Source organism: Triticum aestivum, chromosome 4B, assembly GCF_018294505.1.
Source record: "Triticum aestivum cultivar Chinese Spring chromosome 4B, IWGSC CS RefSeq v2.1, whole genome shotgun sequence".
In the NCBI taxonomy this organism is placed as follows: domain Eukaryota; kingdom Viridiplantae; phylum Streptophyta; class Magnoliopsida; order Poales; family Poaceae; genus Triticum; species Triticum aestivum.
In genome coordinates, this window is record NC_057804.1 from 609,260,469 (window position 1) to 609,331,535 (window position 71,067).

The window sequence follows — 71,067 nt, forward strand, 5'->3', positions numbered from 1 at the left end:
ATTAGGGAAAGAACTTCTCGAGGTTTTTGTATACGAAGGACACTGTCGATGATAATTCAACAAAGGATCTAACGGTCCATAACGGAGCTGATGTGAGCATCGGTTCATAACCAAAGGAAGAAACAATGCAAAGGCATTGGATTATAGAAATAGTTGACTAATTCAAACCCCAAATGCAAAGGAATTATGATTTCCAAATCAAGGGATCAGAAGCAAACGCTTTGATTAATGATGGATAAGTTGAGCCAGCTTAAGGGTACAATCGATGGCAATATTGGTCGAGATCCAGCTCATGTTTAAAATGACGTCTGAGCCAGAAGGAGGAATTCTAGGATCTGACTAAGGATTGCGAGCATTTGCAACATATTGAATCAAGGGACTTGAGATGATAGTGACATAGGATGTTAACGGAGATTACTAGAAATATGGATTTGACAATAATGCAGGAAGGCAAGGAATTCAAGAGCAATAGGCTGCTGAGGATTTCCAGAAAATCAATTAGTATTTTGAAGAATTTCGTGAAACACCTGAACAAATACAAATGAACAAATCCTCGAAAAGTGTGAGGAATTATTCGTAGGGGTATTCATGCAGCAAAGATCTATAAGGCAGTGGCACAAGGGATTATTAAAAGTCGGAGAATAATTTGATGTATCATGTAAATAACAAGAGTAACTGGGAATAAAAGTAAGAACGATAGGTGTATGTATTTATCCATAGGGATATATCGGTGGTAGGGAATTGCGAAAGTGACGGGCACAAAGTCTCGAGAGAACATCAGAGAGTATCTTCGGAATCCTTCGGTGCACCAAGCAATCATCTCGAGTGAGGGGCTCTCCGGGAGGAACTAATGAAGAGAACCTAGAGTTAGAGATAGTCAAATCGTTTAACCCAAATAGAAGAGAGACCAGAATCCTAGAGTATAGACGAGGAATAAAAGATCATGTTACCACCCAATGGCGACGTGGGCCCGTAAGCCACACAGCCATGTTAGTAAAAGTTTGTAATGACTAGACTCAACTTCGGCCAAGGAGTTGGAAGGGGGATTCCTACAGGCAGTCGGCCCTGATACCAACTTGTGACGCCCCCGATTCAATCGGACACTAGTCATACGTGCAAATGTGTATGATCAAGATCAGGGACTCACGAAAGATATGACAACACAACTCTAGAAATAAATTAAAATAATACAAGCTTTATATTACAAGCCAGGGGCCTTGAGGGCTCGAATACATAAGCTCGAATACACAAAAGTCAGCGGAAGCAATAATATCTGAGTACAGACATAAGTTAAACAAGTTTGCCTTAAGAAGGCTAGCACAAAACTAGCAATGATCGGAAAGGCAAGGCCTCCTGCCTGGGACCTCCTAATTACTCCTCGAAGCAGAACTCCACATAGAAACATCGTCGAGATCCTCTGGCTCCTGGACTCCATCATATGATCGCAATACCGGGAAAAGGGGAAAAAGAAGTAGCAAAGCAACAGTGAGTACTCATCCAAAGTACTCTCAAGCAATAATCTACACTACATATGCATCGGTATCAAAGAAATGGGTAGTATCTGTGGACTGAACTGTAGAATGCCAGAATAAGAGGGGATAGCTAGTCCTATTGAAGACTACGCTTCTGGCAGCCTCCATCTTGAAGCATATAGAAGAGAGTAGCAAGTATAGCACCAAGTAACATCGTATAGCATAAACCTAATCGACAATCTTCTCCTTGTCACCCTGTGAGAGAGTGATCACCGGGTTGTCTCTAGAACTTTATCTGGGTGTGTTTTATTAAGCATCCGGTTCTAGTTATCATGAGGTTGGAATACAACTTGAAGTCGTCCTGTTACCATGGACACGACTATTCATATATAGATCAACTTCCCTGCAGGGGTGCACCATATTGCCCAACACGCTGGATTACTTTGGCCGGACACACTTTCAAGGGTCATGACCGGCCTCGAAAGATCAACACATCGCAGCGCTACCTAGGCTCGACAGAGAGGTCAGCATGCCAGTCTAAATCCTAAGTGTGTAGGGGTCTTGGGCCCATCGCCCATTGCACTTCTGCACATTGCGAACGCGGCCGGTGAGCAGACCTAGCCTCCCTTAATACAAGCGCAGGCTTCCAGTCCAACCTGGCGTGCACCACTCAGTCGTTGACGTCTGAAAAGCTTCGGCTGATACTACGACGCCGAGTGCCCATAATTGTCCCCATGCAGTTGGTTAGTGTGTATAGGCCAAAAGACCAACTCAGATCAAATATCCAAATCTTGTTAAGCATGTTATTATGAAATAACCGTGGACAACGACCAGAGCTCATGCCACATGGTGGGCCTTTGGTCCCGGTTCGGGAAGAACCGGCACTAAAGGGGGGGTCTTTAGTCCCCACCCTTTAGTGCCGGTTGCAGAACCGGCATTAAAGGTCCTTACGAACCGGGACTATTGCCTGATTCTGCACTAGTGCCCACCTCTCTCCTGGGTGGTCTCAACTTGCCATGTCGCTTTGCCACAAATATCCACTCAAGGGGGCGGTCGGGAAACATGTCCTTTCAGCCCCCAGTCCGTGAATCACTCGCGGGTACTCTACGAGTCGACTCGACTTTAGTCACAATATGTATCAGCTATAATATGTATATAGTATATACTCGTTATCACCTCCTAAGTGATCACGGCCCGATAGTATAACATGGAAGATGGACAAGAATGTAGGGCCACTGGTGATAGACTAGCATCCTATACTAAGCATTTTGGATTGCAGGTAAAGGTATCAACGATAATAGCAAAGACAGGCTATGCAGTAGAATAGGATCAAACCAATAAGCAGTGATAGTTACACTACTCTAATGCAAGCAATAGAGAGAAGGAGTAGGCGATATCGGGATGATAAGGATGTTTTGCTTGCCTGGAAGCTCTGCCGAGAAGGATGGGTTGTCAACACCATAGTCGAACTAGGATTCGTCCGCAGTATCAGTGTCTACGGGCGGGCAACGGAATGGGGCGAACCCGGGCGCCGGCGCGACCTGGCTCTGGCCCAAGCCAGACGTGGTTGGGCATGACCAAAGCGGCTACCAGCACGCGAGCGACGCTGGCGGGGCGACAAGGTGGCGGGTGGTGTAGGGAAGGCGACCAGGGGGAGGGCTGCGGGTCGGGGTGGGGGTAGGCGCGCGGGAAGGACAGAGTACGTCAAGGGAGGCTGGCGCGAGCGGCGGCTGGAATGGCCGGACGGGTGGTAGATGGCGTCGGCGACAACGGTCGCAGGGGACTGTGGGAGCAGGGCGAGGAGGAGGGGCCCGGCCACGGGCGGTGTGGCGAGCGCAACGGGCGCGGCGGGGCAGGCCGGAGCAGGGGGTGTGCGGGCGCGCGGGGTTAGCGGGGCAGCAGCAGCGCCGGCAAAGTGGGCGCGAGAGGGGGGTGTTGCGCACGCGGCGGCTTGGGGCGCAGGACGGAGGACAAGGGGTAGAGGGAGCCGAGGCGGCTGTGGCTGGCGAGCGATGGCGAGTGTGGGGCGCGGCCTAGCGCTGCCAGTTGAGCGGCTGGGCGCGGTGGGGTGCGTCGGGCGGTGGGCGCGGCGTGCGGTGGTCGGGCGCCGAGGCGGGAACAGAGAGGGGGCGGTGCTCACTTGCGAGGAGGGAGGGGGCAGCGAGGAATGAGGAGGCCGACGAGGGAGAGGGCGAGGACGGGCAGTCCGGCGGGGAGGTCCGGCGAACGACGAGGCGGCGTCGGGTGGCGGGGATCGACTCGGTGTCAATCCAGATTGGGACGAGGGGGGAGGAGTGGGGAAAGTGGAGGCGACCGGTTAGGTCACGGAGAGTGGGGGTTATGGGGAATGGGGTGGGCCGCCTGGGTCGGCTGGCCAGCTGGGCCAGTTGATCCAGTGGGGATCTGGGTTTTTTTACTTTTCTTATTTTTCTTTTACTCTGTTTTCTTTAAGTCTCAATCTAATTGGTTTTCTAAATTATAAAGCAAAATCCTAAATTAGTGATACTAGTTATGCAACTAAATGAATAGTTTAGTATTTTATAAAATACAAAAAGGCATTTATTTGATTGTCTTACCTAGTGTTTTATTCATTTTAGAGTATTTAAACATTTCATAAAAGTGGGGTTTCTCCACCAATATTTATGATGGATTAATTGTCATATTTAGAACATTTTAGTTTTAACCTTTGAAAACTTTATTTGTTTGACTTGATTTAGAACTCGAAAGTTGAACTGGTTTCGAATCAACGTGAGTTTAACAACAGCGACGGCGGTAACATGGCTTCATTAGTAGAGTGTTACTATAGTTTAATTATCCGAGCGTCACAATATGTCTTAACATATTTCTCTTGCTATTTACTTGCCAGATTTTGAATTGGAGCTTATAATTATTCACTGAAGTGAGAATATTAATAATAACATGGATGTGCTAAAAGGGAAATTGGTATGGAAGTTTATTTGTAGCTGGTACATAATTGGAGGTGATATGCATTAGTTCTTGAACTTTTTTTTTGTTTGTTTCAGAAATTCTGAACACGATTATCTTTGTCGATGCCTGACTTTTTTTTCAAATTTTTGTCATAGTGATATATTTTCAGATTGTCTTGGAAATGATAGAGTCCTTGACTTGGATGAAGTGATGCTCTACTCGAATGAAAAGGCAAAATAAACAATAGAATTTGTGTGTGCGTGTATGACTGAAATGGATATGGTTTCTGACAATAAAATTCTGAATTATTCACTTGACCGAAATTTCAAGATAACTATGCTACATTTGGATGAGACTTGTAGTAGATATTGTATCTAAATTTCACCTAAGGAATGCATATTCGATATATCTGCTGTCATAAGCTTAGGACAATTATTTGTCCTGAAGAACCTTGCAGGCCTGCATTGGTGAACTTAAAAGCACGTTATAAGCCTCTATGGGATTGTCAAGAATTGTGTACCTTGTAAAAGTGATGTGCATGTATGCATGATGTCGAGTGATACTAATACGGATTTAATCATGGATGGTATATTTCCATTTTTAAGTCCAACCTCCCTTTATCCTCTTGCCTCTCTGTGTCGTGGTGGTGTCTTACGACACTACCATGCCACCTCCTCACTTTGAGAGATAATTAAATATTTGGATGAGACAAAGATGGTCAAATGAAAGGTGGGAGAGTGCTAGAGAGAGAAGAGGGAGGAGGTAGGGGAGAGAGAAGTTTATCACGTGACGCTTTTCAAAACCCTAGGTGCACCTTGCTAAAGAAAAGGGCAACATAATACGGTATAGCATAACTACATGATACATGTTTGGAATCCAAAGTGTGTTGGTGGGGTGGTAGGGGGACTGCGACCTGGATGCAGTATTACATAGGTGGCGAGGCAGATATAGTGGGTGAAATTGAGAAGAGTAATTTACCTATAATAAATTGTTGATGTGCTGTGGACATCCTAAAGATTTATATTACACACATTTGTTGCGAAAGTACTAGACTATTTATGTTCACGTTGCAACGCAAGGGCAATTACCTAGTAAAAGTAAAAATGTCTTAGTAGAAAAATATGTCATTTATCATGGAAAATTCTCTCCCCCATTAATTCTTGGCTTCTTGCCTTAGATTTGGTAGCTCACCCGATCATTATATTTAATCAATTAATTATTACACGACCAATATTTTATCTTCCTATTATTATTTTTACCTTAGACTTGTTTTGATAATTGCTTTGATCTTTACAATATGTAGTATAAAATAAGAGCAAAATATCTTCAAAAGCCAAACATAATAATTTGAAATTTCTGCAAGTATATCAATCAACATAATCAAAAACGGTTCTAGCCCCTGCAATCGCATAGGTTAGTGGACTACTTTTAGAGGCATCTCCAATGCCGACCGTCAAAAAGGAAACACTAATTGTCTGCATACTGGTCCGGACTCGTCTGCTGACACAGATTCGGTAGCCGACCATCCAACCCTATCCCTTAAACATCCGACCTTCTGAGTTTTTCCATAAGTCTCCAAAATTATTATATAAAATAGAATTATTCATCCATAAATAGCATGCAAATATCCCTAGAACAACAATAGTTCAAATGTAACTATTACATCCAAGATAACCAGATGTTCAACAAGTTTTTTGAATTCATCAATTCCAAATTCAACGATGCTCGAGTTAGAATCTGCACAAGTCATCACATGCGCTGTGCCTCTTGAGTTTCATCCAACAATGTATGAACATAAATGGCCCGCCCTCCAACCTGTGGTATAGCACGGTAGTGCGTCCGGGCTATACAACATGATGATTATCAAACTGCAACATTGAGTGAATCAATGATTTGACCAACATGTAGAGCTACAAGAAGCAAAACTTACGATCTCAATGGTTTGCGAGCCCGGTGGCCCCTTCTTTTCACTTGTGCAATCGCACCGTAAAACTTCATGACAGAGTTGAAGATGATATACCACCGATGGGTTAGCCACTTACATTGCGTTCATGGATCACATGCAATTCATAGGGCACGAAGTGTGTTTTCTCATGAAACAAAGCTGGCACGTTTTGCCAAAAGGTTGGGTCCACTTGCTTCATGCCTATAAAGTCCGCATATATGACCTTCCACACATCGCATGACAACTCATCATCCATCGCCGAGTACCTTGTCATCGCGCTTTTACTCTAGAAAACAGCAAAAAGGTCAACAAAAAGCTCAATGACATTTGACCGAACACATGCCAGGCGTGGTGTCCATTATGGACAGCACCGGCAGTGCGGCGGAGGTTACCTGGTTGCAGACGAATCATGGGTGGACGGTGGCATCGTCCATGGCGGGCAGGCGCGTGCGTTGGGGCTGCGGACGTCCGATAATGCCTGGGCGGCACCGGGAAGGTATAGTGGCGGCGTCGACTGAGGAGGGTGCGCATGCAAAGTAAGGGGAGAGCAAGGCAGAATGGAAGAAAAGTGGCCCGGGAGGGTGATTTGAGTGGGTTGGGCGTGTGGAAGTCCTATGTAGTGGAGGTCCCGATTCTCGTATACCTCCCCCGGTTTGTGTTTGGTTGTTTGTGAGAATACGAACAAACGGACGCATTCACAGAGAAAAAAGGTCCGCGTTGAATGGCACACTATGTCCGGACAGCTTAATCCAGACGTATGCCAGGAGAGATGCCTAACATAGTTCAAATAAGGTGGAGGCCAGTGGTATAACTCCTGTTAAGAAAAAATAGCATAAACACCTGGAGCCTGACACGAATCTGAGCGTCGGACAACGATTTGTCAATATAGGACGAGTGTCCAGAAATTCAAAAACAACAATGTGAGCAAAATCAATAAGGAATAGCTCGTACATTAGTTCATACATACGTTATGATGATTGATGAACCAGGATTCCTTTTTTCCAAAGAAACACAATGCAGACACAAACACTCAGATACACATATACACACATATACATTCACTCCTATGAACATAGGCACGCACATTGTACGGCATTCATTGGAACATGTACATATATACTCATATAAATTTGAAGTTGAGAACTCCGAGGAAAAGATCATTTAAGCTGTTGTTTCTTCCGCCACCGCCGCTAGGAGCGCTTCCTTCCAACGCCATCCTCCGGCGGCTCCCCTCCACATTGGTCGTCGGTGGTGAGGGGGGGCGCCGGATTCACGTGTGTGGATCATTTTAGCCTTTAGTAGCTTAGGTTTTGGGTTGTTCATCGTCTTGGTTTCGGCAGCGGCGATGCGCAATAAAGATTCTTCAGATCCTACCCTGACGAGGTGATCAGTGCTATGGTGGGGATGGATTTGTAAACCAGACTGTTCAAGTAAGGATGGTGCGGCGGCGGCGGTGACATCCTTGAGGTGGACCTATGTCCTTGGGCTCCGCCATTGCGACGGCGTCTGCTCCAGCACCAATGCGGAGCTTGAGAGGTAGTCCAGGAGCGGATGCAGATTGTGGTCTGCACCGGCGGCATCTGTAACATGTGGATCATGTGCTGAGTTAGTGGCTCGTGGATGTCAGGTATGGTTTCCTCCTCCGACGTCTTACTCATGTGAGGGTGCCATCGAACGATAATTGTTCGCCTTTGGCGAGCCACCTTGAAGGTCCGCAAAGTTGCATATCAGCGATGTAGACACGTCGAGTTTGGATGTGGACGTGATCCGTCATTTTTTCTTTTGGTGGCTGTTATGGTGGTGTTCCAATATAGACTACATACGGAGCAAAATGAGTGAATCTACACTCTAGAATATGTCAATATACTACATCCCTATGTAGTCTATATATTTTTTTGAACTGTCACCGGGGGAGGGATAGCGATCCCTCCACCTGAATTTTATTGCCAAATCACCACTAGGGGGAGGTCCTCATTTTTACAAACAGCAGCACACTCTTGGGGTGGGGTGGGGGAGACCTAACAAAGCTAAGATCAGATCACCGCGTCAACGCACGCACCCACGCATCAACATCCGCACGATCCCGTGGACATAGCCGTTCTCGCCAGAGAACAGCATCCTCTCGACAGCAGCTTAGGACCCGATCCAGAGATGGCACCATAGCCTGGAAGACCACCCCGTTCCGGTGCTTCCATAGGTGCCAGCAGCATAGGAGGATGAAGGTGTCGGGAGAGGCATCTCCTACGGCAACTCTTACGTCTAGGGCGAAGAGTCGCTCTACCGACGCCCCGGCCGTGATCACCACACCCCCCACGACGCGCCAGAACTCGCGCGCGAACGGGCAGACAAACATCAGATGGTCCGCGGTTTCCAGCTCCGCCAAGCAGACGGGGCAGCCGGCCCCCGCGCGATCAACAATGGTCTTCCGAAGAAGGGCATCCCGAGTGTTGACTCGACGATGGACCAACAGCCAGCAGAAGAACTTCACCCGCGACGGCGCGCGCGTCCCCCAGACGAACGCAGCATGAGGCGAGAGCCGCCCGCCATAGCGCAGGAGGGCGTAAGCGTGGCGTGCGACAAGCCCTCCCGACCGGGGGCGCCCACAAAGCGGCAGCATCCTCTCGTCTACGCCCGGCGCCACAGGTGCATCAGGGAGAATGGTAAGGAGGGCTTCTCGCTCCCGAGCACCCGCCCGGGTGTGTCTTGGGACCAAGATGCGGTCGAGCCCACCGTTCCAGACGTAGAACACAGTGGCCTCGGCGCTCGTGGTGTGCGAGTATAGAGCGGGGAAGGCCACACTCAGAGGACCGCACGACAGCCACCAGTCGAGCCAGAAGGAGGTTCGCCGCCCATCCTGCACATGCACTCGCGACATGGCGCGGTAGAGCGGCAGCATGCCGCGCAGAGAGCGCCCATGCGCCCCGGCATGACGACAGCTACCGGGGTGAAGAAGGGATTGGCCATTCAGCTCCGCCCAAACCCACGACGCCCACCTCGACTCCGACGAGTGTAGACGATGCAGCATCTTGAGCAGCAGGCACATGTTCTGGGTGGTAAGGTCCCGTACCCCAGCCCCCCCTCGCACTTCGCCCTGCAGACCTGGCTCCATGCAATCAGGCACTGGGCTCCCGTGGCACGGTCGGCCGCCGCCCATAGGAATGCCCGGCGAAGCGTATCCATGGCTTTAACCACGGCCGGAGGAAGGACGACGGCGGCCATGGCGTACGTGGGGAGCGAGTCCAGCACCGCGTTGATCAGGACCAGGCGCCCGGCAGGGGAGAGTAGGTGCGCCCGCCACCCGGCCAGGTAGGCATCGACCTTAGCAATCATCGGCGCGAAGTCGGCCGCCGTCAGCTTGTCCCACAACAATGGCAGGCCCAAGTAGGGTTGCGGGAACCCCTGTACAGAGCAGGAGAGGGGCCGCGCAGCCCCAGCCACCACCTCGTCCGCGACGTGAATCGGCACCAGGGTGCTTTTGCCGTAGTTGATCCCCAGCCCGGTGGCCGCGGCGAAGTCGTCCAAGATGTGTCGTAGCCACGCCGCCGCCTCCACCGATGCGCGGATGATGATAAGTGTGTCATCGGCGTATTGAAGCACGATCGGTGCTCCCCCCCCCCTCCACCACCGGGTGTTGGAGCAGGGGGTCGCGTCGCACCATCCGTTGCAGGACATCTGCCACCAAGAGGAAGAGGTAGGGCGACATCGGGTCTCCTTGGCGAAGCCCACACCTGACGGGGAACCACGCCCCCGGCACTCCGTTGAGCAGCACCGCGGAGCGTGATGAACGGAGGATGGCATCCACCCACGCGCACCATTTCTCAGGGAAGCCGCGCACCTCCATGACTCGACGAAGGCACGCCCAATTAACAGAGTCGAAGGCTTTAGCGAAGTCCAGCTTGAGGATGAGGGAGGGGGCTTTCCTCGCGCGGCAGCATTGCACCACTTCGGTCGCATAGACGAAGTTCTCAGAGATGCTTCGTCCGGAGACGAATCCGGACTGGTCGACGTCGATCACCCCCCCCCCCAATCTGCTGCTGCAACTGTGTGGTGAGCGCCCGGCAGAGGATCTTGACATTGCAGTTCTGCAGGGAGACGGGGTGGAATGAACTTGGAGTTGGGGTCGCCCCACTCCCTTTCGGCAGGAGGGCAATGTACGCCCGGTTGATCGGCTCCAGGTCCACCGAGCCGTCAAAGAAGGCGTCGAAGAGCTGCAGCAGATCGACCGACACCGTCTCCCACGCAGCTTGGTAGAAGGCAGGCCCCAGGCCATCTGGGCCGGGGGCGCTCGAGCGGTCGAGGAGCCCCGCCGCCTCCTTGATTTCGGCCAGAGTGAAGGGGCTCACAAGGGCGCCCCCGTCGACGCCTGGGACACCCTGGTACAGCGCCTCAAGGTCGAAGCGCCAGTCGGGGAGGCAGCAACGCCCGAGAAGGTTGGCAAAGAAGCCCCGCAGCGCAGCCGCCTTGCCAAGGTGATCGACCACCTCCAGCCCATCAACATCAAGCACGCGGATCCAGTTCCCGCGACGGCGCTGGGAGGCACTGGCGTGGAAGAACTTGGTATTCTCATCGCCTTCTCGGACCGCACGGCACTTCCCCCGCTGCTTCCAGTGCACACTCTGCCTCCTGATGGACGCGGCAAGGCAGCTACGAGCATCACTCCGCAGCAGCGCTTCATCTGTAGACAGACATCTGAACTCCAGGAGGTCAACCACAAATTTGCAATCATTATCATAGGTGGGGATGTATTTGTGTTGCCGTTTCCAAACCTTGGCCGCAGACCGAAACTTCTTCTTACGTGCAGCGAGCCGCCCCACCGCGCAGCGCCCGGGCGCCGCGCCTGTCCAAGAAGGGATGGTAGTGGGGAGGAAGCGAGGGTTGAGCAACCAGGAGTTCTCGAAGAAGAAGCGGGCCGGTTTGGGAATTTGGGTGGACGCAGTGACAACAAGGGGGACGTGATCAGAGGTAGGCCGGGGACGTGAGGAAAGAGCCGAGTCCGAGAAAGACTCCCCCCAATCATTGTCAAATAAGGCCCTGTCTAGGCGGGCAAGAGTCGGCGGATCCCTTCGGTTCGTCCATGTGAAACGGCGATCCGTCAGGGCCAGCTCATGCAAGGCCAGGGAGTTGATGAGAGAGTTGAAGACAGCGGCCCTCGAAGCATCAAAGTTATTGTTACTCTTCTCTCGGGGAGCCCTAATCAGATTGAAATCCCCAATAGCAATCCAAGGCCCGGGAATATCCGAGGAGACCGCGGTGAGGTCCTCTACAAATTCCATAGTGAGAGCATGATCCGAGGGCGCGTAGACGTTCGTTACGGTGAAAGAGAGCGGGGTGGTAGTGGAGGAGAAGGACGTGGACAGCGTGAAAGCCGAAGTGAAGGAGGAGACTAAGGAGAACAGGCGGGCATCCCAAGCGGTGGTGATGCCACCCCGACTCCCATCGGCATCCTTGGAGACAAACGAAGCAAGGCGCCCAGGGAGGAACGAGCGGGCTTTGCACGCGGGAAAGGTGGCCAGCTTGGTCTCCTGAACGCAAGCGATGACGGGATCAGTGGAAGCTATAAGGTTAAGCACGATATCACACTTATCCGGGTCCCCCAGCCCTTGAACATTCCAAGAGAGAATAGAGAGATCAACAAAGGAGAGATTATCCATTACACAAACACACACCGAGGTACAAACGGCCAGACGCCCAACTAGGAGCGGAATTACACACAGCCACGAGCGGGCAACAGGAAGGTAAGCTTAAGCGAGGGTAGGCGCATGCAGCGCTAGACGAAAGAAAGGGAGAGATTAGACTAGGCATCAGCATCGTCGGCCGCCGGAACAGCCCGGATGGACGCGGCGCAGCGCAGCTCAGCCACCGCCTTGGCCGTCATGGGCTTGTGCACACCATCGAGCATCTTGTCCTTCAGGACTTTGGATTTGAGGCGGGGTGAGCACCCGGAGAGTGCGTCCCGGAGAGCACGCAGCTTGACCGCCTTCGCCTCCATGCTGACGTACTCCGCAGGCTCGGAGCCGGCCACCCGAGCGCTACGGCGAGGCCCAGGGGCGTCGCCATCGGCGCGCCCGTCACGGCCCTCCAGCTGCTGCTCGGTGACGTCGACGATTGTTATTCCGGACCCGGCACTCCGGACCGAGGAGGACACGGAGCGGGACGGCGAGCCCGAAGGGGGCAGCACCACCGGGGAGGAGAGGGGGGAGGCGGGTGCGCGCCTCCCAGCCGTAGAGGGCCGCGCCGCAGCCAAGCTGGAAGGGGAGGCGCGCCGAGGACGCGCAGCACAGAGTCGAGTTGACCAGTGTCTCCTCCGCGCCCCCCGCCTCCAGAGCGGAAGGGAGCACGGGGCTGCACGCTCCCTCTCCCCAGCGGCTGACCCGGAAAGACGACATGGTTGTGGGCGAAAGGCGGTGGTGGCGGGTAGAAGAACGGGAGGTACTCTCCGTTGGCTGTGAAGGAGTCAGCGCGCGCCCAGGCCCGGACGGGTCGGACCGAGACAACACGAGCGCCCCAGCGCCCTCCCAGAGGCCACACGTCACAAGGGACGTCGCGAGGATTTTTGAGGAGGACGACCGCACGCACGGTGGCGAGCTCACTACCCGCCAGGACGAGTGGATCGATCTCAAGGACCTTCCCAAACCCAGAGAACATGGCGGAGATGCCGCGTGGGTTGATGAACTCGGCGGGGAAGCCTGTGGCGGCGAGGACGGCGCACACGTCGAGGCGCGGCGCCACACGATCGAAGAGTTCTTCCGCGATCAGGTCGATGCGCGCGCCTTCATGGGGGAAGGGCTGCATGGCCAGGGCCTCGTCGCGATCCGCCACAGACGCGAACCGGAGATACATGGCGCCCACCGACGACGGCACCACCTCAGGCAGCAAGTGGCCGATGCGGTCCATGACGGCGGCTTGCACCGCAGTGGTGGGGTTGATGAAAGTGCTCGGGGGCTCGATGCTCACCACGGCGAGCCTCTGGGCCGCGGCGTAGTCTCCCTCCGGCATAAACACCTCGAGCACATCAGGACGCTCGAAGTCAGCTACGGCGGAGGGGATCGAGTTGCCCGAGGAGAGGGAGGATGGCGAGCGCGAGGATTGGCGTGACCCACTGGACGACGAGCCCCGCTCCCGAACCGCAAGCAGCTCAGGGTGAGCATGCTGCATGGAGGGGGTCGCAAGGGCCAACACCGACTCAGGATGGCCAATGTCAGGGGAGGCGGCCGGAGGAGAGGGTGGTGGAGAGCGAATGACCCCAGAGAGGAACACATCGCGGTTGCATGGCGGGGAGGGCGGAGCGTCACTCCCCGCGGGAGTGGAGGCAGATGCACGGTTGCTAGAGCCGCTGATCTCAAGACGGCGCGGGGTTGGGAGCCCTCCGACGGGGGAGAGAGCGGCAATGCGGGCATGGGGGTACGGGGTGGATTGGCGGCGTGGTGGGGGGGGCGGCGGCGGCGTGGGCGGGCGGTTGGGAAGCGAGGCAGCGCGGGGGGGGGGGGACGCAGCAGCGCGGCGCGGAGGAGCCATGGGGCAGCGAGGGGAGGCGGCGCGGTGCCCGGACAGCCGACACCGGCGGCACCGAACGGGATCCCTGCAGTCCTTCACAAAGTGGCGCGTGGAGAGGCAACGAAAGCAGCCGTCCAGCGAGAGGGGAGGGAGGGGCTTTTTAGGGTTAGGTTGAGGAGGAGGTGTGGGCACGGAGAGAACGGCAGCCAAGAACGGGCTGCACCCTCCCCGGGGAGCCATGAAGGCGGTGGGTGGCGTAGCGGGGCCCGGCGCCGCGCGAGTGTCAACCTCGGCGCATTGAACGCTAGACAGGTCTCTCCCCACCGACGCATTGTTGCGGACGGGCGAGCCCGCGCATGGCGCGTTTTGGGGAGCAGGGGGGCGGCAGCATGTGTGGGGTTTGTTTCCAGCGAATCAGAGGGCGGAACCTCACCCTGTGTCGGAGGTAGGGGGAGTAGGGGCAGGAGCGATGGGATGGGGGGGACAGGGTAATTGATTGCCAGGCGCCGGCCACCAATCAGGAACGGAGTAATGGGGCCATCAAGGCTGGGCTGGTGGGAGACCCGCCCGCGCGCAGCATGTAGTCTATATTAAAAGCTCAGAGGATTCTTCGGTCTTATTTATAGTTTTACTTTTAAGTCGGTGCTTCTTTGTGTAAAGGCTAATGTTCTATCCTACTCGCATGCATACATTTACTCTCCCTTTCTTTTATTCTTCACGTCGTAGGGCAGCAATAATCGTACACATCCACAGACGTTTTACAGGTGTTTTGCCGATTTTTCCTAACGAATTCCCCTTTGATCAGTAAGTAAAGCGCGAAGAATCGAATTCGGCAGGGCAGCCTCGCAGTCAGGGGCCATGGCTCATGCTTGGACTGTTGGACATGCAGATGCAGCTGCAGTCGTCGAGGCTAGTCGTCGAGGCACCAGCAGTGATAGTCGAGCTTGGACATGCTCAGGAGCTCCTCCGGCGACATGCGCTCCAGCTCCCGCTGCCTCCGCGCCGGGAATGCCACCGCCGCGCACGCATCGCCTTCGCCCCCGTTCTTCCGCGGGCCGTGCGTCATCGCGCGCATTCTCTTGTACAGCCGCATGGCCGCCACGCAGTCCTCGTAGGGGTGCTGGTGGCCCGTCTGGATGTCGTAGCCGAGGCAGCTTTGTGTGAGGAACCGAAGCGAGTTGCTCATCAGCCTGGCGCTCGTCTTCATCAGCGGCGGATATTCCGCCGTGTCCCGCTTCAGGTACGCCGGGTAGTCCATGCCCAGCGCGTCGAGATCGTGCTCCAGGCCGTGGCCGACGAGGATCCTGGCCGCGCCGCGCGAGGACCGGACCTTCCACGGCTGCTCGCCGTTGAGGAGGATGCCCTCCACCTGCCGCTGCACCATCTTCACCGTCGGCGCGTCCCGCAGGTACTCGGGGCGGATCCCCGTGGTCTCGTACCGGTAGTGCGTCACCGGGAGGAGCGGCCTCACAAAGTTCTCGAAGACGATGGTCTCATTCTCGTCGATGACGCAGACGCGCCCGCACAGGTCCAGCGTCCCGTCGCTCCCGCCGCCCACCATCTTGCACCCCAGCGCCACCACGCCGCCGACGGGCATTCTCGGCATAGCCCCCCTCGAGGGAACCGGAGCGCGGGAGTGGTGGCAGGTTGGGCCGTGGGCGCGGAGGGAGCTGGAGCTAGGGAAGACGGCGAGGCAGAGCGGGCAGCCCTTGGCAGCAAAGGCCGTGGCGCAGGCGGGCTTCGGGGGCAGGGAGGCGCCGAAGCCGAGGTGGTCACGGAGGGCGTCGAGGGAGCGGCAGTGCTTCCCGCAGACGCCGCAGCGCGGCTCGTGCGGCGAGTGGTGCGACGCGCGCATGTGCTCCACCAGGTGCTCCATCCTGTTGAACTGGCGGTAGCACGCCGCGCACTTGTTCCGGCTGCATGCACGCGACGAATTGAATCATCCATCGTCACTGGTACTACTCTACTCATAGGTGTATGTCTCTGCCTGAGTGATCATGCATTGTGGCAACAAAACGCACAGTGCAATCTTAGCGACATCATCTATTACATTTTCTATATCATGCAGTCCACTACGCAGCAGCTTAATTAGAAAATTCTTAAGAATCAATCTCAACTTGTCACGTAATGTAGAAACAAAGAAAATGTGCTGAATTTATGGTGGCATGATCTCACAAAACTTTTGAGCATACTGCAGCTTAGGTATAGCAGAGTTCTTCGACTGCAAAATGTGTGATAACAAGACAACTAAAACAGAGTAGTGGCCAGTGAGTGCACCTGTGGGCATCTGAAGAGCTATCCATGATCACTCGGTCACCTTTCCTAAGCAAATAAGCTGTGCAGTATGCAGCAAACAGAGGTTGAGACTGGTTGGATGGATTGTAAGAATCTGTGCACACGGACGGACGGCTATTTATCTGCCTGCAAAACCGATGGCATTCGATTCTTGATGGCGACTTGCCTTCTTCACCAGCGCACAGTACAGAGGCCACAAGATGTCCTCATCTTTCTTGGAGCATCAAGAACATAGACACCAGCCCATGCAAAGAAAAGAACATAGACACCAGAACGCCCTCATGATACACCAGGTGCTGTATGTAGAAAGGAAAAGAGAGGGGGGGAGAGATCAGATACCCTGGTCAACAGATTCGGTTTGAACAAAAAGGCAAGAACAAACACATGGAAAGATTATCCTATCATTGGCTTTGCTTTAGCGATGGAGGAGAGGCGGAGAGCTGCACAGGTCCCTGAATCCAACCATGGATATCCTAGGAACATACCCTCCGGAGCTAGCTTTGCTTTTGGAGACGTTGTCATCTCGTTCTCGGCGGGGATCAAAGGACGGTCCTGGCCCTGCGCATCTGGTTTGCTATCTTCAGTGACTACAAATCGACGTCGAATAGATTCACGAAACTGAAGGTTCATGGTGAGCGCAACCGTGGCATACTGGACGGATCTTGTTCAAGCTCAGTTTGGCATGTCATGAGGCTAAAAGTATCATATGTTTTCTTCACTGAAAAAAAAATGTGTCTTCTGTTCTTATATTTTACGGCGGGTCTAATGAAAATTTGGTGTTGTTGATGTTGATATATTTTTTGTAAACATGGCCAAACTATCGAAAGCAGAGCATGGTTGGCCAAATCAGAGAATATGATTTACCAATGGCATTATGTATTAGGGAAAGAACTTCTCGAGGTTTTTGTATACGAAGGACACCGTCGATGATAATTCAACAAAGGATCTAACGGTCCATAACGGAGCTGATGTGAGCATCGGTTCATAACCAAAGGAAGAAACAATGCAAAGGCATTGGATTATAGAAACAGTTGACTAATTCAAACCCCAAATGCAAAGGAATTATGATTTCCAAATCAAGGGATCAGAAGCAAACGCTTTGATTAATGATGGATAAGTTGAGCCGGCTTAAGGGTACAATCGATGGCAATATTGGTCGAGATCCAGCTCATGTTTAAAATGACGTCTGAGCCAGAAGGAGGAATTCTAGGATCTGACTAAGGATTGCGAGCATTTGCAACATATTGAATCAAGGGACTTGAGATGATAGTGACATAGGATGTTAACGGAGATTACTAGAAATATGGATTTGACAATAATGCAGGAAGGCAAGGAATTCAAGAGCAATAGGCTGCTGAGGATTTCCAGAAAATCAATTAGTATTTTGAAGAATTTCGTGAAACACCGGAACAACTACAAATGAACAAATACTCGAAAAGTGTGAGGAATTATTCGTAGGGGTATTCATGCAGCAAAGATCTATAAGGCAGTGGCACAAGGGATTATTAAAAGTCGGAGAATAATTTGATGTATCATGTAAATAACAAGAGTAACTGGGAATAAAAGTAAGAACGACAGGTGTATGTATTTATCCATAGGGATATATCGGTGGTAGGGAATTGCGAAAGTGACGGGCACAAAGTCTCGAGAGAACATCAGAGAGTATCTTCGGAATCCTTCGGTGCACCAAGCAATCATCTCGAGTGAGGGGCTCTCCGGGAGGAACTAATGAAGAGAACCTAGAGTTAGAGATAGTCAAATCGTTTAACCCAAATAGAAGAGAGACCAGAATCCTAGAGTATAGACGAGGAATAAAAGATCATGTTACCACCCAATGGCGACGTGGGCCCGTAAGCCACACAGCCATGTTAGTAAAAGTTTGTAATGACTAGACTCAACTTCGGCCAAGGAGTTGGAAGGGGGATTCCTACAGGCAGTCGGCCCTGATACCAACTTGTGACGCCCCCGATTCAATCAGACACTAGTCATACGTGCAAATGTGTATGATCAAGATCAGGGACTCACGAAAGATATAACAACACAACTCTAGAAATAAATTAAAATAATACAAGCTTTATATTACAAGCCAGGGGCCTTGAGGGCTCGAATACACAAAAGTCAGCGGAAGCAATAATATCTGAGTATAGACATAAGTTAAACAAGTTTGCCTTAAGAAGGCTAGCACAAAACTAGCAATGATCGGAAAGGCAAGGCCTCCTGCCTGGGACCTCCTAATTACTCCTCGAAGCAGAACTCCACATAGAAACATCGTCGAGATCCTCTGACTCCTGGACTCCATCATATGATCGCAATACCGGGAAAAGGGGAAAAAGAAGTAGCAAAGCAACAGTGAGTACTCATCCAAAGTACTCTCAAGCAATAATCTACACTACATATGCATCGGTATCAAAGAAATGGGTAGTATCTGTGGACTGAACTATAGAATGCCAGAATAAGAGGGGATAGCTAGTCCTATTGAAGACTACGCTTCTGGCAGCCTCCATCTTGAAGCATATAGAAGAGAGTAGCAAGTATAGCACCAAGTAACATCGTATAGCATAAACCTAACCGACAATCTTCTCCTTGTCACCCTGTGAGAGAGTGATCACCGGGTTGTCTCTAGAACTTTATCTGGGTGTGTTTTATTAAGCATCCGGTTCTAGTTATCATGAGGTTGGAATACAACTTGAAGTCGTCCTGTTACCATGGACACGACTATTCATATATAGATCAACTTCCCTGCAGGGGTGCACCATATTGCCCAACACGCTGGATTACTTTGGCCGGACACACTTTCAAGGGTCATGACCGGCCTCGAAAGATCAACACATCGCAGCGCTACCTAGGCTCGACAGAGAGGTCAGCATGCCAGTCTAAATCCTAAGTGTGTAGGGGTCTTGGGCCCATCGCCCATTGCACTTCTGCACATTGCGAACGCGGCCGGTGAGCAGACCTAGCCTCCCTTAATACAAGCGCAGGCTTCCAGTCCAACCTGGCGTGCACCACTCAGTCGTTGACGTCTGAAAAGCTTCGGCTGATACTACGACGCCGAGTGCCCATAATTGTCCCCATGCAGTTGGTTAGTGTGTATAGGCCAAAAGACCAACTCAGATCAAATATCCAAATCTTGTTAAGCATGTTATTATGAAATAACCGTGGACAACGACCAGAGCTCATGCCACATGGTGGGCCTTTGGTCCCGGTTCGGGAAGAACCGGCACTAAAGGGGGGGTCTTTAGTCCCCACCCTTTAGTGCCGGTTGCAGAACCGGCATTAAAGGTCCTTACGAACCGGGACTATTGCCTGATTCTGCACTAGTGCCCACCTCTCTCCTGGGTGGTCTCAACTTGCCCTGTCGCTTTGCCACAAATATCCACTCAAGGGGGCGGTCGGGAAACATGTCCTTTCAGCCCCCAGTCCGTGAATCACTCGCGGGTACTCTACGAGTCGACTCGACTTTAGTCACAATATGTATCAGCTATAATATGTATATAGTATATACTCGTTATCATCTCCTAAGTGATCACGGCCCGATAGTATAACATGGAAGATGGACAAGAATGTAGGGCCACTGGTGATAGACTAGCATCCTATACTAAGCATTTTGGATTGCAGGTAAAGGTATCAACGATAATAGCAAAGACAGGCTATGCAGTAGAATAGGATCAAACCAATAAGCAGTGATAGTTACACTACTCTAATGCAAGCAATAGAGAGAAGGAGTAGGCGATATCGGGATGATAAGGATGTTTTGCTTGCCTGGAAGCTCTGCCGAGAAGGATGGGTTGTCAACACCATAGTCGAACTAGGATTCGTCCGCAGTATCAGTGTCTACGGGCGGGCAGCGGAATGGGGCGAACCCGGGCGCCGGCGCGACCTGGCTCTGGCCCAAGCCAGACGTGGTTGGGCATGACCAAAGCGGCTACCAGCACGCGAGCGACGCTGGCGGGGCGACAAGGTGGCGGGTGGTGTAGGGAAGGCGACCAGGGGGAGGGCTGCGGGTCGGGGTGGGGGTAGGCGCGCGGGAAGGACAGAGTACGTCAAGGGAGGCTGGCGCGAGCGGCGGCTGGAATGGCCGGACGGGTGGTAGATGGCGTCGGCGACAACGGTCGCAGGGGACTGTGGGAGCAGGGCGAGGAGGAGGGGCCCGGCCACGGGCGGTGTGGCGAGCGCAACGGGCGCGGCGGGGCAGGCCGGAGCAGGGGGTGTGCGGGCGCGCGGGGTCAGCGGGGCAGCAGCAGCGCCGGCAAAGTGGGCGCGAGAGGGGGGGTGTTGCGCACGCGGCGGCTTGGGGCGCAGGACGGAGGACAGGGGGTAGAGGGAGCCGAGGCGGCTGTGGCTGGCGAGCGATGGCGAGTGTGGGGCGCGGCCTAGCGCTGCCAGTTGAGCGGCTGGGCGCGGTGGGGTGCGTCGGGCGGTGGGCGCGGCGTGCGGTGGTCGGGCGCCGAGGCGGGAACAGAGAGGGGGCGGTGCTCACTTGCGAGGAGGGAGGGGGCAGCGGGGAATGAGGAGGCCGACGAGGGAGAGGGCGAGGACGGGCAGTCCGGCGGGGAGGTCCGGCGAACGACGAGGCGGCGTCGGGTGGCGGGGATCGACTCGGTGTCAATCCAGATTGGGACGAGGGGGGAGGAGTGGGGAAAGTGGAGGCGACCGGTTAGGTCACGGAGAGTGGGGGTTATGGGGAATGGGGTGGGCCGCCTGGGTCGGCTGGCCAGCTGGGCCAGTTGATCCAGTGGGGATCTGGGTTTTTTTACTTTTCTTATTTTTCTTTTACTCTGTTTTCTTTAAGTCTCAATCTAATTGGTTTTCTAAATTATAAAGCAAAATCCTAAATTAGTGATACTAGTTATGCAACTAAATGAATAGTTTAGTATTTTATAAAATACAAAAAGGCATTTATTTGATTGTCTTACCTAGTGTTTTATTCATTTTAGAGTATTTAAACATTTCATAAAAGTGGGGTTTCTCCACCAATATTTATGATGGATTAATTGTCATATTTAGAACATTTTAGTTTTAACCTTTGAAAACTTTATTTGTTTGACTTGATTTAGAACTCGAAAGTTGAACTGGTTTCGAATCAACGTGAGTTTAACAACAGCGACGGCGGTAACATGGCTTCATTAGTAGAGTGTTACTATAGTTTAATTATCCGAGCGTCACAATATGTCTTAACATATTTCTCTTGCTATTTACTTGCCAGATTTTGAATTGGAGCTTATAATTATTCACTGAAGTGAGAATATTAATAATAACATGGATGTGCTAAAAGGGAAATTGGTATGGAAGTTTATTTGTAGCTGGTACATAATTGGAGGTGATATGCATTAGTTCTTGAACTTTTTTTTTGTTTGTTTCAGAAATTCTGAACACGATTATCTTTGTCGATGCCTGACTTTTTTTTCAAATTTTTGTCATAGTGATATATTTTCAGATTGTCTTGGAAATGATAGAGTCCTTGACTTGGATGAAGTGATGCTCTACTCGAATGAAAAGGCAAAATAAACAATAGAATTTGTGTGTGCGTGTATGACTGAAATGGATATGGTTTCTGACAATAAAATTCTGAATTATTCACTTGACCGAAATTTCAAGATAACTATGCTACATTTGGATGAGACTTGTAGTAGATATTGTATCTAAATTTCACCTAAGGAATGTATATTCGATATATCTGCTGTCATAAGCTTAGGACAATTATTTGTCCTGAAGAACCTTGCAGGCCTGCATTGGTGAACTTAAAAGCACGTTATAAGCCTCTATGGGATTGTCAAGAATTGTGTACCTTGTAAAAGTGATGTGCATGTATGCATGATGTCGAGTGATACTAATACGGATTTAATCATGGATGGTATATTTCCATTTTTAAGTCCAACCTCCCTTTATCCTCTTGCCTCTCTGTGTCGTGGTGGTGTCTTACGACACTACCATGCCACCTCCTCACTTTGAGATATAATTAAATATTTGGATGAGACAAAGATGGTCAAATGAAAGGTGGGAGAGTGCTAGAGAGAGAAGAGGGAGGAGGTAGGGGAGAGAGAAGTTTATCACGTGACGCTTTTCAAAACCCTAGGTGCACCTTGCTAAAGAAAAGGGCAACATAATACGGTATAGCATAACTACATGATACATGTTTGGAATCCAAAGTGTGTTGGTGGGGTGGTAGGGGGACTGCGACCTGGATGCAGTATTACATAGGTGGCGAGGCAGATATAGTGGGTGAAATTGAGAAGAGTAATTTACCTATAATAAATTGTTGATGTGCTGTGGACATCCTAAAGATTTATATTACACACATTTGTTGCGAAAGTACTAGACTATTTATGTTCACGTTGCAACGCAAGGGCAATTACCTAGTAAAAGTAAAAATGTCTTAGTAGAAAAATATGTCATTTATCATGGAAAATTCTCTCCCCCATTAATTCTTGGCTTCTTGCCTTAGATTTGGTAGCTCACCCGATCATTATATTTAATCAATTAATTATTACACGACCAATATTTTATCTTCCTATTATTATTTTTACCTTAGACTTGTTTTGATAATTGCTTTGATCTTTACAATATGTAGTATAAAATAAGAGCAAAATATCTTCAAAAGCCAAACATAATAATTTGAAATTTCTGCAAGTATATCAATCAACATAATCAAAAACGGTTCTAGCCCCTGCAATCGCATAGGTTAGTGGACTACTTTTAGAGGCATCTCCAATGCCGACCGTCAAAAAGGAAACACTAATTGTTTGCATACTGGTCCGGACTCGTCTGCTGACACAGATTCGGTAGCCGACCATCCAACCCTATCCCTTAAACATCCGACCTTCTGAGTTTTTCCATAAGTCTCCAAAATTATTATATAAAATAGAATTATTCATCCATAAATAGCATGCAAATATCCCTAGAACAACAATAGTTCAAATGTAACTATTACATCCAAGATAACCAGATGTTCAACAAGTTTTTTGAATTCATCAATTCCAAATTCAACGATGCTCGAGTTAGAATCTGCACAAGTCATCACATGCGCTGTGCCTCTTGAGTTTCATCCAACAATGTATGAACATAAATGGCCCGCCCTCCAACCTGTGGTATAGCACGGTAGTGCGTCCGGGCTATACAACATGATGATTATCAAACTGCAACATTGAGTGAATCAATGATTTGACCAACATGTAGAGCTACAAGAAGCAAAACTTACGATCTCAATGGTTTGCGAGCCCGGTGGCCCCTTCTTTTCACTTGTGCAATCGCACCGTAAAACTTCATGACAGAGTTGAAGATGATATACCACCGATGGGTTAGCCACTTACATTGCGTTCATGGATCACATGCAATTCATAGGGCACGAAGTGTGTTTTCTCATGAAACAAAGCTGGCACGTTTTGCCAAAAGGTTGGGTCCACTTGCTTCATGCCTATAAAGTCCGCATATATGACCTTCCACACATCGCATGACAACTCATCATCCATCGCCGAGTACCTTGTCATCGCGCTTTTACTCTAGAAAACAGCAAAAAGGTCAACAAAAAGCTCAATGACATTTGACCGAACACATGCCAGGCGTGGTGTCCATTATGGACAGCACCGGCAGTGCGGCGGAGGTTACCTGGTTGCAGACGAATCATGGGTGGACGGTGGCATCGTCCATGGCGGGCAGGCGCGTGCGTTGGGGCTGCGGACGTCCGATAATGCCTGGGCGGCACCGGGAAGGTATAGTGGCGGCGTCGACTGAGGAGGGTGCGCATGCAAAGTAAGGGGAGAGCAAGGCAGAATGGAAGAAAAGTGGCCCGGGAGGGTGATTTGAGTGGGTTGGGCGTGTGGAAGTCCTATGTAGTGGAGGTCCCGATTCTCGTATACCTCCCCCGGTTTGTGTTTGGTTGTTTGTGAGAATACGAACAAACGGACGCATTCACAGAGAAAAAAAGGTCCGCGTTGAATGGCACACTATGTCCGGACAGCTTAATCCAGACGTATGCCAGGAGAGATGCCTAACATAGTTCAAATAAGGTGGAGGCCAGTGGTATAACTCCTGTTAAGAAAAAATAGCATAAACACCTGGAGCCTGACACGAATCTGAGCGTCGGACAACGATTTGTCAATATAGGACGAGTGTCCAGAAATTCAAAAACAACAATGTGAGCAAAATCAATAAGGAATAGCTCGTACATTAGTTCATACATACGTTATGATGATTGATGAACCAGGATTCCTTTTTTCCAAAGAAACACAATGCAGACACAAACACTCAGATACACATATACACACATATACATTCACTCCTATGAACATAGGCACGCACATTGTACGGCATTCATTGGAACATGTACATATATACTCATATAAATTTGAAGTTGAGAACTCCGAGGAAAAGATCATTTAAGCTGTTTTTTCTTCCGCCACCGCCGCTAGGAGCGCTTCCTTCCAACGCCATCCTCCGGCGGCTCCCCTCCACATTGGTCGTCGGTGGTGAGGGGGGTCGCCGGATTCACGTGTGTGGATCATTTTAGCCTTTAGTAGCTTAGGTTTTGGGTTGTTCATCGTCTTGGTTTCGGCAGCGGCGATGCGCAATAAAGATTCTTCAGATCCTACCCTGACGAGGTGATCAGTGCTATGGTGGGGATGGATTTGTAAACCAGACTGTTCAAGTAAGGATGGTGCGGCGGCGGCGGTGACATCCTTGAGGTGGACCTATGTCCTTGGGCTCCGCCATTGCGACGGCGTCTGCTCCAGCACCAATGCGGAGCTTGAGAGGTAGTCCAGGAGCGGATGCAGATTGTGGTCTGCACCGGCGGCATCTGTAACATGTGGATCATGTGCTGAGTTAGTGGCTCGTGGATGTCAGGTATGGTTTCCTCCTCCGACGTCTTACTCATGTGAGGGTGCCATCGAACGATAATTGTTCGCCTTTGGCGAGCCACCTTGAAGGTCCGCAAAGTTGCATATCAGCGATGTAGACACGTCGAGTTTGGATGTGGACGTGATCCGTCATTTTTTCTTTTGGTGGCTGTTATGGTGGTGTTCCAATATAGACTACATACGGAGCAAAATGAGTGAATCTACACTCTAGAATATGTCAATATACTACATCCCTATGTAGTCTATATTTTTTTTTGAACTGTCACCGGGGGAGGGATAGCGATCCCTCCACCTGAATTTTATTGCCAAATCACCACTAGGGGGAGGTCCTCATTTTTACAAACAGCAGCACACTCTTGGGGTGGGGTGGGGGAGACCTAACAAAGCTAAGATCAGATCACCGCGTCAACGCACGCACCCACGCATCAACATCCGCACGATCCCGTGGACATAGCCGTTCTCGCCAGAGAACAGCATCCTCTCGACAGCAGCTTAGGACCCGATCCAGAGATGGCACCATAGCCTGGAAGACCACCCCGTTCCGGTGCTTCCATAGGTGCCAGCAGCATAGGAGGATGAAGGTGTCGGGAGAGGCATCTCCTACGGCAACTCTTACGTCTAGGGCGAAGAGTCGCTCTAAACCGACGCCCCGGCCGTGATCACCACACCCCCCACGACGCGCCAGAACTCGCGCGCGAACGGGCAGACAAACATCAGATGGTCCGCGGTTTCCAGCTCCGCCAAGCAGACGGGGCAGCCGGCCCCCGCGCGATCAACAATGGTCTTCCGAAGAAGGGCATCCCGAGTGTTGACTCGACGATGGACCAACAGCCAGCAGAAGAACTTCACCCGCGACGGTGCGCGCGTCCCCCAGACGAACGCAGCATGAGGCGAGAGCCGCCCGCCATAGCGCAGGAGGGCGTAAGCGTGGCGTGCGACAAGCCCTCCCGACCGGGGGCGCCCACAAAGCGGCAGCATCCTCTCGTCTACGCCCGGCGCCACAGGTGCATCAGGGAGAATGGCAAGGAGGGCTTCTCGCTCCCGAGCACCCGCCCGGGTGTGTCTTGGGACCAAGATGCGGTCGAGCCCACCGTTCCAGACGTAGAACACAGTGGCCTCGGCGCTCGTGGTGTGCGAGTATAGAGCGGGGAAGGCCACACTCAGAGGACCGCACGACAGCCACCAGTCGAGCCAGAAGGAGGTTCGCTGCCCATCCTGCACATGCACTCGCGACATGGCGCGGTAGAGCGGCAGCATGCCGCGCAGAGAGCGCCCATGCGCCCCGGCATGACGACAGCTACCGGGGTGAAGAAGGGATTGGCCATTCAGCTCCGCCCAAACCCACGACGCCCACCTCGACTCCGACGAGTGTAGACGATGCAGCATCTTGAGCAGCAGGCACATGTTCTGGGTGGTAAGGTCCCGTACCCCAGCCCCCCCTCGCACTTCGCCCTGCAGACCTGGCTCCATGCAATCAGGCATTGGGCTCCCGTGGCACGGTCGGCCGCCGCCCATAGGAATGCCCGGCGAAGCGTATCCATGGCTTTAACCACGGCCGGAGGAAGGACGACGGCGGCCATGGCGTACGTGGGGAGCGAGTCCAGCACCGCGTTGATCAGGACCAGGCGCCCGGCGGGGGAGAGTAGGTGCGCCCGCCACCCGGCCAGGTAGGCATCGACCTTAGCAATCATCGGCGCGAAGTCGGCCGCCGTCAGCTTGTCCCACAACAACAGCAGGCCCAAGTAGGGTTGCGGGAACCCCTGTACAGAGCAGGAGAGGGGCCGCGCAGCCCCAGCCACCACCTCGTCCGCGACGTGAATCGGCACCAGGGTGCTTTTGCCGTAGTTGATCCCCAGCCCGGTGGCCGCGGCGAAGTCGTCCAAGATGTGTCGTAGCCACGCCGCCGCCTCCACCGATGCGCGGATGATGATAAGTGTGTCATCGGCGTATTGAAGCACGATCGGTGCTCCCCCCCCCCCCTCCACCACCGGGTGTTGGAGCAGGGGGTCGCGTCGCACCATCCGTTGCAGGACATCCGCCACCAAGAGGAAGAGGTAGGGCGACATCGGGTCTCCTTGGCGAAGCCCACACCTAACGGGGAACCACGCCCCCGGCACTCCGTTGAGCAGCACCGCGGAGCGTGATGAATGGAGGATGGCGTCCACCCACGCGCACCATTTCTCAGGGAAGCCGCGCACCTCCATGACTCGACGAAGGCACGCCCAATTAACAGAGTCGAAGGCTTTAGCGAAGTCCAGCTTGAGGATGAGGGCGGGGGCTTTCCTCGCGCGGCAGCATTGCACCACTTCGGTCGCATAGACGAAGTTCTCGGAGATGCTTCGTCCGGAGACGAATCCGGACTGGTCGACGTCGATCACCCCCCCCCCCCCCAATCTGCTGCTGCAACTGTGTGGTGAGCGCCCGGCAGAGGATCTTGACATTGCAGTTCTGCAGGGAGACGGGGTGGAATGAACTTGGAGTTGGGGTCGCCCCACTCCCTTTCGGCAGGAGGGCAATGTACGCCCGGTTGATCGGCTCCAGGTCCACCGAGCCGTCAAAGAAGGCGTCGAAGAGCTGCAGCAGATCGACCGACACCGTCTCCCACGCAGCTTGGTAGAAGGCAGGCCCCAGGCCATCTGGGCCGGGGGCGCTCGAGCGGTCGAGGAGCCCCGCCGCCTCCTTGATTTCGGCCAGAGTGAAGGGGCTCACAAGGGCGCCCCCGTCGACGCCTGGGACACCCTGGTACAGCGCCTCAAGGTCGAAGCGCCAGTCGGGGAGGCAGCAACGCCCGAGAAGGTTGGCAAAGAAGCCCCGCAGCGCAGCCGCCTTGCCAAGGTGATCGACCACCTCCAGCCCATCAACATCAAGCACGTGGATCCAGTTCCCGCGACGGCGCTGGGAGGCACTGGCGTGGAAGAACTTGGTATTCTCATCGCCTTCTCGGACCGCACGGCACTTCCCCCGCTGCTTCCAGTGCACACTCTGCCTCCTGATGGACGCGGCAAGGCAGCTACGAGCATCACTCCGCAGCAGCGCTTCATCTGTAGACAGACATCTGAACTCCAGGAGGTCAACCACAAATTTGCAATCATTATCATAGGTGGGGATGTATTTGTGTTGCCGTTTCCAAACCTTGGCCGCAGACCGAAACTTCTTCTTACGTGCAGCGAGCCGCCCCACCGCGTAGCGCCCGGGCGCCGCGCCTGTCCAAGAAGGGATGGTAGTGGGGAGGAAGCGAGGGTTGAGCAACCAGGAGTTCTCGAAGAAGAAGCGGGCCGGTTTGGGAATTTGGGTGGACGCAGTGACAACAAGGGGGACGTGATCAGAGGTAGGCCGGGGACATGAGGAAAGAGCCGAGTCCGAGAAAGACTCCCCCCAATCATTGTCAAATAAGGCCCTGTCTAGGCGGGCAAGAGTCGGCGGATCCCTTCGGTTCGTCCATGTGAAACGGCGATCCGTCAGGGCCAGCTCATGCAAGGCCAGGGAGTTGATGAGAGAGTTGAAGACAGCGGCCCTCGAAGCATCAAAGTTATTGTTACTCTTCTCTCGGGGAGCCCTAATCAGATTGAAATCCCCAATAGCAATCCAAGGCCCGGGAATATCCGAGGAGACCGCGGTGAGGTCCTCTACAAATTCCATAGTGAGAGCATGATCCGAGGGCGCGTAGACGTTCGTTACGGTGAAAGAGAGCGGGGTGGTAGTGGAGGAGAAGGACGTGGACAGCGTGAAAGCCGAAGTGAAGGAGGAGACTAAGGAGAACAGGCGGGCATCCCAAGCGGTGGTGATGCCACCCCGACTCCCATCGGCATCCTTGGAGACAAACGAAGCAAGGCGCCCAGGGAGGAACGAGCGGGCTTTGCACGCGGGAAAGGTGGCCAGCTTGGTCTCCTGAACGCAAGCGATGACGGGATCAGTGGAAGCTATAAGGTTAAGCACGATATCACACTTATCCGGGTCCCCCAGCCCTTGAACATTCCAAGAGAGAATAGAGAGATCAACAAAGGAGAGATTATCCATTACACAAACACACACCGAGGTACAAACGGCCAGACGCCCAACTAGGAGCGGAATTACACACAGCCACGAGCGGGCAACAGGAAGGTAAGCTTAAGCGAGGGTAGGCGCATGCAGCGCTAGACGAAAGAAAGGGAGAGATTAGACTAGGCATCAGCATCGTCGGCCGCCGGAACAGCCCGGATGGACGCGGCGCAGCGCAGCTCAGCCACCGCCTTGGCCGTCATGGGCTTGTGCACACCATCGAGCATCTTGTCCTTCAGGACTTTGGATTTGAGGCGGGGTGAGCACCCGGAGAGTGCGTCCCGGAGAGCACGCAGCTTGACCGCCTTCGCCTCCATGCTGACGTACTCCGCAGGCTCGGAGCCGGCCACCCGAGCGCTACGGCGAGGCCCAGGGGCGTCGCCAACGGCGCGCCCGTCACGGCCCTCCAGCTGCTGCTCGCTGACGTCGACGATTGTTATTCCGGACCCGGCACTCCGGACCGAGGAGGACACGGAGCGGGACGGCGAGCCCGAAGGGGGCAGCACCACCGGGGGAGGAGAGGGGGGAGGCGGGTGCGCGCCTCCCAGCCGTAGAGGGCCGCGCCGCAGCCAAGCTGGAAGGGGAGGCGCGCCGAGGACGCGCAGCACAGAGTCGAGTTGACCAGTGTCTCCTCCGCGCCCCCCGCCTCCAGAGCGGAAGGGAGCACGGGGCTGCACGCTCCCTCTCCCCAGCGGCTGACCCGGAAAGACGACATGGTTGTGGGCGAAAGGCGGTGGTGGCGGGTAGAAGAACGGGAGGTACTCTCCGTTGGCTGTGAAGGAGTCAGCGCGCGCCCAGGCCCGGACGGGTCGGACCGAGACAACACGAGCGCCCCAGCGCCCTCCCAGAGGCCACACGTCACAAGGGACGTCGCGAGGATTTTTGAGGAGGACGACCGCACGCACGGTGGCGAGCTCACTACCCGCCAGGACGAGTGGATCGATCTCAAGGACCTTCCCAAACCCAGAGAACATGGCGGAGATGCCGCGTGGGTTGATGAACTCGGCGGGGAAGCCTGTGGCGGCGAGGACGGCGCACACGTCGAGGCGCGGCGCCACACGATCGAAGAGTTCTTCCGCGATCAGGTCGATGCGCGCGCCTTCATGGGGGAAGGGCTGCATGGCCAGGGCCTCGTCGCGATCCGCCACAGACGCGAACCGGAGATACATGGCGCCCACCGACGACGGCACCACCTCAGGCAGCAAGTGGCCGATGCGGTCCATGACGGCGGCTTGCACCGCAGTGGTGGGGTTGATGAAAGTGCTCGGGGGCTCGATGCTCACCACGGCGAGCCTCTGGGCCGCGGCGTAGTCTCCCTCCGGCATAAACACCTCGAGCACATCAGGACGCTCGAAGTCAGCTACGGCGGAGGGGATCGAGTTGCCCGAGGAGAGGGAGGATGGCGAGCGCGAGGATTGGCGTGACCCACTGGACGACGAGCCCCGCTCCCGAACCGCAAGCAGCTCAGGGTGAGCATGCTGCATGGAGGGGGTCGCAAGGGCCAACACCGACTCAGGATGGCCAATGTCAGGGGAGGCGGCCGGAGGAGAGGGTGGTGGAGAGCGAATGACCCCAGAGAGGAACACATCGCGGTTGCATGGCGGGGAGGGCGGAGCGTCACTCCCCGCGGGAGTGGAGGCAGATGCACGGTTGCTAGAGCCGCTGATCTCAAGACGGCGCGGGGTTGGGAGCCCTCCGACGGGGGAGAGAGCGGCAATGCGGGCATGGGGGTACGGGGTGGATTGGCGGCGTGGTGGGGGGGGCGGCGGCGGCGTGGGCGGGCGGTTGGGAAGCGAGGCAGCGCGGGGGGGGGGGGGACGCAGCAGCGCGGCGCGGAGGAGCCATGGGGCAGCGAGGGGAGGCGGCGCGGTGCCCGGACAGCCGACACCGGCGGCACCGAACGGGATCCCTGCAGTCCTTCACAAAGTGGCGCGTGGAGAGGCAACGAAAGCAGCCGTCCAGCGAGAGGGGAGGGAGGGGCTTTTTAGGGTTAGGTTGAGGAGGAGGTGTGGGCACGGAGAGAACGGCAGCCAAGAACGGGCTGCACCCTCCCCGGGGAGCCATGAAGGCGGTGGGTGGCGTAGCGGGGCCCGGCGCCGCGCGAGTGTCAACCTCGGCGCATTGAACGCTAGACAGGTCTCTCCCCACCGACGCATTGTTGCGGACGGGCGAGCCCGCGCATGGCGCGTTTTGGGGAGCAGGGGGCGGCAGCATGTGTGGGGTTTGTTTCCAGCGAATCAGAGGGCGGAACCTCACCCTGTGTCGGAGGTAGGGGGAGTAGGGGCAGGAGCGATGGGATGGGGGGACAGGGTAATTGATTGCCAGGCGCCGGCCACCAATCAGGAACGGAGTAATGGGGCCATCAAGGCTGGGCTGGTGGGAGACCCGCCCGCGCGCAGCATGTAGTCTATATTAAAAGCTCAGAGGATTCTTCGGTCTTATTTATAGTTTTACTTTTAAGTCGGTGCTTCTTTGTGTAAAGGCTAATGTTCTATCCTACTCGCATGCATACATTTACTCTCCCTTTCTTTTATTCTTCACGTCGTAGGGCAGCAATAATCGTACACATCCACAGACGTTTTACAGGTGTTTTGCCGATTTTTCCTAACGAATTCCCCTTTGATCAGTAAGTAAAGCGCGAAGAATCGAATTCGGCAGGGCAGCCTCGCAGTCAGGGGCCATGGCTCATGCTTGGACTGTTGGACATGCAGATGCAGCTGCAGTCGTCGAGGCTAGTCGTCGAGGCACCAGCAGTGATAGTCGAGCTTGGACATGCTCAGGAGCTCCTCCGGCGACATGCGCTCCAGCTCCCGCTGCCTCCGCGCCGGGAATGCCACCGCCGCGCACGCATCGCCTTCGCCCCCGTTCTTCCGCGGGCCGTGCGTCATCGCGCGCATTCTCTTGTACAGCCGCATGGCCGCCACGCAGTCCTCGTAGGGGTGCTGGTGGCCCGTCTGGATGTCGTAGCCGAGGCAGCTTTGTGTGAGGAACCGAAGCGAGTTGCTCATCAGCCTGGCGCTCGTCTTCATCAGCGGCGGATATTCCGCCGTGTCCCGCTTCAGGTACGCCGGGTAGTCCATGCCCAGCGCGTCGAGATCGTGCTCCAGGCCGTGGCCGACGAGGATCCTGGCCGCGCCGCGCGAGGACCGGACCTTCCACGGCTGCTCGCCGTTGAGGAGGATGCCCTCCACCTGCCGCTGCACCATCTTCACCGTCGGCGCGTCCCGCAGGTACTCGGGGCGGATCCCCGTGGTCTCGTACCGGTAGTGCGTCACCGGGAGGAGCGGCCTCACAAAGTTCTCGAAGACGATGGTCTCATTCTCGTCGATGACGCAGACGCGCCCGCACAGGTCCAGCGTCCCGTCGCTCCCGCCGCCCACCATCTTGCACCCCAGCGCCACCACGCCGCCGACGGGCATTCTCGGCATAGCCCCCCTCGAGGGAACCGGAGCGCGGGAGTGGTGGCAGGTTGGGCCGTGGGCGCGGAGGGAGCTGGAGCTAGGGAAGACGGCGAGGCAGAGCGGGCAGCCCTTGGCAGCAAAGGCCGTGGCGCAGGCGGGCTTCGGGGGCAGGGAGGCGCCGAAGCCGAGGTGGTCACGGAGGGCGTCGAGGGAGCGGCAGTGCTTCCCGCAGACGCCGCAGCGCGGCTCGTGCGGCGAGTGGTGCGACGCGCGCATGTGCTCCACCAGGTGCTCCATCCTGTTGAACTGGCGGTAGCACGCCGCGCACTTGTTCCGGCTGCATGCACGCGACGAATTGAATCATCCATCGTCACTGGTACTACTCTACTCATAGGTGTATGTCTCTGCCTGAGTGATCATGCATTGTGGCAACAAAACGCACAGTGCAATCTTAGCGACATCATCTATTACATTTTCTATATCATGCAGTCCACTACGCAGCAGCTTAATTAGAAAATTCTTAAGAATCAATCTCAACTTGTCACGTAATGTAGAAACAAAGAAAATGTGCTGAATTTATGGTGGCATGATCTCACAAAACTTTTGAGCATACTGCAGCTTAGGTATAGCAGAGTTCTTCGACTGCAAAATGTGTGATAACAAGACAACTAAAACAGAGTAGTGGCCAGTGAGTGCACCTGTGGGCATCTGAAGAGCTATCCATGATCACTCGGTCACCTTTCCTAAGCAAATAAGCTGTGCAGTATGCAGCAAACAGAGGTTGAGACTGGTTGGATGGATTGTAAGAATCTGTGCACACGGACGGACGGCTATTTATCTGCCTGCAAAACCGATGGCATTCGATTCTTGATGGCGACTTGCCTTCTTCACCAGCGCACAGTACAGAGGCCACAAGATGTCCTCATCTTTCTTGGAGCATCAAGAACATAGACACCAGCCCATGCAAAGAAAAGAACATAGACACCAGAACGCCCTCATGATACACCAGGTGCTGTATGTAGAAAGGAAAAGAGAGGGGGGGAGAGATCAGATACCCTGGTCAACAGATTCGGTTTGAACAAAAAGGCAAGAACAAACACATGGAAAGATTATCCTATCATTGGCTTTGCTTTAGCGATGGAGGAGAGGCGGAGAGCTGCACAGGTCCCTGAATCCAACCATGGATATCCTAGGAACATACCCTCCGGAGCTAGCTTTGCTTTTGGAGACGTTGTCATCTCGTTCTCGGCGGGGATCAAAGGACGGTCCTGGCCCTGCGCATCTGGTTTGCTATCTTCAGTGACTACAAATCGACGTCGAATAGATTCACGAAACTGAAGGTTCATGGTGAGCGCAACCGTGGCATACTGGACGGATCTTGTTCAAGCTCAGTTTGGCATGTCATGAGGCTAAAAGTATCATATGTTTTCTTCACTGAAAAAAAAATGTGTCTTCTGTTCTTATATTTTACGGCGGGTCTAATGAAAATTTGGTGTTGTTGATGTTGATATATTTTTTGTAAACATGGCCAAACTATCAAAAGTTTCACTGAAGATGCAAATAAAACTTCGGTTAATTTGAAATGAAGCAAGTATATGCATAGCTATGTACTCATGGTGCTTTTGGCGATTGTACCTTTGTCTAATGTCATGGTAACTAACAGCATAAGAACATAATATAGAGGAGACCCCGTCCCATCGCTACCGGAGCAGCTGGCCAAAAGATAACCACTTCACCTTGACAAACCAAACCCTAGGCCACCACTCACAGATCCCAGAGGCACCTCTCGCAGATCACCTAGCCGCAGAAAAACAAGTCCTCGAACAGCTAGCTTCACTGTGCTAATATGTTCGCCTTTCCCACAAAAATCGAAATTCATCTCGAAGTTCTAAAAAAAGGCAAAGTTTCATGCGAGAGCGTTGTGTGGACCAAATTATAGGAAGGCGAGGGGTGAGTGATTTTTTCTGAGTTTTGGTAGCAGTTTTTTAAAGTTGCTTTCCTCAGTTTTGTATGGTTTTTAGTTGTGGTGATTTTTCCGTTTGGCTTTTTTTTCATTCCATTGGCTTTCTTGACGTTTTTCCGTTCTCTTTTTTTTTTGACCTTTTTCTTCTTTTTAAACTTGTTCAAGCTTTTTGGAAAACATGCAAATTTTCAAAAGGTTCAGTTTTTTGTTTAAAAAAATATCAATTATTTCTTATAGAACACAAAAAGGACCAAAGTGTTCACATTTTTTAATGTTCAGAATTTAGGAAATGCTCATACAGTTTCTAACGAAAAATCATGCATTTTCTAAAAAAATGCGCATTTGTAGAAATATATTCATATAGTCTTTAAATGCTCGCACATCTTTAAAAAAATGTTTTTATACCTAAATAAGTGTTCTCAATTTTTGTTTCAATGAATTCCATGCTTTTGTTAAACCGCCAAAGAACATGAGTAAATAGAGAAATCCAAAAGAGATGAAATCGCTAATAATTCGAAAGAGTACGGTAACAGAAATCATGAAAATACCAAAATGAGGCCCTAGCCCGTCAACCCGCCCCGTTGCAATACTGTACATTTTTTATCGTGAAACCATGAACGAGATTTCCTATATGGCGCCTTAAGCGCCGTTTTTATGGACAGTTCTTTTCACTTGATTTTGAAGAATCACGGTCTAGAGAACCAAAAGTTGAAAAGAACTCCAAACTGCCTCGAGAATCACAGAGAATCATCCCAAAATCTTGTTGTATCTCAAAATCATTCAATACCCACAGTTCTTGCGATTCTGGAGAGTCCCTCAAAACAAAACATTTCGTTTTGAAACCGTGCCCCTATGTGGGGTTGTAATTACAGAAGAAATGCCATCGGACCCAAACACTCATAAACTGTTGCCTTTATTAATGAATGAGGCAAGTCTTTTGCCTCTGTTTCAAAAAAAGAAAAAATGTGTTCAACGGACTAAACTAACCTGCTATTTGGGAGCGGCCTCTGATGTGTGCGTGCTAGCGGGTGCTAATGCTGCACCTGTCCGTGTAATGTGTGCGTGCTTTGATTAACTTTGGTTAACATTTTCAACCTAGGGGCATTACAAATATTTCAGCACACAACTCATACAACAAACTCAGACTCAAATCTCAGGGAAAAAATGAACGCCCACTTGTGCTTGTAATCTGTGCATGCTTTGGTCAACTGTGGTCATGTGTACACATTTTCGACCTAGGGGCATTACAGATATTTCAGCAAACTCAGACTCAAATTTGAGGGGAAAAATGAACGGCTGATTCTATGGGCTGTTTCCCAAAATCGGATTTTGAAGAATCATGAGTCGAAAAGAACTCACACTAAGTTCCCTTTTTTTTTAAACACGAACTCACACTTAGTAGGTTTCGCAAACTAGCGCACACCCTCGATCCGAACGGGCCAGCCCATGTAAGCCACAAAGCAAGGAAAGTTGATCGGGTTTTGTGAAGCTTCTGGAAGCTTCCTAGTCTGGTTGCGGGAAGCTTCTGGTCGTTTCTTATTTGTCTTTTCTGAATCGGGTTTTCTAAATTTTTATCTGGGTTTAGTTAATATATTCTTTTCTTTCTTTTTTCGTTTTTATTTTCTTTATTTTTATATTTTTTAAAAATAAAGAACTTTTTCTAAAATAATATGAACTTTTTTCAAAATGGATGAACCTTGTCCAAATTTGATAAGTATTTTTCAAATCATTGATTTTTTGTTTAAAATCGATGAAATTTTATTCCAATTTGATGAAATTTTCAAAATCAATGAATGTTTCAAATTTGGTGGGCTCTTTTTCAAAATTGATGAACTTTCTTTCAAATTTGAGAACTTATATTCAAATTTGATGAGTTTTTTTTAATCGATGTTTTTTTAGAAATCAATGAATATTTTTTGAAGTTTGTGAACTTTTTTTCAAAATCCATTCACAGTTTTTAATTCATGTACTTATGAAATTTTTAAAATTTTGTTTTGCAAAAGTCACCGGTTGACCGGTCAACTAATCGACCACAACCAGTCAAACGCAATCGAGCGACCAGGGAAATAGTTGAGCGATTGCCTTGTTCTTCGAACGGCTCATGGTCTGGGACCAGTTCGGGCATCTAAGGTGCCGAACAGGAGCTCGGAGCTCCCACCATGAAAACTCTTTTAGATGGCCCAAAACAAGCGAAAGGAATCCAACCACGGTTTAACAAATGCTGCAAATGCTAGGTCTCGCTTATCACGAGACTGTAGCAATGTTCGCCTACAATGTCTCGCGTAGTGGGTTGGCCCAAAAACATTCCTCGACTGGTTTTGCAAATCTTCTATGCGCCAGTTTAATCCAGTTTTGTACCTTCCATGAGCAGTTTTAGGAACGTTCCATCCAGTTTTAAGAAGGTTTCGATCTATTCATTTCTTCTATTGTATTTCATTGTGTTTCTTATTTTATTTTCTTTCTATTTTTCCATTTTATTTTATAATTTCCAAACACGCGTCACTTCTTTAAATAAATGTATGCGTCTATAGGATGGGCATTTTTTTTAGAAATGGATCGAACATTTCTTCAAATACTAATTGAATATTTATCCTATCACATATTAAACATTTGCAAAATGTACATTGAACGTATTTTGAATACGCACTGAAGATTTTTTTTAATACATGTTTGAATATTTTTTTTACAATGCTATGACCATTTTTAAAGAACACGCAAACATTTTTTATGACTACAAAATTTCTTTAAATGGCACGAACATGTTATCTTTGTCCTGATTTGTTTTTCTAAAATTGTGCGAACAAAGTTTTACATTCCATTACCAGTTTTTTGAAATGTCATGAAACATGGTTTTAGATACGCAAATATTTAAAAAAAATGTGAACATGTTTTATATTTTCATGAGACCTATCAAAAAATTGTGTATGTTTCTTAGGTTTTCTTTACTGTTGAGACCTATCAAAATGCTCTTGAATGTGATTACATTTATCAAAACTATCACGCATAGTTAATACGCTGTTGGCCGAGAAGGGAAGAGCGGCCTTCACAGTCCAGTTAATTAATAGTGGAAGAATTCCATGGCAGTACACAGTAGTCATCCAGTTAATTAAAACAAAGCAAATACCCAATAGCTGATCGCCACAAGACATTCTCACATTTTAACATACTAAGAGAAAGAAAGATAGGAGTCGTTTCTGCCCTAAAGTCCGAAGGGCAATCTCAACATGATAGCTCATTTTGTTCCACTCTTGCTAGACAGATGTGGTTTTAGATCACGAGTTTGAGACATGCCTGGGGATGGGGTTTAAGAAGGCATAACCAAAGAATTGTGAGAAATAAGTCAATTTATCTAGTTGAGGCAAATAAAACACTCAGGACAGAAAGAAGATTCGTGCGCCCTCTAGAGCATATTCTTTGAATTCCATTTCTTCCTGAAGTTGCCACGAATAACTGTCCAAGACTGCCGTGATTTTTCCATTTATTACTCAAGCACATTGAGGCAACTCTGAACTAAGCTCGGAGCAGGGCTAGTAAGTATGCTTCAAACCATCTGGCGCCTTGAAGAATGATGACACTAAATCGAGGAAACATGAGTGACCAATGAGGACAGGGAAATGGGGAAAGTTTGTAGCAGAGAATCCTCCCTTCTTCTTTGCTTTCTTGCCTAAACCTGAAAAATCCAAAAGTAACCATTGAAACCTCACGGGCAACCGAGTTAGGAGACTCATTTTATTTATTACTTTGACTAAGTTATTCTAAAATATAAGAGCTAATCGACGATCCTGATTGAATGTTTGAGACTCTCATAAGTATAGAAATAGAGCATCTTTAGTCTTGTCGACAACTTATAAATTTCCTATCAACCTATCAAACCTAATTCCAGACAGAGTCGATGGACCTTACTTTAATTATGCAGTGCAAGATAACAATGAAGTCTTGGTAGTCTTTCATATAATATGTTCTTCATTCCTAGGAGCAAAAAAGGAATATCCTTTAGGAACCTTTGGATTCCAAGATTTCTTACCTCTTGCTTTCATAGTTATGAATTGCGGAATAGAAACAATTAGAAAATTAATAAGTAAATCTTCGCTCATCCCTTATTGGTATCTTCCGGCCACTACCCAGGACCCTGTCAGAGTGCTATTTTTAAGAATAAATAGTTAGACTTTGTTATAACTAGAACTATGGATTCCTAAAATCTAGTATTGATTGGCCTAGTTATTTTCCTTTTCTAATGTCGGGCAAGGATTTGTCGAGTTCAATCAATACAACAAGAAATCCTAAGCATTTTTTTGGCCAGGCAACACCCATATTTGAAATGTCCCCCTGCCTTACCGCTTTGGCATGTCACCAATCAGATAAAAAAAATCAAGCAAAATCCTGTTCATCCACTTATTTTTCTAATTAGCTAGTATTTGTAGGAGGGGATTATTAAACCCTTTTTATTTTTTTAGATCGCCGAATCCCTTTTACTTATCCCTTTCCAATCCCTTTTAGTAAATTCATTCCTATTTTTTTACACCTAGTTTTATTCTCTTCGATTGATTGCATCTCAAAACGCACATTGCTTAAGTACGTTCTCCGCCAAATGTATTGAACAATATAGTAGGAAAGTAGGGATTGAGAATATAAGTCGCATAGTTCAAATGGTGGGTGTGATTGCTCGTATTATAGGTCTTGGTGAAATAATATCTGGTGAACTGGTCGAATTTTATAGGTAAGGTATTGCTCTAAATTTGAAATCCAAAAATATTGGAATTTGTATTAATGGGCGATGGTTGATGATACAAGAGGGAGGCTTTGTAAAAGCAACAGGAAGAATTTCTTAGATACCCGTGAGTGAGGCTTACTTGGGTAATGTTGTGATGCTTTGGCTAAACCCATTGATGGAAAATGCAATATTTGAAGCTAGCATGTTGAATCTCATGTTATCGTCATCTCCCTCATGTGTTTGACACCTCTCCTAGCTCCATCACAATCCTCTCTATTTTTCGTGTCATGTCATTCCCACCGCCATATTGTTGCCCTTTTCCCTTGGCCAGTTGATGCCACCAGTGATTCCAGCCCATGCACCTAGGCCAGGTGCTCGCCTAAGCCAACTCATTAGCTTTTGGTTTTGGTGGATGTCGCCATCGACCTTGTTAAGTCGGCATCAAGAGCCCCCCCCCCTCCCCCCTAAGATTCATTCAAGCTCCCTCCTCCTCCTTATGTGTGATCCGTCGGCATGCGGGCAAGTCCACAACTAAACCTTCAAATATTAAGTATATGAAAAGCAAATCCATTTTTGTGGTGGAGTCCACCAATAAAAATGAAGGATTGACTCAATTCCAAATCAAATACTTAATTGTGGATTAGAACATCTAAAATCTTTCCCAAAAATATAAATAATCCTAATGTTGAGCAATTTTTTCAACAGCTTAGTTGGAAGTAAGTTGCCTAAATTGCGGATCTTGGCCAGTCCATTCAGGGAAGAAAGAAGTAGGCACAGGGGCCGCCGATGGCATCGCCGGGTCGAGAGGTGGCGATGAGCGGAGGGCGCGGTGGCTACACTGGCCCGGGAGCGCCGGCGGCCACGGGCGACAACGTAGGTGGTTCAGCCGGTGGTCGCAGGTGGTTTGGGGGAAGAAGATGAGCAGGCGAGAGTCGGAGGTTGAAGAAGGCCATATAGCCGTTACCTTCACATCGAACGGTTCTAAACAATCTGTTGACCCAGTTTGTATTTTCAGTGACCTAAACCTTAGCTCGCCCCATTTTTTAACCAAGCGTTTCATTAGACGGAGATCATGTGGCACGATGGTGTGCATGGTTTTTGTATTCTCCCCGGTCCCCGTTTCCGTAGGCAGCATGCATCCACCCACCGTACGGTACATGCATGCATGATCCTGCAACTAACACCGCAGCCGGCCGCGCGCTTCCAGTCAATCAGCTTATCACTCGGCGTAATCGTTGGACGCATGCATCACATGCTAATTGACCCAGCCATATGAACCGCTTAATTTGTTATACTGGTATTTGTCAGGCACCCATGACAGGTGACACCCGGGAAAAGTCATAGAATTTCTATGTCAAGCGCCTACAGACAGAGAGGCATGGGCACGAACCCGGACAAGTAAAGAACACGGACGTCAGCGGGGCGATCGACGGGATATATGTTCCTTGCGATCGCCGGCAAACATGCCGCGATCCGATGCCTGACCAAGCAACCGGGCCGGCCTTTTCAGTCACGGCGTGAGGCTTGGCGCGCACGATCGATCTCGCACCGACGCAGCTCACATCAATCAATCAGTCAGTCAGTCAGTCAATCAATTCGATCCCGTTTAAGTACTCGATATCTCGCCATCGACCCCGCGACCGAACCAGAATGTTTGGTGGGCTCGTGCCCTTTGCTGCCCACCGACGAGCAGACCACGCCCTGCCTGCCTGCCTCTCCCACCAAGCATGCAGCAACTCGGCCTCATGATGGTCATGGATCCATGGCGATCAGCCGCCCATCCCCGCTGCCTCCGGCGCCACGTTTGCCCGACCGACCGGTCGACCACCAGAGGCAACGCACGCCACGCATGAGCAGCAAACAAAGCGACAATGGCACGCAATATTCACGGGCAATGTAACGTACGATGATATCTTTACAGGATTAACGGAGGAGAGAACTGATTCAGGCGAGGCTCAGGTGCCAGCCACATGCACGCTCCTTCTCATCACGGCACTGAAAACCATGCACGCGGCGCATGTTTTCATCGGATCGGACGGCAACAATTCCCGAGGGTGGGTGCGTGCGTGCATGGGGGAGTTTACGGACTGTAGTTAACTTGTCAGTGCGCAGTACGTACGTGCCGTGCAGCTAGCTGCTCGCCCGGGCGCTGTGGCCTGCAGGGGAGACAACAGGGCGCTTCTGCTTCTGCTTCTGCATGGGGTCGCGGCCGGGGCCGGCGAAGAGCTCCTCCCAGACGTCGGCGAAGGCGCGGAGGATGAGGTGGTGGTGGCGCGCCGCGTTGAGCGACAGGAACCGCTGCAGCAGCTCCCGCAGCTCCGCGCCGCCCGTGATCCCGTTCTCCACCACCATCTCCGCCATGGACCGCCGGAACTCGCCCAGCGGGTCCTCCGTCTCCGTCACCACCGCCACGCTCTCCTCCTCCAGCCGCCCGCGCCGACCTCCCCACGCGTCCCGCCGGTACCGCGGCGACCTCGCGCTGCACCGGCACGCCTGCGCGACGCCGTCCTCCTCCAGGACCCGGACGCCCAGCGCGCGCACGCCGCGCTCCAGCTCTTGGAGCTGGCGCAGGAGCGCGTCCACGCTCGGCGCGCCCTCGGCGTCGTGGCAGACAGGCGCCGTCGGCTTCGCTGCGGGCGCTGGCTTCGCCGTTGGCGCGGCGCTCGACGACGACGACGACTTGGCCAGTGCCATCGTGGAGAGATTGCCTGCGACGACGGCCACCGACCTGGAGCCGCCGCAGCCAAAGATGAACCCGCCCGCGCCGGCCTTCTTCCTCTTCTTCGACTTGGCAGTGTCCGCGCCGCCGCCGCGAGGTGTCGTCGCTTTCACGCCTTGATTCTCGAGCGCAGTGTGTGTGACTGGCCTGGCTACTTGGCTAGCGAGGTAGCTAAGGGAAGAAAAGGAACTAGAGCTCGGGCTTAAGAAGAGCCGGGTGGAGTGAAACCGAGCGCGCCAGGAAGCTGCAGCACCAGCGTCACACAATTCTTTTGTTGCGGGCACGTTGCACTCTAATGGCGTGTGCAGGCTGCAGAGACAGACACGCATATAGATCCAAGTAACTGGATTTCAATCGACTAAAAACAAGTAGTATCAGAGCACCAGCTGTTCGGTGGTCAATGTCACTGTCTGGTAAACCGACTGATTGCCACCAGCTGACCAGCAGTAATAATTAGCACGAACCAGATGAACTGAAAAAAAGAGAAAGAAAAACAGCGTTTCCATCAGCGCACAGCGCGACCGGCATGGTTGCCGAAACGACGGTGAGACGCATGCAGGCTAGCGTACGTGTTCCGGAGTCCGGACGATCGAGTCTCTGAAATTCAGCGGGCATTGGCTGCGCCCGCTTGCGTTTTCTTGCGGTGATGTCCACCTCCATGAGATGAGAGGTACGTACGGTAGCCGTAGGTTTGCATCCGCAAGACAAGTCCTAGTCCACGCAAGCAAGGCCCAGAAACGGACCTAAGCTAGCAAGCTACGATCGGGAAACTAGCGGTCCGCGCTACTTGCAGCGGACGGAACAGATAAACGGACGAGGGAAGCGCCAACGAACGAGGTGACGGGAGATTTGATCATGGGATGGGCCTGATTATACATATGTACTAACCTATTTGATTTGTGGATCAGAGGGGAGGGGTCCTACTGTCGCTACAAACTAATACTACTACTACTATGAGCTGAGATGCCTTGGAAGAAACGCTGTGCTTGTGCTGGGACTGGACGCCACTTTGTTTGCTTGCTGAGTTGCTGTCCTATTCATTTCATCTCATCCGCATGTGTCGATCCGTTGATGCACTCCGGCGAAGTGGCGTCTCTCTCTCGTTGCTTCATTTCATCATACCTCATTTGCTCGACATAAGAACGGTAGGTTACCGAACTTGCCATCGCACTACTCCTGGGGTCTAATCTAGATTAAACGTACTCAAAGCATGTGCTTAGTTCTACTATTAGTTAACTAAGCATCGGTTGGTTAGGTTTCATGCGGCCGTGATGAGCTGAGCTGCTCACATACATGAGACAGCAGGTGTGACAGATAAAAGGAAAAATCTAGAGGGAAAAGAAAAGGAGGGAGATCGATCGAGAACATGGTTGCTCCATTCGAGTGTGCTTCCGCCGGCCTGCATCTTTTGCGAGCCTGACTTTTGACTCGAGCACAGGGATTGTATTTGATGAAACATGGACCGTGTCCTGCCTCGCAATCTGCCAGTGTAAAAAGTTGATAGTGAGATTGGAAACAAGAGTAGTGGGCTAGTGCTGGTCGGTGCAATGCAGCAGAGTGGAATCGAAAGTCTCAATGATGCCTCTGCATATGCTTGTGAATGCGTACTTCTTGCAGTAGGTGAATGTTAATCAGACGGTCTTTTTGGGCCACGGCCAAAGAGGCCTAGGCGTTTCTCGCTTTCTTTTTCACCAGGGCTATTTCTCACTCGTTGCGCGACTTAATTCCGTCTCGCCTCTGGCGCGGCGCTACAGGGCTGGTCCCACACAATAGCTACAGTGCGAGCTTTTCTCTCTACTAGCAAACATGTCCGTGCGTTGCAACGGAAAAAAAAACGCTTGTCCCTGGCATGATAAGCACAACGTTCTTGCTTCGCTATGGAGAAACCACCAGTTGTCATGAATCAAGGTTGCCTCGGTTCAGCAATTGCTTCGCGAGACAGTCGATGGCAAAAACGGTGGTCAATTTACGGCAATGTTCTCCAGGATGATGGTTCAAGACAAGAGACGCGTCGCGCTGACGCGTGACCATATCGGCGGGATCAAGACCACGATGGCAGCGTGATGCGTGCCTCACATGTCATCGATTGTGGCGTTTCGATTCCCACGACCTCCCATCCACCCTCTGCTTTCCAATCTTATCATCCCTGTCGTCATCTTCCTGATCACGGCCTCCAGTAGCCCCATCTCCCGCTCCTTCCACTGGAGTTCCAGCCTTTGGCGCACCACGCCTGCAAGTGTGAGACGCAGCGTACATACAGGGAGGAGGTTTGAAGAAAGAAATAGTATATGATGGAGGTTTTCGAAGCGTAAACGAATTCCACCTATGGTGAGACGGTCTAAGCTCCCTCTCTTTCTGCAGGATCTGAAGCTTGAAGGTACTTCCTCTCATCTGACTGATTTGCGACCGTCGACACATTATATAACTGTCGACTCACCCTTTTCCGACTGTGCAGAATTCTGTCAAAACTTCGAAGCAGAGACTGGGCGGATCGTGACAGATCTTGACCCCATAAACTCTCCCGTCAAGGATGACGTCGCGATGAACATGCTGCATTGGAGTCTCGCCTCAACAACGCTGTGGATTACCTTGCCCGTTTGAAAGCGGCGATGTCGCGGATTGTCACCAAGTTCTGGCCCCGAGCCGAATTCCAGAATGATCTCGAGTCTTGGATGACTCAAATCAAAGAAATTCTTGGTCGAGTGCAAGAGTGGAAGAAGTCGTCTGCTCGCTGTGGTGCTGATGTGGCTCTGTCCTTGGTCCGAGTCCATTGCAAGGAAGTCAGGGAAGACAAGCTGGCGACTATCAAGGTTGCCAACACCAAGAAGCTCCAATTCCAGTCCTTCATGGAGACCTTCATCGATGCTGCCACTCGCATTGCGGATGGCATTGACCTTGACAGCTTCGTTGAGCCAGCAAGCCCTCCTCCCGAAGAGTGGACAAACTTTACGCCTCACCTTATTTTCCTCGGAATGCCGAGTGATTTTGTAACCATTAAACTCTTGCAGGCCTGATGCCTGAGTACTTCTGCCCGCGGTTCTGAACTTTGCGGGGTTTATCTGAACTTGGTTTCTCTTGAATATGGTGGATTTGCCTTTACCACTTTTGGATCTTTTTTAATTCCAAGTGGAACTTGGCTTCCCATTCGGAATAGACATTGTACTTGTGACGCAGCTCTGATGATGTGTTCGATCGGCACCTTGTCGTCCTTGCGGATCGAGATGGAGCGTACGTTGTACTTACGATGCAGCTTCGATGATGTGCTCGATTGACACCTCGTCGTCCTTGCGGATCAGGATGGAGCGTATGTTGTACTTGTGACGCAGCTCAGAGTGCTCTTTAACTTAGGCGAGTACCGGGTCGCAGCTAAGCCCCTGAGTGGCAGGATTGCTCTCCACTTGGAGTGGTTTTAACTTAGACGAGTACGGGGTCGTAGGTAAGCCCCCGAGTGGGAGGATTGCTCTTCACTCGGAGTGGTTTTAACTTAGGAGGGGTCACAGCTAAGCCCCCGAGTGGGAGGATTGCTCTCCACTCGGAGTGGTTTTAACTTAGGCGAGTACGGGGTCGCAGCTAAGCTCCCGAGTGGGAGGATTGCTCTCCACTCGGAGTGGTTTTTAACTTAGGCAAGTACAGGGTCGCAGCTAAGCCCCCGAGTGGGAGGATTGCTCTCCACTCGGAGTAGTTTTTAACTTAGGCGATTACGGGGTCGCAGCTAAGCCCCCGAGTGGGAAGATTGCTCTCCACTCGGAGTAGTTTTTAACTTAGGCGATTAGGGGTTCGCAGCTAAGCCCCCGAGTGGGAGGATTACTCTCCACTCAGAGTAGTTTTTTGAACTTAGACAAAACTGGTTCGTGGCTAAGACACCCACTGGGGGATTTGAACACATGTGTTAAGGGATAACAATCATTAAGATACTGTGAAAATCTTGTCCTTGATAAGCAAACTGAAGGATTCTTATTACAACTCGTCCATCCGAGTGTTTTCATATATAAAAGGGGCGGAGCAGATCCGCATTCCAGGCACGCGGCTCGTCCTTGTCCTTGCCTACATTGTACAGGTGATATGCCCCATTGTGCAGCACCTTGGTGATGATGAAGGGGCCTTCCCAGGAAGGAGCAAGCTTGTGAGGCCGTTGCTGATCCACTCGGAGTACGAGGTCTCCTTCTTGAAATGCACGACCTCTGACGTTCCGGGCGTGGAGTGAACGCAGATCTTGTTGATAGATCATCGACCGGATCAAAGCCATCTCTCGCTCCTCCTCCCGAAGATCTACAACATCCTGGTGTGCCATCTCTGCTTCGGCTTCAGAGAAGAGCTCTACTCGGGGAGCATTATGGAGAACATCACTCGGAAGCACGGCCTCTGCTCCATACACCATAAAGAATGGAGTTCGGCCAGTCGACCGATTAGGAGTCATTCTCAGTCCCCACAGAACAGAAGGCAGCTCGGTCACCCAAGCGCCTGCTGCATGCTTGAGATCGCGCATCAACCGAGGCTTTAACCCTTGCAGGATCAGGCCATTTGCTCTCTCCACTTTTCCATTTGACTGCAGGTGTGCCACAGAAGCATAATTAACCAGAGTGCCTTGAGAAGTACAAAACGCTTTGAACTCATCAGAATCAAAGTTGGTGCCATTATCTGTAATGATGCTGTGAGGGACTCCATATCTGAATATCAACTTTCTGATGAAATTGACGGTAGTGCTTGAATCAAGGTTCTTGATAGGCTTAGCCTCAATCCATTTGGTGAATTTGTCGACTGCTATGAGCAAATGAGTGAAACCGCTTCTGCCTGTCCTAAAGGGTCCAACCATATCCAATCCCCAGACTGCAAATGGCCAGACGAGTGGAATAGTCTTCAAGGCGGATGCAGGCTTGTGAGACAAGTTTGAATAGAACTGGCATCATGCACACTTTTCGACTATATCCTTTGCCATCTCATTTGCACGCGACCAAAATAATCCCGCTCGGTATGCTTTGGCCATGATAGTCCGAGAGGACGCACGGTGACCACAGGCCCCCGAGTGGATCTCGTTTAAAAATCATCCGACCTTCTTCTCGGGAGATACAACGTTGAGCCACTCCTGTGACACTTTCTATGTAAAGCTGATCTCCCATCACTGTGAAGGCTTTGGATATGCGCACGATCTGACGAGCCTCATCTTCATCCTTTGGAAGTTCTCCCCTAAGCATATATGAAATATACGGCACAGTCCAGTCGGGGTAATCACCAAGACATCCATAATGAGGTTGACCACCGTCGGGACCTCAACTTCAGTCGGATTTGCAGCACTCAATGGTTGTGGGGGCTCCTCTGTGAAGGGATCTTCTTGAATTGACGGGGTGTGGAGATGTTCCAAGAACACATTACTGGGGATAGGTTTCCGAGTGGAACCTATCTTCGCCAGCTCATCAGCAACTTGATTCTTGATTCGGGGTATGTGGTGGAGCTCTAACCCCTCAAACTTCTTTTCTAGCTTCCTCACTGCATTGCAATAACGAGTCATCGTTGGACTCCTGATGTCCCATTCCTTCATCACCTGATTGACTACTAAGTCTGAGTCGCCGTATACCATTAAGCGTCGGACGCCGAGTGAAATGGCCATACGTAACCCATACAGAAGTGCCTCATACTCAGCTTCATTGTTTGAAGAATCAAAGTGAATCTGGAGGAAATAGTTGAGCTTGTCGCCTCTTGGGGATACCAGAACCACTCCAGCACCGGAACCATTCAACATCTTGGAGCCATCAAAGAATATAGTCCAATGCTCCGAGTGAACCTGAGTCGGTTGCTCCTGTTCAGTCCACTCAGCAAGGAAATATGCTATTGCTTGGGACTTGATGACCTTCTTTGCCTCAAACTTGATATCTAACAGAAGGAGTTCAATCACCCACTTTGCCACTCGACTAGTTGCATCCCTATTGTTTAGAATTTCTGATAGTGGAGCATCACTGACTACCGAAACCGAGTGGTCTGAGAAGTAGTGCGCAACTTTCTTCATGGTCAAATAAATTCTGTAAACAAGCTTCTGATAGTGTGGATATCTCTGCTTGGACGGAGTCAAGACTTCAGAAATATAATATACTGGGTGCTGAACTTTGAAGGCTTTGCCTTCTTCTTCCCACTCGACCGTGAGCACCGTGCTGACAACTTGTCCAGTGGCTGAAATATAAAGAAGTAAATGTTCTTTGCTAATTGGAGCAGCAAGCACCGGCTGGGTGGAAAGCAGGGTTTGAGCTCTTCAAATGCTGCTTCAACTTCGTCATTCCACTCGAACTTATTAGACTTCTTCATCAGTCAGTAAAGAGGCAATGCCTTTTCACCGAGGCGTGAAATGAATCGACTCAATACGGCCAAACAACCAGTAAGCCTCTGAACATCATGTACACGCACGGGGCATTTAATTCAGAGGATTGTCTCCACCTTCTCTGGGTTTGCGTTGATTCCTCGTTCGGAAGCGAGGAAATCGAGTAACTTTCCACCTGGGACTCCGAACGTGCACTTTGATGGATTGAGCTTCATATCATACCTTCTCAAATTGGCGAAGGTTTCAGCAAGGTTAATCAGCAGGTCAGAACCTTTGCACGACTTGACCACTATGTCATCCGTGTATGCTTCGACATTCTGACTGATTTGAGTGAGCAGTCACTTCTGAATCATGCGCATGAATGTGGCACCAGCATTCTTGAGGCCAAAGGGCATAGTGACATAGCAAAAACAGCCAAATGGGATGATGAAAGCTGTTTTTATCTCATCGGGTCCATATAGACGGATCTGATGGTACCCCGAATACGCATCCAAAAAGGACAGGCGCTCACATCCCATAGTTGAGACGACAATCTGGTCGATGTGGGGCAAAGGGAAATGATATTTCGGGCAGGCCCGATTGATATGCTTGAAATCAATACACATTCGAAGTGACTTATCTTTCTTGGGGACCATGACAACATTGGCGAGACACTCGGAGCGGTATATCTCGCGGATGAACTCAGCTGCCAGGAGCTGAGGCGCCTCCTCGCCAATTGCCTTCCTCTTCTCTGTGGTGGACCGACGGAGATGCTCTTTAACGGGTTTTGCCTTCGGGTCGACTTGCAAACGGTGCTCAGCCAGACCCCTGGGTACACCTGGCATGTTTGAAGGTTTCCATGTGAAGATGTCCCAGTTCTCACGAAGGAACTGGATGAGCGCTTCTTCCTATTTGCTGTCGAGTGTTGTTGAAATATGAGTCAGAGCAGCATTGGGGTTGGTCGGGTGAATGTGCACCGGTTTTGTTTCGCCGGTCGACCGAAATGCGTACTCTAAGGCAGGCTTCTTGGCACGCAACAAATCACTCGGATCTGCATTCTTATGGTATTCCTGAAACTCTAATGCACCATCTGTTCATCGGCGATCTTTGAGCCATTCTGAAGGCAATCTTCCGCTCTCTACCGATTCCCAATGATCGTGATCACACCTTTGGGGCAAGGCATCTTCAACTTGAGGTACACATAGCATGGTCAAGCCATGAAACGAGCATACGCAGGCCGGCCCAGAATAGCATGGTACGCACTTTTGAAGTCCACTACCTCAAACGTCAACTTTTCCTTGCGATAATTCTTCTCATCACCGAAAACCACATGTCGTGGTGGGCGCACGGCAGATGCCATGGGATGGCTAAAGAGTGGAGGAGGCTCGAGGGCACTGGTGGGCTCCAGAGGCGTGGTCGGCATGAGCGAGCGTGGGCCGCAAGACATACCCAGGTTCGGGGCTCTCCGGAGAGATAACACCCCTAGTCCTGTCGAGTGTAGTTGATATGTGACAATACAGAGTTGCTCCAAGAGCTGTTTGGAGGAAGGAGGGAGGCTGGCCAGGGCTTAGGCTTCTCCCTCTCCTTGTGTGTGTGTTCTACTAATCAGTTGGCTATTTCCTGTGTGCCTTCCTGTATGCATGAGGGATCTTGGTGGGTTTTATAGGCCAACCCCCCAGGGGTACAATGGTAATGCTACAAGGCCTTAGGGCTGGGTTATCAGCGTCTGGGAACCCAGAGCTGAGACCCGTCGGGCGCTAGTGGTTCGCCGGGTTCTCCTGGGCGCAGGCCCCGCTTTCTTAGGGGCACTGTGCACCATCTTGTCGATCGTCAGGGAGTGGCCGGGTTGAGTCGGGTACAATGGCGCTTCGTCAGCAGTGACGACGGGCGCACTGTTGCCACACCGGCCCTGGTCAGCGGGTAGGTGAAGGGCATTGTTGCCACGTCCGGCTGACCAGGGGCATGGGCGGGGCACTGTTGCCTCGGTCATCGGTGGATGGAGACTCGTCCCATTGTACGGCCTGGATGGGACGGGAGCTAACCTGCGGCTGGGTTCAGGAACACGCCAAGGGCGGAGTTGCCTTGCTGGGGAAGTATTGGTGTGCCAGGTTCAGCTGTCTTGAGCTGGTTGTTGTGGCCGAGTCGAGGAGCTTGGCCGGGTTGGAGAGTTCGGCCGGGTTGAGGGGCTTGGTCGGGTCGAGTGACCCGGCCAAGCACGAGCTGGCTTGAGGGGCGATGCTGGCCCCGTTGTTTTTGAAAAGGATCCAGACTCCGTTGCCTGCCCGGGGTTTATCCCCCCGACAGTAGTCCCCGAAGCTGTGAAGGTCCGTTGTCTTTGGATGGAAGGGCCTTCGCAGTTTCCCCCCTATGCAGAGGCGAATCACTGCAACCGTCGGGTCCGGCAACACCCACTGTGTGCCGGTTTCTGGAAACCATATCGTGACATCCCGGCAGCGGCGGGAAACCAGAGGGTCCGTAGAATCTTGAGGCAATCCCTTGGGCTTCACGCGGGCGCCATGTGGTGCCTGGAAGCTGGAGGGTCCTGACAGGCCATGCGCGTGACGGCACTGGGCGACGTGCTGGGGCCTGCCGCCGCGCGCCCTTGGTCCACGCGCGTGGATTTATTGCGACGTCCACAAGTCGGTTGCTCTTCCCCGTGCAGTCACTACGTGCGTACGTGCGCACTTATTGTGGGGAAGTGGGAAGGGCGAGCGCAAACGATCCCACTTCCCCATGTACGAATTGGGGTTTATAAATTGGGGTGAGGGGGGCAGCGGACATCTTCTCACCTGCACTCCCCTGCCGCTTCATTCTCTCTCTGCCTCTTGCGACCGTCGCGCTGCGACGCTCACCGTTTCGACCTGAGCTCCATCATCATTATCCTTCCTTCTTTCTCTTTCATCTCCGTCGATGGCGCTGCCGTCGGGCTCATGGATGGGCTCGACCATCACCCCCGACGACATCGCCTACCTCCGCACCAGGCGCTTGCCGGGGGAGACAGAGGTTGCCGTGTGCCTGCTGCAGGGCGACCAGGAACCACTACCCGAGGGCACGGAGCGTGTGGTCTTCTTCCCGCACTTCAAGCGCGGGTTCGGCCTTCCTGCGAGCGCCTTCTTCCGCGACTTCCTAGAGTTCTTTGAGATCTAGCCGCATCATCTTGGCGTCGGCGCCATCGTGCAGCTCAGGGGCTTCGTCACCCTCTGTGAGGGGTACCTGGGGGTCGAGCCTTCGATCGACTTCTGGGTGCGCTTCTTCTCCTTGAAGCAGCAGGGGGCGAGGGCCAGGGAGTTCTCCGACTGCGGGGCCGCCGTCATCTCAAAGCGGTGGGCGCTGATTGCCCCAAGATGCCGCTGGAGGATTCTGCCAAGAAATGGTAGAACTCTTTCTTCTACATCCGCAATCTCGGCGCGGACCGCATCAACTTGCCAACCTTCATCAACGCACCGCCGCGGGAGATACAAAACCTCTGCGCATGTGTGTCAGAGATGAAGGTGCGGGAGAGGGTCACTGGCACCGACCTCATTGCCGTATTCATTATGCGCCGGGTTCTGCCGCTGCAACGATGCAGCTGCCTCATCGGCCAGATGACCGGTCTTTAGGATCCCAACCGCATGTCGGTCATGTGCCTGGGGGCGGACTAGGTCGCTCGTCGGGTCTACGACATCTCCAGGGCCGTGCAGCGGGATGACTGGTAGTTCGGCAAGCCGCCGTACAGCCACACGAGCCCGTCGCCCATGGTGAGTCCCTGATCTTCTTACTTTGCTGCTGTGCATCTTCTTATCCATCCTGATGCAACGCGGGGGGTGCTTCTGAACGCCATCTGGCATCCTTACGCCCGGGCACCATTGCAGGTGGTGCGGGCCGAGTCGGTGGAGCTCACGGCCCATGGTGGAGGAGAGGAGGCGGCCGCCGACGTCGGCGCAGGGCGCAACACGGGTAAGCTTCATTTTCCATATTCCTTGAGTTGCCGGGCGCGACGCGGCGCGGGCCATGTTGATGTGGGCCGTTGATGTAGTGGCGCTGGGCGGAGGAGGGGGCGGCACGGGCGATGCCGAGTTGTCGCGGGGGGCGCCGGCGGTGAGTCGGCCACATGGGAAGGACAGCGTCGAGCCGCGGTCTCCAGCCATGAAGCGCACAACGAACCTGGCTGGGGGTGCGAGGCCAGCCGCCAAGAGGAGACGCGGCGCTCCGCGGGAGAGGCCGGGGAGGTCCGCCGTGCTGGTGCTGTCGGGGTAAGCTTCTCTCTCACTTGCATCTAAATGGCCGAGTTGCCCTGCTTTTTGTTTACTTCATCTTGAACTTCAGGTCGCCAATCTCACGGGCGAGGGCAGTAGTGGATGCCGCAACTGGCAATGGCGTCGCGTTCCCGAGGAGCTGGTCCAGCGCCACCGATCGGGACGAGGAGGAGCAGCCGGCGGATCCAGATCTTGGCCTGGACCCGGCCGACACCGAGGGCTTGGCCTGGCGGGACCGGAATAGGGCCGAGGCAGAGTTGGAGGCGGCATTGGTCCAGGCCTGGACGAATGCCGCGACGACGTGGGCGTGAGCCGGTGAGGAGCCGGCGTTGCCAGAAATGCCGGCGGGGATGGTGGTGGCGGCGACGGTCTTTGAGCCATCGTCGGCGGGTGAGCGCGGCCAAGGAGGTCGTGCGGAGGTGGTGGACCTCGATCGGGATGTCGTGGTTGTTGGGGACGACACCCCGCCGCGGACTGACGGAGTCAAGCGGGCGGGGGTTGACGGAGGCGGCGGCGACGCTTTCTTGGAGGAGGCGCCGCAGATGGCGCCGCAGGGGGCACCCCAGGCGTCGAGCGAGGCACTGCTGGTGGTGGCGCCGCAGGCCACCCTGGCCGTCGAGCCGGCGGTGGCGCTGGAAAGGGCGTCGGAGGAGACACCGGCCGCGGGGGGAGCGGCGAGCGGAGAGCACGCAGCTGGAGCGCGTCGTGCTGGTAAGTTCTTTTCCTTGTCTTATGTTTTTACTCTTCCATGGCTTCTTCTTTGTGGGGGCACGCTAGCGCACCCACTGGGTGTAGCCCCCGAGGTTCGGGCCAACTACCTAGTAGTTGGGTCGAATCTTCAAATGTTGTCTTGTGCTGATCGTTGCCTCTTGGCAACAACTGGACTCCTACCAGGTCAGCGCCTTCACCGGCTCCTGGGCAAGTATCGGCAGCTCAAGGAGTAGCTCGCCGCCAAGGAGGAGGAGATCCGCGTCGCTGCAGGTATTTTTCTTGTGCTCTTTTTTAGTGGGCGCGCACTAGCACACCCACTGGGTGTATCCTTCGAGATTCGGGCCAACTACGTAGCAGTTGGGTCAAACCTTAAAACTGGTCCTTTGTTTCTGAATCTTCTTCTTGTAGACGGCTTCATACTCAGTAGCTGCTGGCTGACGACAAGGGCCAACTCCAGGCCGAGGTGGAGCGCCTGAGAGGGCTGATGGCCGCAGCAGAGGAGGCCCGTCAAGGGAAGACCCGCCGCCGTGAGGCGTGCGAGAAGGCGACCGAGGACAAGGACGCCGAGCTGAAGGCGGCCCTTGCCAAGGTGGCCGACTTGGAGAAGACGCTCCAGGAGCATGACCGCACCATTGCTCGAGAGCGTCGCGGTATGTTGCTTGAAGCGTAGCACCTGGAAGAGTCCTTCTCCAGTAAGTGATTTTCTTGAGTTTTGCCGGGTTGGGATCCCGACTTCTTGTTCTTGGTAAATTTCCCCGACTTGTTTTTCTTCCTGGCAGGGCCTTCCCGGAGACGCGCAAGCTGGCGGAGGAAGCCGTCCGCTTTTAGCGCGACCCACTGGGGGTCATTGGCTCCAGGACCGACCCGCGGGTGGCTTGGTCCTTCCCGGAGATCATGGCCGCCGCCCAGGCTCGTCTGCGAGTCTTGGCCAAGCAGATGGGGCGGCTCTCTTAGGCTGGCACGGCGATGACGGCGGCCCTGTGGCCGGGCTCTGTCGCGCCGAACAGCTTTACGCGGCTGGCGCACTAGTTGGAGATGGGGCCGGACCGGCTCCATGAATGGTGCGTTTCCGCCGCTCGTGCTGGCGCCGAGATGGCGCTCAGGTTCGCGGTGTGCTGGCACCTAGACCTGCAACTGGATGCATTGATGGGCCAGTGGGCCGGCTCGGAGGACCTTCTGCAGGCGCAGGCCGGATGGATCGCTGCCCGAGCTAGCTATATCGCCGGGTTCGCCTCCACGAGTAGTTCCACCTAGAGCGGGTAGAAGATGGCGGAGTCATGCCTTGCGACGACTATGGCCTGCTTCTGCACGACCCAGAGGGTAGCTTCGAGGAGACGAACGTCTACCGTGATGGGGGCACCGAGGAGGAGGACACCGGCACCTCGGCAGGTCCGGAGGCCGCCGAGGGGGAGCCGTCAGCTGCGCGACCCGGTGCTGGAGATGCCTGACGCTACCCTGTTATATCTTAGTAGAAATTTCTGTTAGGTAGCAGGTCCACCCACCCACATGGGTTTTTTGGGTGTAATGAACTCTGGCCTTGGGCCTGTCTTTTAAGACTTGTGATGTGTATATTTTGTGGATGCCTGTGCTTTTGCTTTTTACTTTTTGAGCCATTTTCTTGCGACCTTCCCCTCTTGGACCCCCCCCCCGCGTGTCTGACGGCCGAGGCTCCGGTCCATGACAAGGAGTTCGGTCTTTGAGAGGAGCGTGCGGTACTTAGGCTTTCAAAATGTTGAGTGCGAGCGAAACACCCACTAGGCTGGTTGGCAGGCAGCCGGTCGTGCGGCCACTTAAAGTGATAGGTCCGGTTGGGTGACCCGGCGACCCTTGACTTAGTGTTTGAGGTGTGCTGGTGCTCTAGCCCGTTGTGCTTGCCAGCCGACAGCCGAAGCTGGTTCTATGGCTTAGGGCGAAGTGGGGGGCCGCGGCATCCCTAACGCGTCAGAAATCACCAAGCAAGGCGGCAGGTGGTGACCAAGTCGGCCAGCCCCCGAGCCCCCGGGTCGAGCGAGTCGGACCGGTGGCCGGGTTTAAGAGCAAAGTGATGCACAAATGTAGGAGACACAATAACTTGGTCGAAAAAGGGCAGCCCCCGAGCGTCGTTTGGGGACTCCATAGTTTCATTCGATTACAAAAGGCAGCGATACATACGTGCATACAACTAACTGTAAAACGGGCGGAGGAGTTCCATGTTCCACGGCCGGCTTGTTTCTTCACCGGTGGTGTCTCTCTTGCTTTTTTTTGACTTGCGGGCGTTGATGAGGTCGTAGGCGTTGCGATCGCGTAAGGCCCTGCTGACGATGAATGGGCCCTCCCATGGAGGGGACAGCTTGTGCTGGCCGGCTTGCTCTTGGACGAGTCGGAGGACGAGGTCTCCCTCGTGGAATGTGAGGGGCTTGATCCACTTGCTGCAGTAGTTCCTCAGACCTTGCTTGTAGATGGCTGAATGGCTGAGCGCCAGGAGGCGCGCTTCTTCGAGTAGGTCGACGCCGTCTTCGCAGGCCTACTTGGCTTCGGCATTAGTGTACATTGCAACACGCGGCGAGTCGAACTCGATGTCGGTCGGGATGACGGCTTCGGCTCCATAAACGAGGAAGAATAGGGTGAACCTGGTAGACCGGTTTAGCGTGGTGCGGAGACTACACAGGATGGCCGGCAACTCGTCGAGCCAACTGGCGCGTGAGTGGATGAGCGGCTCGACGAGCCGCGGCTTGATGCCAGATAGGATGAGGTTGTTGTCCCGATCGACCTGCCCGTTGGACTGCGGGTGTGCAACAAAAGCCAGGTCGAGGCGGACGCCGGAGACGGGGTAGTATTGCGCGAGCGTGCCCTTGGCGAAGTTGGTGCCGTTGTCCGTGATGATGCTGTTCGGCATGCCGTAGTGGATCGCGACGTCTTTGATGAGCCGGACGGCGGTCGGCCCGTCTAGCTTCTTGATTGGCTGTGCTTCGATCCACTTGGTGAACTTGTCCACCGCCACCAGCAAATGTGTCATGCCTCCTTGGGCGGTTTTGAAGGGCCCCACCATGTGGAGTCCCCAGACAGCAAAGGGCCAGGCGATCGGGATGGTCCAGAGTGCGGCTGGTGGTTGTGCTTACTGAAGCGCTATCATCCCTCGCACTAAGGACGAGTGACTCAACATCTTGGAGGGTCATGGGCCAGTAGAAACCATGGCGAAAAGCCTTGGCCACCAGGGACCCCGAGGCAGCATGGTACCCGCACTCGCCCTCGTGTATGTCAAGAGGATCTCGATGCCTTGGTCATGCTCGACGCAGCATTGGAACATGCCGGTGGAGCTGCGCTTGACGAGCTCATTGTTGACGATGCTGTAAGCGGACGCCCGACACTGCACTTGTCGGGCTTTGGTCTCGTCCATGGGGAGGACCCCGTTTTCCAGGAACTCCAAGATGTGTAGGGCCCAAGATGGGGCCGTCGCCACGGCAAAGACGGCCACCAGAGCGGGTTCCGGGGCGGCAGCCCCTGAGCCGGGTTGAGCAGCCTCCGGGTCGGGGATGGCGGCGGTCGGGTCGAGGGTGACGGTGGCCGCGTTGACGGCTTCAGCCCTTGGGCCGGGTTGAGCAGTCCCTGGGCTGGGTTCGGCAGTCCCCGAGCCGGGTTGAGGTGCGACCGGGTCATCTGGAACATAGATGGACTTGGAGTCCGCAGACGGCTTGTTCAGGTGCTCGAGGGAGACGCTGGAGGGGATGAACTGCTGGGACGAGGCGATCTTGGCGAGCGTGTCGGCCGCCTCATTTTCCGCGTGCGGGACATGGAGGAACTTGCAGCTTGCGAAGAATCTAGACAGCTTCTGGACGAGGAAGCGGTAGCTCGCCATGTTGGGGTCGCGTGCGTCCCACTCGCCGGAGCACTGCTACACCACCAGATCTGAGTAGCCGTAGTACAGGATGCGCCGGATGCCAAGTTCCTTGGCAAGCCGGAGGCCATGCACAAGGGCTTCATACTCGGTGACGTTGTTGGAGGCGGCGAAGTGGATCTGGAGTGCATAGCAAAGTCGGTTGCCCTTCGGGGAAGACAGCATAATACCAGCCCCTAGGCCGAAACGCATCTTGGATCTGTCAAAGTGCATGCGCCAGTGCGTTGAGTCCGGCGCCGGTGGCAGGTACTGGGTCTCGGTCCAATCGACGAGGAAGTCGGCCAGGGCCTGGGATTTGATTATGGTGCGGGGCTCGTAGAGGATGGTGTGGACGGCTAGCTCGAGCGCCCACATGGAGACCTGGCCAGAGGTGTCCCGACACCCGATGATCTCACTGAGGGGGGTCTTGCTGACCACGGTGACAACATGCTCTTGGAAGTACTGCTCCAATTTCTTGGCGGTGAAGTACACGCCGTAACACATCTTCTAGTAGTGCGGGTAGTTTTCCTTGGAGGCGGAAAGCACCTCGCTCAGGTAGTAGATTGGACGCTGGATGGCTTGGACCTTTCCCTTCTCTGGTCGCTCGACCACCATCACCGTGCTGACCGACCGCGAGGTCGCGGCAATGTAGAGCAACAACGGCTCCTTCTCGGCCGGCGCGGCCAGGACCGATGCGGTGGAGAGCATGCGCTTGAGGTCCCGGAAAGCCTCGTCCGCCTGGTCGTTCCATTCGAACAACGTCATGTTCTTCATCAGCTGATACAGGGGCAAGGCCCTCTCGCCTAGCCGGCTAAGAAACCGGCTGACCAAGGCCAAGCAGCCGGTGAACTTCTGGACATCGTGTAGCCGAGCTGGCTTGCGCATGCGCTTGATGGCCTTGATCTTCTCCGGGTTCGCCTCAATGCCTCCCTCGGAGACAAGGAAGCCGAGTAGCTTTCTGGCCGGGACTCCAAAAATGCACTTCTCCGGGTTGAGCTTGACTTTGTACTCGCGCAGGTTGGCGAATGTTTCCTTCAGGTCTTCGAGGAGCATGATGTGCTGCTTGGTCTTCACCATGATGTCGTCCATGTAAACATGGATGCTGCAGCCGATTTTCGGCAATAAGCATTTCTGCATGCAGCGCTGGAAGGTGGCGCCGATGTTCTTCAGATGCTTATTGCGCTTGTCGCCACCGAGGCTGGTGAAGAGAACGTAGGCCGCGTTCTGGTCTGGGTAGACATCGTCGCGCATCGTGCCGCCAGCAGGGGGCAGTGGAGGAGGCGGTTGACCCGCTCCTGGAGCTGGAGCCGGAGGAGGCAGGACGTCGCCCCTCATTATGCACTTGGTGATGGCGCACTGCCAAAGCATGTGCATGGACGGCCTTGCGCCGCTATGGTGCTTGCGGGGGGCATCGAGCATCTCTTGGAAGCTCATGGCGGGTTGCCACACCATCTTGCCGGTCTGTCGATGCTTGACTGTCGGGTCGGTTGTGGGCTCGGTGGCCACGATGAGCCGGTTGTCATAGTGCTGAGCCGGCTGGTCGGCCTTGCGCTTGTTGTTCTGGTGGTTGTGCTGCTGCCAGCTGCCTCCGCCGGTTGGCTTCAGAGGGGGAACTGACTTTGATTTGCCGGCTTCATCCAGCGCCACCTGGATCTTCATGGCGGAGTCGGTGTTGGCGTACTTGTCCGCCGTTACCATGAGCGCGGCCATGGTGGACGGCTCGGAGCGTAAGAGCTTGTGCTTCAGGAGTTGACGAAATACTGGATTGCTTGGACTTCGTGGATGCCCTCGCAGCTGTTCCGGAGCTCGGTCCCGCGCGCGAGGTACTCGTGGCCGGTTTCTTTCGGCCCATGCCCCTGGACGACATGGCAAGCTGGCTGGGGCGACCGGGTCGCCGGTAGGTCCCTGTGAAGTTGCGGATGAAAGCCTGCTCAAAGTCGACCCACATGTTGACGCTGCCCACCGGTAGGCTGTTCAACCAGGTGCGGGCCGATCCTTGGAGCATGAGCGGCGCGTAGCACACGGTGAGTCGGTGGTTGCCGCTTGTGATGCCGATGGCGGTGGTGTAGTCGGTGAGCCAGACCTCCGGCTTCACGGTTCCGTTGTACTTGGGGGTGTCGCAGGGGAGCGTGAACCCTTTGGGAAAGGTCTCATCCCGGATGCGTGGACCGAAACATGCCGGCCCGAAGGCGCCGCTCTCCTCCACCTCCAGGGAGAGAGCGAGCCGGTCGAGGAGCGTCAGTGCCGTCGATGGCGTGCGTGCCGAGTTGGCTGGCAATCGGGCCGGGGGGGGGGAGGGGCAGGTCGGTTGGAGCCGGACGCCGGCCAGGTTGGTCGGGTCCGCGCTGGGCTTCCAGGGCTGGTTCGTCTCCTAAGCCACCGGCGGTCGTCAGTGTGGGGTCATGCCGGGTCCGGGTGCGCCCGGAGTATGCCTCGCCGGGTGGTGAGGACGTCGTGTGCTGATGATCGCCGGGTCCGCCAATGCGGGCGGAGCAGGATGCTGCCGGCTTGGCGAGTTAGTTGAGGCGGTCTTGTTGCACGTTGGCCGCGTCGAGGAGGTCGTTTACCCGCTTCAGGCGATCCCTCAGCTCCTCACCCGTGACCTTCCATGCTGACTGCAGCCGCCTGGGCAGCACGCATGTTCTTCACGGGAGTCTCATAGACAGGCGGGATGGCGCCGAAGGCGCGGCCGATCACGCCGCCTCGGGCTCGCACATCAGTGACTCGGCTTGGCTCGGCCGCGGTAGGCGTGAAGTCGTAGGCGGCGTTGCTCTCCATCTGAGCGGAATCCAAGCGACGCTGCATGGTGGCGAGCGTCTCGGTCAGGTCTAGCAGGCGCTGGCGGTCCTCCTCGAGCCAAGCCCGGGCCTCGGTGACGTTGGAGGCATCGATGTCGGTGCCGAAGGGGACGCGAAGGCTCTGCGTCGTGGCATGCAACGGGTTAGGGAAAGCGGCCCGACCTGTTGTGGCCTTGGCTTCGGCGGCCTTCCTTGCCACGCTCGATGAGGAGGAGGCGTCGGTGCCGATGACGTAGACCTCCACGTGGACGTCCATTGCCCCGGCGGGAGCGCTGCCGCCGAGGGAGAGAGGGGAGTCGGAAAAGTCAAGTACCTCGCTGGGGTACTCGTCGGTCACAAGCGCATCGGAGATATGTAGTGCGGCGAAGGAGGCGGCGAGCATGCCGATGATGTCGTCCACCAGCATGACGGGCTCATCAGAGTCGGAGAGGAGCCCCGTCTGAAGCATGCTCCCGACCTGGACCTCGAGCTGCCCCATGATGGGCGCCAACTGTCGTGGTGCACGCATGGAAGATGCCATGGGATGGCTAAAGAGAGGAGGAGGCTCGTGGGCACTGGTGGGCTCTAGAGGCGAGGTCGGCATGAGCGAGCGTGGGACGCAAGACATACCCAGGTTCGGGGCTATCCGGAGATATAACAACTCTAGTCCTGCCGAGTGTAGTTGAGATGCAGCAGTACAGAGTTGCTCCTAGAGCTGTTTGGAGGAAGGAGGGAGCCTGGCCAGGGCTTAGGCTGCTCCCTCTCCTTGTGTGTGTGTTCTGCTGATCAGTTGGCTATTTCCTGTGTGCTTGCCTGTATACATGAGGGCTCCTTGGGAGTTTTATAGGCCAACCCCTAGGGGTACAATGGTAATGTTACAAGGCCGTAGGGCCGGGTTGTCAGTGCCTGGGAATCCGGAGCTGGGACCCGCCGGGCGCCAGTGGTTTGCCGGGTTCTCCTAGGCACGGGTGCTGCTTGCTTAGGGGCACTGTGCACCATCTTGTCGATCGTCAGGGAGTGGCCGGGTTTAGTTGGGTACAGTGGCGCTCTGTCAGGTCGCTGCTTGCTGGCGTTAGCAGTGACGACGGGGGCACTATTGCCACGCCGGCCCTGGTCAGCAGGTAGGTGAGGGGCATTGTTGCCACGTCCGGCTGACCCGAGGAATGGGCGGGGCACTGTTGCCTCGGTCATCGGTGGATGGAGACTCGTCCCATCGTATGGCCTAGACGGGACGGGAGCTGACCCGCGGCTGGGTTGAGGAGGACACCAAGGGCGGAGTTGCCTTGCCGGGGAAGTCTTGGTGTGCCGAGTTCAGCTGTCTTGAGCTGGTTGTTGTGGCCGAGTCGAGGAGCTTGGCTGGGTTAGAGAGTTCGGCCGGGTTGAGGGGCTTGGCCGGGTCGAGCGACCCGGCCAAGCGCAAGCTAGCTTGAGGGGCGATGTTGGCCCTGTTGTTTTTGAAAAGGATCTGGGTTCCATTGCCTGCCCGGGGTTCATCCCCCCGACACCACGTCAAGAGTGATCTAAGCGAGTGAATTGCCTTTCTTTCCGGGGATGACTCTATGGAATCGCATGCTACTTTCACTGAGCTTGGACAACGGAATGCCCATCCCTTCGAGAGCCTTAGCATACTGGATATTCAACCCACTGCCGCCATCCATCAAAACCTTGATCAGTCGAGTGCCCCCAACGACCGGGTCGACCACTAACGCTTGTCGCCTAGGGGTGGCAACGTGTGCTGGATGGTTGGACTGGTCGAATGTGATGGGGGGTTTTGACCACTTCAAATATGTCGTCGTTGCCGGAGCAACCATGTTCACTTCTCTGTGTATCACTTTTAGTCGACTTTTGCTCTAGACGTCAGCAAAAATCACTAAAGTGTCATTGACATAGTGGTAACCATCATCCTCATCTTTGTCTTCTTCCTTATCAGAATCTTTTTCCTTCTCACTAGGCTGACCCTTCTCATGAAAACTCTGAATCAGGAGTCTACACTGACGAGTGGTATGCTTGGGAAGAATCAAGTTACCCTTCTCATCCTTTTTGGTGTGCATATGACACGGTAAATCAAGGACATTGTTCCCCTCTTGATCTTTCACTTTCTTGGGGGTCCAAGGCCCTTTGGGCTTCCCCTTGAACTTCCCTTGATTCATAACTGCTGCCTCAATAGGACCCGCGGCTTTGGCCTTGCGTTTTTGCTTCTGACTGCAGCTTCCTCCTCCGGTGTCCTAGGCTACTGGCTTGTGCTTGCTACTCCGGAGTCAGTCCTCTTCTTCTCCGTTAGTGTACCGGGTGGCTATCTCCATCATCCGAGTCAAAGACATGTCTCGAATCCAACCGTATTTTAGATTGAGCTCTCTGTAGCGGACGGCTTCTTTAAAGGCACAAACTGCTTGATGATCGGACACTCCCTCTATCGTATGATGAAGGGTAGGCCATCTCTGGATATAATCTCTCAAAGTCTCGTTCTGCTTCTGAACACAATGCTGCAATTCAACCAATCCAGTCGGCCGCTTGCAAGTGCCCTCAAATGTTTTGGTAAACACTCGGGCTAACTCTTCCCAATTGAGAATGCTCCTAGGGGCCAACTGATTCAACCACGCTCTAGCAGAACCCTCTAGCATCAAAGGGAGGTGCTTCATGGCCACCTCATCGCTGCCACCACCGATGTGTACTGCCACTATGTAATCTTCCAGCCAAGTGTCGGGCTTCGATTACCCAGTGAACTTACTTACACCTGCCGCCAACCTGAAGTTGTGTGGGATATCAGTGGCTCGGATGGCCCTTCCGAAGCACTCGGGGCCAGAAACATGCAGTCTGCTTCCACTGGGTCGGTCTCTATCCAACCCTTATCTGTATGCTCTGTTCCAGTCAACCAAACCTTGCACAAGAACTGATCTTGCATCGAACCCAGGCTCTTTGGGGTCGACTGGAATCCTGCGGTCATTTCCAAACGGTCACCTGTTGTCATACCGCCAGGGAACGTATGACCCACCCCTTGGAGGGGGTGAAGGCACTGGATGGTGGATGTTATGGGCATAATCTCGATCAAAATCTCTGTGGGCTCCTCCCAGGTGCCGATCCCGATGGTGATCACGATCTTCAGGTCGCAAAGGTGACCCAGGACTATGCGCCGATTGAACTGTGTCTGCCCTCACTGACCTGTTGTGGATCCTATTGTGCGACTAGTAGACGGCTGAATTTTGTTCTCCTGCTGCCTGGAGCAGCGCTCGGATCTGCTCCAAACCTCTTCCAGCCTCTGAACAGGACGGCTGAATAGATTTCACGATACGTGCAATACCTGTAAGATTCTGGATCGGGGTGCAGTATACCTAAGGTTCAGGCGGAAACAACTGTTGTGGACATTGACTGGATTCGGGGATCAATCGACGAGCATGTTCGTCGAGAGCATGCTGGAGGTTCTCCAGACGCGTGCGCTTGACCAAGGTAGCCAGGCGCCCGGCCTCCAAGCACTGAGCCTCGGAAGTCTCTCCCAAGATAGGAGTCTGAAGCGCCTCCACGTTGCGGCGGTGCAACTCTTCCCTCTGCTGCGCCTTGAGGGGTTGAGGCTCATACTCGTCGTGATCATATGACGGGCCACGACCATCGCCACTGCGCCATTGCGGTGAAACCCAGGCGGGCTGCGACAAGGGCCGGCCATGAGGACTTCCGCCATGGGGTCACAGCTCCCGCGCTCGGAAAGAGTGTTAGCGAAGCCAGTCGACTGGTCCATAGGGAAATTTGTCGGGCTCGATTGCCGCGACTTGAGGGGTGACCGACTGGCGAGCCACCGCATGCTTCACCCACTACTGGAGCTATGACCGACCAGATCGCTTGCGGCGGCGTCCAGCAAAGTGAGCCGGTGACGCGAATACCGACCGATACGGAGTCGACGACTGTCGTGGGAGGACGCCGCAGGCACTCATGCGGAAGTGTGACACCCTGTGGATCGGAAGAGCCTCGACATCAAGGGGGCTTCTTGGAGCCAAGTAGAGTCGTCAGTGACGAAAGTGAGCGCGCCAAGTCGGAACTCGCGGCCCATGACCAAACCGCCACCGGAAACCATGTTGATGAAGATCGGAGGAAATGCAACCTCGCCGAAAGTTTCCAAGACGCTTTGCCCCATGGTGGGCGCCAACTATCATGGTACTAATTCTGACAGTAAGAGCAGGGGGTACGTATGAGGAGGCAAGGCCCTAGCTATGGCGAGGTTGTACACACGAGTATACGAGTTCAGTCCCCTCCCAGAGGAGGTAAAAGCCCTACGTCTCGGTGCCTTGAGGCGGTCAACTGGAATATGGGTGTGTGTTACAAGGGGTGCGAACCCTTGTTCCAGAGAAGGGGGTGGCTTATATAGAGTGCACCAGGACCCTAGCCATCCTCCGTTACCGGGTTCAATGTACATTAAGACAGGGCATTACTCGTAACGCTAGCTATAAAGTGCTATCAATGGTCTTTAAGACTATAGAGTGAACGCCTGACCGTTCCCATCCCGAGTGACTCTAGGTCTTCTGTACTCCAAGTGGTTTAATGTATGGTCAAATGACTTCATCCGAGTCGAGTGAAATTGGGGGTATCCGAATGAGGTGACTAGTCGAGTGGATTACACTCCATGGCTACTTCAATCAATATTTCTTGCTATACCTTGAGTGTCCTTGATTCTAGGGTAGTGGCCTTGGTAGGGCGTATAGGTCAGGCCTTTGACCCTACCCAGGTCCATGGCATCGTCATCCATAAAAGTATTCAATCCGATAACAACGAAATCTCAAAGGGAAAAACTCAATTCATCACAACAAGATAGAGATGGGAGAACACCATATGATCCGACTATATTAACAAAGCCCGCGATACATCAAGATCGTGACATCTCAAGAACACGAGAGGGATTAAACACATAGCTACTGTTACAAACCCTCAGCCCCAAGGGTGGACTACTCCCTCCTCATCGTGGTGGCCGCTGGGATGATGAGATGGCCACCGGTGATGATTCCCCCCTCCCCCCCCGGCAGGGTGCCGGAATGGGGTCTAGATTGGATCTCATGGATACAGAGGCCTTGCAGTGGCGGAACTTCTGATCTAGGGCTCCCCCGAAGGGTTTTGGAATATTTTAGAATATATAGGGCGAAGAGGCGATTCAGGGGGCGCCCGAGGTGGGCAGCACCCACCAGGGCGCGCCTGGGCCTCCTGGCGTGCCCTGGTAGGTGCTGCTCCCCTCGAGCAGCCCCCCCCCCCCCACCCCATGTGCTTCCTTGGCCCACTGGCTTTCTTCCAGCCCAAAAAAATGTTGGAAATATGCCCTAGAGGCAATAATAAAAGGATTATTATTATATTTCCTTGTTCATGATAATTGTCTTTTATTCATGCTATAATTGTATTATCCGGAAATCGTAATACACGTGTGAATACATAGACCACAATATGTCCCTAGTGAGCCTCTAGTTGACTAGCTCGTTGATCAGTCGTTGATCAACAGATAGTCATGGTTTCCTGACTATGGACATTGGATGTCATTGATAACGGGATCACATCATTAGGAGAATGATGTGATGGACAAGACCCAATCCTAAGCATAGCACAAAGATCGGGTAGTTCGTTTGCTAGAGCTTTTCCAATGTCAAGTATCTTTTCCTTAGACCATGAGGTCGTGTAACTCCAGGATACCGTAGGAGTGCTCTGGGTGTACCAAACGTCACAACGTAACTGGGTGTCTATAAAGGTGCACTACAGGTTTCTCCGAAAGTGTCTGTTGGGTTGACACGGATCGAGACTGGGATTTGTCACTCCGTATGACGGAGAGGTATCTCTGGGCCCACTCGGTAATGCATCACCATAATGAGCTCAAAGTGACCAAGTGTCTGGTCACAAGATCATGCATTACGGTATGAGTAAAGTGACTTGCCGGTAATGAGATTGAACGAGGTATTGGGATACCGACGATCGAATCTCGGGCAAGTAACGTACCGATTGACAAAGGGAATTGTATACAGGGTTGCTTAAATCCTCGACATCGTGGTTCATCCGATGAGATCATCGAGGAGTATGTGGGAGCCAACATGGGTATCCAGATCCCGCTGTTGGTTATTGACCGGAGAGCCGTCTCGGTCATGTCTACATGTCTCCCGAACCCGTAGGGTCTACACACTTAAGGTTCGGTGACGCTAGGGTTGTATGAATATGAGTATGCAGCAAACCGAAAGTTGTTCGGAGTCCCGGATGAGATCCCGGACGTCACAAGGAGTTCCGGAATGGTCCGGAGGTAAAGAGTTATATATGGGAAGTCGAGTTTCGGCCATCGGGAAAGTTTCGGGGGTCACCGGTATTGTACCGGGACCACCAGAAGGGTCCCGGGGTCCACTGGGTGGGGCCACCAATCTCGGAGGGCCCCATGGGCTGAAGTGGGAGGGGAACCAGCCCCTGGTGGGCTGGTGCGCCCCCCTGGGCCCCCCTCTGCGCCTAGGGTTGGGAACCCTAGGGGAGGGGGCGCCTCCACTTGCCTTGGGGGGCACTCCACCCCCCTGGCCGCCCCCCCTTGGGAGATCCCATCTCCAGGGCCGGCGCCCCCCTGGGGTCCCTATATAAAGAGGAGGGGGGTGGGAGGGCAGCCGCACCCCTGACATCTGGCGCCTCCCTACCCCCTTGCTACACCTCCTCCTTCCGTAGTCGCTTGGCGAAGCCCTGCCGGGACCCTACTGCATCCACCACCACACCGTCGTGCTGCTGGATCTTCATCAACCTCTCCTTCCCCCTTGCTGGATCAAGAAGGAGGAGATGTCATGCTGACCGTACATGTGTTGAACGCGGAGGTGCCGTCCGTTCAGCGCTAGGATGTCCGGTGATTTGGATCACGACGAGTACGACTCCATCAACCCCGTTCTCTTGAACGCTTCCGCTCGATCTACAAGGGTACGTAGATGCACTCCTCTCTCTCGTTGCTAGATGAACTCATAGATTGATCTTAGTGAATGTAGAAAAAAATTATTTTATGCAACATTCCCCGACAGTGGTATTAGAGCTAGGTCTATGCGTAGTTCTCTATTGCACGAGTAGAACACAAATCTGTTGTGGGCGTAGATGTTGTCAACTTTCTTGCCACTACTAGTCTTATTTTGCTTCAGCGGTATTGTGGGATGGAGCGGCCCGGACCGACCTTACACGTACGCTTACGTGAGACAGGTTCCACCGACTGACATGCACTAGTTGCATAAGGTGGCTAGCGGGTGTCTGTCTCTCCCACTTTAGTTGGAGCGGATTCGATGAAAAGGGTCCTTATGAAGGGTAAATAGAAGTTGACAAATCACGTTGTGGTTATTCTTAGGTAAGAAAATGTTCTTGCTAGAACCCTATTGCAGCCACGTAAAAGATGCAACAACAATTAGAGGACGTCTAACTTGTTTTTGCAGCAATTGCTTTGTGATGTGATATGGCCAAAAGTTGTGATGAATGATGAATGATATATTGTGATGTATGAGATCATGTTCTTGTAATAGGAATCACGACTTGCATGTCGATGAGTATGACAACCGGCAGGAGCCATAGGAGTTGTCTTAATTATTGTATGACCTGCGTGTCAATGATTTAACGCCATATAATTACTTTACTTTATTGCTAAACCATTAGCCATAGTAGTAGAAGTAATAGTTGGCGAGCAACTTCATGGAGACACGATGATGGAGATCATGATGATGGAGATCATGGTGTCATGCCGGTGACGAAGATGATCATGGAGCCCCGAAGATGGAGATCAAAGGAGCTATATGATATTGGCCATATCATGTCACTACTATATAATTGCATGTGATGTTTATTATGTTTATGCATCTTGTTTACTTAGAACGATGGTAGTAAATAAGATGATCCCTTATAATAATTTCAAGAAAGTGTTCCCCCTAACTATGCGCCGTTGCTAAAGTTCGTCGTTTCGAAGCACCACGTGATGATCGGGTGTGATAGATTCTTATGTTCACATACAACGGGTGTAAGACAATTTTACACATGCAAAAACACTTAGGGTTAACTTGACGAGCCTAGCATGTACAGACATGGCCTCGGAACACAGAGACCAAAAGGTCGAACATGAGTCGTATGGAAGATACGATCAACATGGAGATGTTCACCGATGATGACTAGTCCGTCTCACATGATGATCGAACACGGCCTAGTCGACTCGGATCATGTAACACTTAGATGACTAGAGGGATGTCAAATCTGAGTGGGAGTTCATTAAATAATTTGATTAGATGAACTTAATTATCATGAACTTAGTCTAAAATCTTTGCAAAATATGTCTTGTAGATCAAATGGCCAACACTCATATCAACATGAACTTCAACGCGTTCCTAGAGAAAACCAAGCTGAAAGATGATGGCAACAACTATTCGGACTGGGTCCAGAACCTGAGGATCATCCTCATAGCTGCCAAGAAAGCATATGTCCTAGAAGGACCGCTAGGTGAAGCACCCATCCCAGAGAACCAAGACGTTATGAACGCTTAGCAGTCACGTGCTGATGATTACTCCCTCGTTCAGTGCGGCATGCTTTACAGCTTAGAACTGGGGCTCCAAAAGCGTTTTGAGCAACACGAAGCATATGAGATGTTCAAGGAGCTAAAAATGGTTTTCCAAGATCATGCCCGGGTCCAGAGATATGAAGTCTCTGACAAGTTCTATAGTTGTAAGATGGAGGAAAATAGTTCTGTCAGTGAGCACATACTCAAAATGTCTGGGTTGCACAACCGCCTGTCCCAGCTGGACATTAACCTCCCGGACAAGGCGGTCATTGACAGAATCCTTCAGTCGCTCCCACCGAGCTACAAGAGCTTTGTGATGAACTACAATATGCAGGGGATGGAGAAAACCATTCCTGAAGTATTTTCAATGCTGAAGTCGGCGGAGGTAGAAATCAAGAAAGAACATCAAGTGTTGATGGTCAATAAAACCACCAAGTTCAAGAAGGGCAAGGGTAAGAAGAACTTCAAGATTGCCGCGCACGGTAAGCCAGTTGCCGGGAAGAAGTCAAAGAATGGACCCAAGCCTGAGACTGAGTGCTTTTTATTGCAAAGGGAAGGGTCACTGGAAGCGGAACTGCCCCAAATACTTAGCGGACAAGAAGGCCGGCAACACTAAAGGTATATGTGATATACATGTAATTGATGTGTACCTTACCAGTACTTGAAGTAACTCGTGGGTATTTAATACCGGTGCCGTTGCTCATATTTGTAACTCACAGCAGGAGCTGCGGAATAAGCGGAGACTGGCGAAGGACGAGGTGATGATGCGCGTCGGGAATGGTTCCAAGGTCGATGTGATTGCCGTCGGCATGCTGCCTCTACATTTACCCACGGGATTAGTTTTAAACCTCAATAATTGTTATTTAGTGCCAAGTTTGAGCATGAACATTGTATCTGGATCTCGTTTAATGCGAGATGGCTACTCATTTAAATCTGAGAATAATGGTTGTTCTATTTATATGAGAGATATGTTTTATGGTCATGCCCGGATGGTCAATGGTTTATTCTTAATGAATCTTGAACGTAAGGTTACACATATTCATAATGTGAATACCAAAAGATGTAAAGTTGATAACGATAGTCCCACATACTTGTGGCACTGCCTCCTTGGTCACATTGGTGTCAAGCGCATGAAGAAGCTCCATGCTGATGGACTTTTAGAGTCTCTCGATTATGAATCATTTGACACATGCGAACCATGCCTCATGGGCAAAATGACCAAGACTCCGTTCTCCGGAACAATGGAACGAGCAACCAACTTGTTGGAAATCATACATACTGATGTGTGTGGTCCAATGAGCGTTGAGGCTCGCGGAGGATATCGTTATGTTCTCACTCTCACTGATGACTTAAGTAGATATGGGTATGTCTACTTGATGAAACACAAGTCTGAGACCTTTGAAAAGTTCAAGGAATTTCAGAATGAAGTAGAGAATCAACGTGACCGAAAGATAAAATTCTTACGATCAGATCGTGAAGGAGAATATTTAAGTCACGAATTTGGTACGCACCTAAGGAAATATGGAATCGTTTCACAACTCATGCCGCCTGGAACACCTCAGCGTAACGGTGTATCCGAACGTCGTAATCGCACTCTATTGGATATGGTGCGATCTATGATGTCTCTTACCGATTTACCGCTATCATTTTGGGGATACTCTCTAGAGATAGCTACATTCACTTAAAATAGGGCACCATCTAAATCCATTGAGACGACACCGTATGAATTATGGTTTGGGAAGGAACCTAAGCTATCGTTTCTAAAAGTTTGGGGATGTGATACTTATGTCAAGAAACTTCAACCTGAAAAGCTCGAACCCAAGTCGGAAAAATGCGTCTTCATAGGATACCCTAAGGAAACCATTGGGTATACCTTCTACCTTAGATCCGAAGGCAAGATCTTTGTTGCCAAGAATGGATCCTTTCTAGAAAAAGAGTTTCTCTCGAAAGGAATAAGTGGGAGGAAAGTAGAACTCGATGAAGTACTACCTCTTGAACCGGAAAGTAGTACAGCTCAGGAAAATGTTCCTGTGGTGCCTACACCGACTGGAGAGGAAATTAATAATGATGATCAAGGTACTTCGGATCAAGTTGCTACTGAACTTCGTAGGTCCACTAGGACACGTTCGACACCAGAGTGGTATGGCAACGCTATCCTAGAAATCATGTTGTTAGACAACGGTGAACCTTCAAACTATGACGAAGCGATGGCGGGCCCAGATTCCAACAAATGGCTTGAAGCCATGCAATCCGAGATAGAATCCACGTACGAAAACAAAGTATGGACTTTGACAGACTTGCCTGATGATCGGCGAGCGATAGAAAACAAATGGATCTTTAAGAAGAAGATGGACGCGGATGGTAATGTTACCATCTATAAAGCTCGACTTCTCGCTAAGGGTTATCGGCAAGTTCAAGGGGTTGACTACAATGAGACTTTCTCTCCCGTAGCAAAGTTGAAGTCCGTCCGAATCATGTTAGCAATTGCCGCATACTATGATTATGAGATATGGCAGATGGACGTCAAAACGGCATTCCTTAACGGCTATATTAAGGAAGAATTGTACATGATGCAGCCGGAGGGTTTTGTCGATCCTAAGAATGCTAACAAGGTATGCAAGCTCCTTTGATCCATTTATGGGCTAGTGCAAGCATCTCGGAGTTGGAACATTCCCTTTGATGAGATGATCAAAGCATTTGGGTTTATGCAGACTTATGGAGAAGCCTGCGTTTACAAGAAAGTGAGTGGGAGCTCTATAGCATTTCTCATATTATATGTAGATGACATACTTTTGATGGGAAATGATATAGAACTTTTGGACAGCATTAAGGCCTACTTGAATAAGTGTTTTTCAATGAAGGACCTTGGAGAAGCTGCTTACAT

General features: G+C 52.6%; 3 protein-coding genes across 3 annotated transcripts; all 3 read right to left on the reverse strand.

The window, feature by feature from the left end:
• Positions 1–14,548: 14,548 nt before the first annotated feature.
• On the reverse strand, positions 14,549–16,386 carry LOC123089385 (RNA exonuclease 4). Its single transcript, XM_044511078.1, has 2 exons — positions 16,117–16,386; positions 14,549–15,755 (listed from the first exon to the last, which is right to left on the reverse strand). The coding sequence occupies exons 1-2, from the start codon at positions 16,140–16,142 to the stop codon at positions 14,750–14,752; spliced, it is 1,032 nt and encodes a 343-aa protein (XP_044367013.1). The 5' UTR covers positions 16,143–16,386; the 3' UTR covers positions 14,549–14,749.
• A 15,169-nt stretch (positions 16,387–31,555) lies between these two features.
• On the reverse strand, positions 31,556–33,393 carry LOC123089386 (RNA exonuclease 4-like). Its single transcript, XM_044511079.1, has 2 exons — positions 33,124–33,393; positions 31,556–32,762 (listed from the first exon to the last, which is right to left on the reverse strand). The coding sequence occupies exons 1-2, from the start codon at positions 33,147–33,149 to the stop codon at positions 31,757–31,759; spliced, it is 1,032 nt and encodes a 343-aa protein (XP_044367014.1). The 5' UTR covers positions 33,150–33,393; the 3' UTR covers positions 31,556–31,756.
• Positions 33,394–40,983: 7,590 nt separating this feature from the next.
• On the reverse strand, positions 40,984–42,162 carry LOC123089387 (uncharacterized). Its single transcript, XM_044511080.1, has one exon. It carries the CDS (start codon positions 42,145–42,147, stop codon positions 41,230–41,232), a length of 918 nt encoding a protein of 305 aa, XP_044367015.1. The 5' UTR covers positions 42,148–42,162; the 3' UTR covers positions 40,984–41,229.
• Positions 42,163–71,067: the final 28,905 nt, after the last annotated feature.

Excerpts from the sequence above, each read along its gene's own strand:
- LOC123089385 (XM_044511078.1), bottom strand. The coding sequence starts at position 16,142 with ATGGATAGCTCTTCAGATGCCCACAG. Across the intron at positions 15,756-16,116 it reads AGCTCTTCAGATGCCCACAG|CCGGAACAAGTGCGCGGCGT; the intron begins GTGCACTCACTG and ends GCGTGCATGCAG.
- LOC123089386 (XM_044511079.1), bottom strand. The coding sequence starts at position 33,149 with ATGGATAGCTCTTCAGATGCCCACAG. Across the intron at positions 32,763-33,123 it reads AGCTCTTCAGATGCCCACAG|CCGGAACAAGTGCGCGGCGT; the intron begins GTGCACTCACTG and ends GCGTGCATGCAG.
- LOC123089387 (XM_044511080.1), bottom strand. The coding sequence starts at position 42,147 with ATGCGTGTCTGTCTCTGCAGCCTGCACACGCCATTAGAGTGCAACGTG.